At 41.8% G+C, this 72,089-nt stretch overlaps 2 protein-coding genes across 3 annotated transcripts in view; both read right to left on the reverse strand.

The window, feature by feature from the left end:
• Positions 1-1,400: 1,400 nt before the first annotated feature.
• LOC125447730 (ras-related protein ORAB-1-like) lies at positions 1,401-32,268 on the reverse strand. Its single transcript, XM_048522377.2, has 6 exons — positions 32,010-32,268; positions 17,998-18,070; positions 12,243-12,338; positions 9,984-10,079; positions 7,183-7,314; positions 1,401-5,299 (listed from the first exon to the last, which is right to left on the reverse strand). Exons 1-6 carry the CDS (start codon positions 32,030-32,032, stop codon positions 5,099-5,101), a joined length of 621 nt encoding a protein of 206 aa, XP_048378334.1. The 5' UTR covers positions 32,033-32,268; the 3' UTR covers positions 1,401-5,098.
• Positions 32,269-63,050: 30,782 nt separating this feature from the next.
• chp2 (calcineurin-like EF-hand protein 2) overlaps positions 63,051-72,089 on the reverse strand; it is a 20,719-nt gene continuing 11,680 nt past the window's right edge. The window contains exons 5-7 of one of the 2 annotated variants that reach the window (XM_048522645.2): positions 71,931-71,992; positions 68,572-68,694; positions 63,051-65,449 (exon numbers count right to left, since the gene is read on the reverse strand). In XM_048522645.2, the coding sequence (XP_048378602.2) occupies positions 65,396-65,449; positions 68,572-68,694; positions 71,931-71,992 (239 nt within the window). In that variant the 3' untranslated portion in view covers positions 63,051-65,395. The remainder of the gene's footprint in view (positions 65,450-68,571; positions 68,695-71,930; positions 71,993-72,089) is intronic. The other variant, XM_048522644.2, reaches the window with a different exon arrangement.

Consider the following 72,089-nt stretch of genomic DNA (forward strand, 5'->3'; position numbering starts at 1 on the left):
ATTCCTTTCTAGATGCACTATTAGAGAATCACCAATCCTGTTGTCATGTTATATAATATATTACCTGATCTAGAATAGCCTGCTCCAAAGTAGGCTCCAATGTAATCTAGGAAAAAACACCTCACCGATTCGGGGACTGCATTTGCCAGTTTGATTTGTCTAAGTTGCTAGTTACTCTTGAAGTCTACTTTAAATTGACCAGGTTCACTAAGCCTCACCTCCTGGTCTCTCTAATTCGTGTTCTGGCAGGTTGTCCATAGCTCAATCACAAGTTAAGCCAAGCCAGAAAGAGATGAACAACTCCTGTCTGCTTATATGCCCGTCACCAGAACAAATCTACTATGTCTTTAATAATGAGATGGACCACTGATTCCTGATGTTTATGTTCCTCACCAGCTGAGACACCCTCAATTTTGACATTTTTGAAGAGTGAGATTAGAAGAAATAAGATTAGAAAAGTTACTGATCCCACCACTAATACATTTTAGTTAGGCCCACCCCACCTGGCCCTCTACTAGTGCTGAGATCAGTTGAATCCTCTGCAGGCAAAACCCCCTGTCTTTGTCCATGTACAAAAAGTTCCAGGTAGCCCCATTGGCTCACCTTCACTGTCAGAAGTGGTAACAATCAAAAATTTACTTCCCCCACCAAAGTGTCCAGGTAACTTTTGCCCCCGTTTCCAATATAGCACCTGAAGCTTGGATTCCAACTCCTACCCAAGCCTTAGATCATTTACTAGTGAGAATGATTTTCCCATCCACTCATCTGATTGTTGGACTAATTGAAAACCCTTTATATTCCAAAACATTCACATGTCCTTTGTAAAGGTGGCACCTAAACATTGCCCACACCAGCTGAGTTCAAATTTGTAGGACAGATTAGTGTCCTTAGCCCATTTGAATCCTAGCATACTGTGCACCCAGCTTTATCTTGTCACTTAATGTAGAACAGATGCTAGTTTATGTTTGCTTTGAATATACACTGAACACCTCACCCCCCACAAATTCCTTTGCACTCATGTTAACTGAATTAATAATGCAACCTAACCTAAGGAGGGTGAAAAGTTTAAGTGTTTGCATGAGGGTCAAGAACTCAATCTGATGAGTGATGGGACTCAACTGGAATGGCATATTAGTGAATGGAGCAAGTACTAGTGAAGCCCTGGTCAATCTGATCAGATCCAACAACAGAAATCTATGTAAGGAAGCCCAGAAGGCTGTGCTAAATGCTACAAGTGGAAATAATCAGCACAGCCAAGCAAATTTAAAGTTTTATTTGCCTATCAGTCCTATTTTGGTGGAATTGTTTCATACCAAGGGTGTTCCTTTTCCTGCCAAGATCATGTACATGGGCAATGAATTTAGTCTGAATGACTAAAGTTTACAAATGCACAAGTAGACTTGAGGGAAAGTTGACTTTATTTTTGATCAGACAGCATCAACAAGAAATCCAAGAAAGTTGGTCACCATCTTATTCAAGAGAATCGGAACAAATCATACAGATCAAGTACAAACAGACTATTCACTTAAATTCTGTCCTATTTTGTGGTAAGAGAGAAGATGAGGGAAATAAAATCCATAGTGTCAAGTGTTGGCCAGCATTGCAACAAGGTGCTCAGTCACTACAGTACCAAGGGAAAGGTTGCTTAAGTTTATTCCTCTTTAGATCACCACCAGCAACTGATTTTGGTAGCTATTCCAAACCAACCAGGATGGCCAGTCACCTACTGGAGTATTCTGCATATTGTACTTTGGTAGCTTTGAATTTGGTTATGCATTTACCACAGGTTAAATGGCAGAGGATAAACCATTTGTTCAGTTGGCTGGCTGTGAAGCTAGTAATCAGTACAGAGCCTTGACAATAAAATCATGAGAAATTTGATCATGCAAGGATTTAGTTTGACATTAAATGCTAAGCTAAATACCCAAATAGAAATTCAAAGTTTCAGGCCATCCCTTCTGTTCATTCACTTTGAGTTGGGTTAATCTTAATTAAAATTAACCTTACAGTCTCTATTTAGGATGTTAACATTAAATAACTCCGTAAGGTCAGTGCTGTTGCTTTCTTGAAGAAAGGCAAATTCCTTGGAAAAGTAAAAAAGGAAGTGAATACTACTAGAGGACAGTTAAGATTGCACACTCTAGAAAGATTTGGGGATAAGTTTAAAATACCAGGACTACCAGTATTAGTCAACCTAGGACTGAGAAAATGATTGGTATTTGACCTTGGTATCATTCCCAATACTGACTCAAATGACTGCTTAGATTTACAGCAATGCAAATAGCAAGAAATGGATTAGTGTTAACTGACTTAGCATTTGCCCAATAGAGATACTAGCTAGTATGGTATTTAATACTTCATTTTAAATTAGTGCATTTGGGATTGCTAGCTATTCATAAGACTGTAGTGAGTGTTGTGAAAGCAAGGGTCAAAACCAGAACTAGAAAGTGCTCTTAAAATACAGGAGCCATTTGTTACTACTGACTGATTAATCTTTGCAAAGTGATCAAAGCTGCAATTCAGATTTACATTAAAAAATTTTAGATGTGGCTCTGGCATGTTGACATTCAGGTGTCAGAACAGCAAAATTAGCCCAAAACTTCGATTAAAACATTGCAAGTTTGTAAACATCCTTAAAGAGCCAACAAAACCACCACTATTCTAGAAACATGCAGAATATAGTTTAAGTAGTTCAAGGAGGAAGAAAGAATGACATTACTTTACGTAACAAAACATGGAGTTCAGTTGAGAACTGTTCCAAGGCCCTACTTGTGTCCCATTGGAATGGTCAACTCAAAATTTCAGGCTACGTGTAGAAGACTTACTACAGAACAAATCTCATTTGGAATCTGGAAGGAGTTGTATACTTCATTTTTCCAGTGGAAAGTTTCACAATTGAAATTTAAATTAAAGTTAAGCTGATTTAAATTAAATGCAAAGTGGAGGCTCAGTTCTCAGACTAGTGAGTCAGTTATAGGGTAACTAGTTTACCCCCAAAGAGGTTAAAATCATGAGGCAAGTTTGAAAGTGACATTAGGAAAGTGGCAGCATTATAGCAGATGGAGAGAAATACAAGTGTAGATACTGAGAAATAGACTCCCTATAGAAGAAAGCAATTGGAATAGTGTGCTTCAGCACAAGCTTTAACAAAGAGCTCCAATTGCAGCAACTGGAAACCTGATCCACAGAAATCACATTTCTAACTGCTTTGGAAAATCTACTTAGAAAATAAAAGGGCTGCTTTTAAATCAATCCAACAGAACAAGGACTAACTAGCCAGATCATTTGTGCTTAGCACTTGCAGAACATGCTTTAACTTAATGGATTAGGAATTAGGCAAATCAGCCATTGCTACACCATCTAGAGTTTAGAAACTGTGCTATTTGGTTAGAATGAGGGTCATAGAGAAAGGAATGGATAAAGCAGAGAAGAAAAATTAAAGTCACAGCATACAAGATACCAAAATTAGTTGACAATACTCTTACTGAATGGTAAACATTTAGCTTTAGTTATAGCCTAAAACAATTAAGACCAATGAAAACTACTTTATAACCAGTAATGTCTGGAAACTGACTACTGGATGAACGGGCCTTTTGCCCATTAGGATTTTAATCTATTTGTATCCATGTTTGAACTGACAGGCAAAAATTCCTTATGTTCAGAGATTACAAACTGGGTCACTGCAATATTTACATTTGCACAAAACTAGCCTTTCTGCAGCACTAATTGAGGCAGTAGATAATTGGAGATCACATCGCTTCATGGGAAAATTACATTGTTTCCAACTTTAGTTGTTCAGACAAGTAGTACCCCACAGGATGCAGAGAAAGAAGGTCCATTATAGACACTACTTCCAATCTGGTCTAAGTGAAAGGAATGCATTTCAGGTAGCTGTTACTGATTGCCAGTTTAAAGCTGTCAAATTGCCAGCCTATTTATCTTTTAGCCTCAAGATTGACAAGTGTCTAGAGACTGTTATAACAGTTTGCTGGGAGTGTTACAAATTCAGAGATTCGAAGAAGCTAGTCAATTTACTAGAGATAATGGCTTAAGAAAGTTATGCTACATGCTCAGACTTGCCAAACTGGTTGGATCAATGGCCAAGAAATTGGTTTTAAACAATTCCATCTAGTTTGAGCTCAGACCAAGCATCCAGATTTCCATTGTCAATACTGGTAATCTTCAAATCATGATCAAATAAATTTAGTACTCACTTCAGTGAGGACAGCACTGACCCATTTGCCAATCTAGTCCACAACTTGTGCATCATCTAAAAATAGTCGTCAACTATTGTTTAAAAGATCTTGCAACTCAGATTAGCCCAAATGAATCTTGAACAACCAAGTGAATCTTAGATTTGTTTCCTGCAAAATGAGCAAAACAGCAGTGACATCAGGGCAGATTGAAATGTCATCCAGTTGTGTGATGAGGGGAGTAACAGAATTCAAAAGCAAAGATTGTGACCTGTTGCCATAGTTGTAGCTTGATGGCTCCATTTTAGAATAGTGTCAACTGAACTTGTTGTTACAGGGCAGGATTAATTTGTTAGGTAGAAGTGCAGTGAGGGAAATTTAAGGGCAAGATAAAATTATGGCTAAAATTCAGAGTTTATTTAATCTCAGGACTGATTTCCAAATACTTAAAGTTTAATAATTTAAGCCAGATTTTACAAATTGGGACTTCTTTCACCCAATTCCACAACTACCATGCCCAGTAAGGATGGGATGCTGATGTGCAATATTTAGTGCAGCTGAACTTCAAATGTTGCTATCAGATGTTCTGGTTAGTTTTGACCCCAATCCACAAAACCCTTTTTGGGAGACAAGATGTGATAGGAAGGCAAATTGACTACTACAAAAAAGTGTCACAATCCAAGTGTTTCAAAACAGTAGTACACAAGACCATTCAAGGCAACAGTTTAAGACAATTTTACCTGGAGTTTCAATTGGTCAAGTCCATTTTGGGCATAAAGTCTGCCAAAAATTGTCAAATCAAGTGGGCCATCATGTTAAAACCATTACTGGTCAGGAGACGAATGCAGTTGAAGTTTAACTTTATTGTGCACAGGAACAGATCTGTCTCTGCTGGACTAACGCCCTTAGCAGCAGCCACCTCCACCACTGCCTTGCTTTAATGGAGTGCTCTGGATTCGGACATTAGACTTCTCATCATTGTGTGTAGGACCTGTGCCCATGCGATTCTTGATTTCAGCAGCCATTGTCACAAAGGCCTGTTCAACATTAGTGGCATTTTTTGCACTGGTTTCCAAGAATGGAATTTGGAGAGAATCAGCATACTCCTACAAAAAGAGTGTTAGAGCAGTATTAGCAATTTTGGAAATCCAAGCCCAAAATTGAGACCAGAACCAAGGTCTAAAGTTTCTAATAGCTAGGAATGATTTGAGATTGAGTGCAAACACTCAGCTAGATGATTAATCAGACTGTTGCTCTAGATATTCATTAGAAATCTAATGTTGGCATTTTGGTTAAAAAGCCATTCAATTTTAATGCAAGCACTGGCATATTTTAGTCAGATAATAGGAACAGCAGATGGAGAATCTCAGATAAGGTGTGGAGCTGGATGAACACAGCAGGCCAAGCAGCACCTTAATGTCAGCTTCCTTGCTCTTAAGATGCTGCTTGGCCTGCTGTGTTCATCTGGCATATTTTGCTCTGTCTTTAGAGTTAGGGTTGGGTATGCACTAGTACATCAATTCAACATTCCAAATTGCTGCTAAACAAGTTCTAGCCCCAATTTCTGAGTGGTGGCTCAGAAGCTGGAGATTAATTTTGTACCCATTTTATTAGACTTGCTTTCTGGACATTGTTTTTAAACTGCTTAGAATGAAAAACAATGAAACTAAGTCTGGAGCATCTGTGGAGAGAAATGGAGTTCAAAAAGATGCTCAGAATACTGTGTACTTGGACTGCAACAATCTGGAGAATGAAGGGACAAGAGATAAGGGAGGGAGAGAAACAGACCAAGTTACCATTTTAAAATATTAATCTCTTATCCATAGTATTTTGCTGGAATGCTTAGTTTATACATTCTGGCTAAAGAACATGTTTCCCTTTTCAGATGAGTGCAATGGTTGCTATCTATCTGTACAGATAGAAGTTACCCCCAACTACAAATACCAAGGACAAATTTTGCACTAGTGACCAGTGTAGACACCAAGTAGAATTAAGAACATTTGTCCATTTAGTTTAGTAACACTTATGTCTATTCAAGGAGTAGTAATACAGTAATTCATATGACATGGTACCATTGGCTGGTCTAGATCAACCTGTACAATCTGGAAGTTTGAAGAGTTAAAAATCAATAAGGTGACTTAATGGCAAAAAATATGTTGGTCTAAGGAGCTCCAAAATAGTGAAATTTGAAGCCATATCTAATGTGCATTTATCCATCAACATTTGAGATAGCTAATCAGCCTATGAAAAAGTCAGGCATGAAATTTATATTTAGCACAGTTTAAAAAGCCACCTAGGATCAAGGCAGCCACTTATCTACATTCCCACCAGCTTTTAGTTTAAAAAATTAAGTTTCAGAAAACTGGCACTTGTAGGCAAGATGGATAGTCTAGACAGAAACAAAAAACAAGTCTTGCTTCCAGAAGGCCTACAACTGAAAATGCAAAGATTCACCATCCTTGTTAGTAACTAGGCACCTTGAGTAAACATACATGCAAAGACTGTTAGACACACAATCTGGAAATAAACCAGGTATTTTAAATTCTCCAGAGGCAGCTATCAAAAATGGGCAAGTCTAATTAGTTTTGCCATTTCAATATAAACCAAAGTTAAATAGCTTCTAGTAACTAGGGCTGCCTTTGTAACATGCAACGAAGTGTTGAGATTTCTGCCAGGGTAGATTTTTCTTCTGTCTGCTTTGAGGCAAAGCCTTTACTTAAATTTCTAGTCAAGAATCAGGCTCAGCAGGTTAAGCTGCACAAGTCTGCAGTGTCACTGATTCCCCTGCAGACCTTGTTTAATATTCTAGTGCCTTGGGGTATCCAAGAGCCTACAATCTTGAGTTTTTGAAAGCTTGAGATTGTAGATGTAGGAGTATTCTTGTTCAATTGGGAGAAGTTAAACCATTTCAGTGCATGCTGAAACCATACTAACAAGTTACTAATGAGTACTAAACCCATCAGATCCACAAACATGTTAATTTACATACCTTAGCTGTAGTATAATCTACTACTTTTTTAGTGGTCAAATCACATTTATTTCCTACTAATAATTTGTTCACGTTTTCACTGGCATAGCGAGCTATTTCCTCCAACCACTGTTTAACATTATTGAAGGAATCCTGCAAAGTGCAAAAATACCAAAGTGTCAAATCACACAACAACCATGTGTCACCACAGCAAGTAGTCAAGCAGCTTTAAATTGCTATCATGTTTTATGTGGCTTCCAATGGCAGGGGGGGGAGAAACACTGGTGTTATTTTAATTTCAGCAAGCTGCTGTACCCCTACTGTAGACAGGATACATTTGTCATGAAAGAAAGGTCAGGGTAATCTGGGATACACAAGGATGAAACTTCTGGTATTGTCTGATATGGTTTTAAGAGTGTTTTATCCTGGTTCTAGTTGGGAGAACAAATGCTGGGCAGTCTAAGAAACAGTTCAAGTTGGAACAAAAAAGCAGCCACCTGGCTGGGTGCAGTCAGCTCAGACCAAAGTCTTCTAGTTGAAGCTTTTTGTTCTAAGATGCTGCAGTTTTGAAGCAAGACTCACTTGTTTCCCTTAAAGTAGCAGGCAGGGGGGGGGAAGAAAACAATTGAGGGGGTATAGATGGGGGGCAGAGAGCAAGCACATTGATGTAGAAATAGGGGGGGGAAGAAGGGGGTTGGAAGAGGAAGGTGCTGAAAAGAGATGAGATTAGTTAGGTGGTTTGTCTGGTGCAGATTTGATGGGCCAGAGGGCCTTGGGTCTGAACTGTGCTGACCAAGCCCATTTCCTAGCACTTGGCCCAGACCCTTTAAACACTTTGTCCAAAGACCTTCAAGTGTTTAGAATGTACCCACTTCAACTTTTGCTGGCAGCTCATTCCATATGCTTACCACCCTCAGGTTCCCATGTATTCTTTCCCCTCAAAGGCTTTTGAAGCTTTTGGGGGGCAGGGGGGGGGGGGGGTGTCAGTGCATTCACTCCATCCAGGAGTATCTTATACACTTTGATAAGTTACCCCCACCCCCCAAAGTCTCTTATTCTCTAGACAGTCTTGCTTGTCCAACCTCTTACAACTGCCCCAGCAACATTGTTAATTTCTGCATTCTTCCAGTTGCAAAACAGCCTTCCTATAGGAAGGTTACCAAAACTGAACAATACTCTAAGTGCAACCTCACCATGTACAACTACTAGCTCCCCAACCTCTATACTCAATGCCCTGACTGAAAGCCAGTGTGCCAGAAACCTCCTTCACTGCTGTCTACCTATGACCCCACTTAGAACTGTGCACCTGAACTAAGGTTTCCCTGGTCCACTACTCAAGGCCTTATTTGTCACGAAACTCCTACTTGGATTTGCATTTTGGAAAGTCAGCACCCTCAACTTATGTTGAAGTCCATTTGCCATTTCAGCCCACTTCCCCAGCTGATCAAGATCCTATTGCAATTTCTGAACCTTCCTCACTTGTCCAGGATACCCATTTAATGTTATCTGCAAGCTTAATTATACCTTTTGTGATCTCATCCAAGTCATGGATTATAGAATACTGACAGCTATGGGCCCAGCATTGACCTGAGACAGTCACAGGCCTCCAGTTAGACAAGCAGCCTGCTAGCATTACCCTCTGCTTCCTACCATCAATTCAGTTGTGTATTTATTTTGCCAGTTCTCCCTGGATTCCCTGTGATCTACCCTTCTAGAGCAGCCTATGATGTGGAACCTTAAGGAAAATCCATATAGACTAACTACTGCCCTGCCCTCAACCACCTTCCTGGTCACTTCAAATAAATTAACAAAGTGAGATATAATCTCCCACATACAAAGCCAAAGGCTTAATTAGCTCCAAGAACCTCCAGAGATCAGCAGATAGTATTGATCCAAGAGCCAACTACATATGGAAGAAGGGTCAATTCAGTTGTTAGGTAAGGAAGGAGGCCGAGTGGAGCATAAACATTGGGATTACAGCAGAGGGGCCTGCCAAAGAAAAGCCAGTTTGCAGCACAAGAGAAAGTCTCATGAAATTACAGCAATTCAAGCTGTGTTTTACACACTTAATGACAAAGTACAATGGAAAGAAGGGATGAAAGGTCTAAAACAAGAACAGGTGCAGAAGGTTAGAATAGAAGGGGAGAAGTGAATCAAGTAGAAAAACTCCATATCTATTAACAATATTTGAAAATCAGTTTAAGACCGACAGGGATGAAATTAGGATACTTGTCCTTTAACACAAATCACTTTGGTTGTAGGGTCTTTCTACACAGTATATGCACAGAAATTCAGGATTGTGATTTTAGAGTCTAGGGAGAACTGGTGTCTGGACTGACACCCTTACCAAAAACTCTAGAATCAAATCAGAATTGCAAACAGTGCAAAATTTGGATTTTCTTTCACATGATTCAAACTGAATGGAGGCAAAACAATTGAGAAGTTAGATTTGAAAACTCTGCATCTTGTTTAGAATTGGCAATACAGTACCTCAAATGACATAATGAGTGGTATGCACCATTCTAAGTTCTCAGCTGTCCAACTTTAACTCCGAAGAGACATTTCAGACCAGGTAATTAAGAGATTTCTCAAGTTACTTTTAAGGCAGTCAAAGCCATCTATTCTAGGTTCCTAGTGTAGTCTGATGTTGCAGACTAGTGTATGAAGCTCAAGACTGAAAAGATAGCCTGATCTTCAACTCAATAGCCAATAGGATAGTTTTAGCTATGTACATCATTCCTTACACAAGAGCAGAGAACTGTCCCTTTTCTATTGTAACTCTTGCCACACTATGCCAAACCAGGTGATTAATGCCATCCTACCTGGTCTGTGACATCATACACAATAATAATCCCATGTGCTCCTCTGTAGTAACTGGAAGTGATGGTCCTGAATCGCTCTTGTCCTGCTGTATCCCACTGAAAACATGTTAAAACTTGTTTAAAAACAATTTTCAAATTAGGACCCAGTGACACAAGATAACTTGAATGCTAATGATTTATAAAGACAGATGTACAGCACAAACATACCCTTTGACCTCACTTGAATGTGTCAACCAAATATCCCAAATAAGTTTAGTCCTACTTGCCAGCACTTAGCCCATATGCCCTCAAACCATTCCTTTTAATATACCTAACCAGATGCCTCAAAATGTTGCTACTGTATCAGTTGCCTCCACTTTCTGGCAGCTCATTCCATGAGCCATCCTTTGGCAAAATGCTGCCCTTTAGTTCCTTCTAAATCTTTAAGCAACTGGGTCTCTGAAAGTTGCCTAGGAAAGCATTTGGCATCATTAAAATCAGCTTCATCTTGAAGGTACATTAGTGAGGGAGTTCCATGTTCTCATGAATCTTCACTTTTACAGGATCAGTTAGAGGTCTACCTTCCAAACAGGTCAACCTTCCATACATCAAGAGCTGCTTTCAAATTGTGTCCTCCATGGAGGACACAATCTCAGCTTTCCAACCCAATCCTTCATCCCAGGAAGGATTCTGGTTACCTCTGTAAACCTCTCCAGGTGTCTCACATCGACAACATGGGGAGGCCACAACTGGACAAAGTATTCAGGCCCCAACTGAAATTTAAGATTTAAAACCTCCCCTGCTTTTGTATTCAACAGCACTGGGAGATATTTATCACTGCCTGCTCATTCTCAGCTTTCATGTTGCAGGCATTTGTATCATGTTAAAACAATTTGCCACTTGGAAATACTTGATGTCAAATCATGTATAGAGCAGAAAACTTGTCCGGTAGCAAGTTGTGGGAAACAAAATCTTACCAGCTTAAAAGCTTAATTTACCACAACCTGTCTTTTGGCTTTATTCAGTTGCCAATTGACCCTCCTATTCCACAAGCCCCAAAGTTGTTAACTAGTCTGGGGCAGATTGTAGGCAGTACTCAATCCCCATTACCTTTAGGGAAGGCAAATCTGTTGTTGCTTGTACAAGCAACAAACACCATTGATAGCCTTTCCCAATTTAAAGCCAAAACCTTGCAGTTTAGCTGGATTGTAATTGCTAGGGGAGTCTTTGCCTATTCTTTAAAGCCAAAATATCTTCCACACCTTTAGAACAAAAAGAGGTGGTGATCACAGCAAGCCTTTGTTTCCACTCCAGTTCAGAGCAACTAAGGGATACAAGGTACTAGACTAGCAGTGACCAACCTACCCTAATCAAAACAAGGGTCAGTAAAAGCATCTCCTTCAACCATGCACTGCTTCTAATGATGAATCCTGACATTCTTCCTCTACTCAATGTCACCATGTTGTGACAGCTGTATAGTCTTCACTCATTTTCATCACTGACTACCTTAAGGCAATTGGAAGCAATGCCTTGAACAGGTTCATCTAGCCTTTGATATGAAGGCTATCAACATGCTATTCAATTGAAGAATTTCACTGTTTAGAATAGAATTTTTGCAATAATTTTAAGACTGAGCTTATTCACCTTCACATACACAGGCCAAGACCAGAGTCTCAGCCTGTTCTTTTGGAATACAAAAGGGGAATTTTAATACCAGTTGGCTCTTTTTTGGAGACTATCCCATCCAGCTCAAATATAACCCTGTTACAAGTGACATTAGCTGTGTCACAGCAGTTTGAATAGGTTTATTTCTTCCAGTAACAGTGACCCAAACAGTTCAGGTAGTCTTTGTAGCAAAGTTAACCTGACAGATTGAGAAAATCCCTTAGAACTGAAGGGTTGCTCAAGTAACAAGGATGAAATCTTGTATATCAAAACAAATTTAAGTCTCCACACTAGTTTGGTCAGGATAACAAGGCTATGGCCTTCCCCTAATCTAAACCAGAACTTAAAGCCAAGTAACCATTCCACTGCACAGGTGTTAGCCAATTCAAAATGTAAGCAAATATTCAATATACTTCACCCTACTGCAAGTGCATAAATTATTGTACCTCTAGCCAAAGTAACACCACCCATGGGTCCAATCAAGTTCTCTTGCAATTTTTGCAACAGCAATTATTCAAGCTTGACAGACTTAAAGTTTGCTGTCATTTGTACTAATTGACCTTGAACTTAGTCAATAAAACAATGCCAGACTATATTCCAGACAGACATACTTACAATCTGTAACTTGATGGTTTTACCCTCTAATTCTATGGTCCGGATTTTGAAGTCAACACCAATTGTACTTATGTAGCTTTCAGTGTATGTATCATCCTAAAAAGAAAGTGGAGGGAGATATTCAACAATCCAACATTCATCTGATTCCTCCCAGAAGGCTTCAGCTACCTGAAATTTGTCAGTACCAAAACTTCATTACAAATACAAAAGGCAGTGTTCATATTTCTGGATCATCCAAAATAGCAATCTAGAAGTTACAAATTGAAATTGCTCCAATTTCCTGTTTAAAAATAAGTTGTGACTAAAACCTGATCTACAAAATAATCAGTGGTTTAGTTATAGAAACTAGCAACTCTGGGGTGGCGGGGGGGGGGGGGGGGGGGGCTCTTAAGAATGCAATTCAGTTGAGAACTTTAAGATGAAAGCAACTAACGATGTCTCTGATGGTTCATGTAGTTGACTTACTGACTAGTATCTAGGCACTGAGGTAAAAAACAAAACATGATCAAACATTACCAAAAGGAAACTACCTCAAATTAAAAACTGAGCAATTCTACAGACATGAAATTCCAAGACTGCAGTTAAGAGTGCCACACTTGAAATTTCAGACTTGTCTTAGGGAAGCAGACTCAGTGGTGAAGAGCATTGAACTAGACAGGGACAGTATCTGATTAGTGCTGGGGAATTTAAAAGGAAAGTCATGAACAATGAGAATTACTGCTCAGTTTTTGTTGATTGCAGTGAAGAGCTACAAACCGGACTTCAGGATGAACTCCAACCTCAATGCCCAAAATTCAAGGGTTAATGAATCATTAGAATAATTCATACTTTGATCCAAAATAAGCCTTTCATTGAAAGCTACAATTTCCATCAAGACTAAAGTGACATGGTCTCTAACCCCATGTGCTTCCTTGAGGTCTGGCTTGAGCAGGATCATTATGGACTTGGTTTGAAAGTTTAAAAGGAACTCCTTGAATGCAAGGTGAATCCAAAGCGTCAGAAATTATGAAAAGTCCTTGAAATAGGGATTTGTAGGTTCACCATATGCTTCCATGATAAAACCAGATGAAACTACTGGGATTCTTGGAGAATCCCAAAGCAGAATTTTTCCACTATTCACTACCCTACCTCACTGTCAACCTCAACTAGAGTAAGCTGATTCAATGCCTTGAATTGACTGGGAATTAAACACCACAGCTGAACAACTAGTTCATACTTTAAACACCAAACTTCAGATGTAACTCCAAGAATGAAGAGTTGATTTTTCCCTCCCAAGTATTTTTGCACTCGAACCAAAAGCTATTATTTGACCAAGAAAGTGGAGTAAGATAAAGCCTTAGTGATTTAACACAGCATACTAGCTGTAGCTGGAACTTGCAAGTCCAGGAGAGCACTTAGGGCAGCACAGTGGCTCAGTGGTTAGTACTGCAGCCTCAGCAGCAGGGACCCGAGTTTGATTCCCACCTCAGATGACTGTCTGTATGGAGTTTGCACATTCCCCATGTCTGGGTGGGTTTCCTCCTAGTGCTCTGGTTTCCTCTCAGTCCAAAGATGTGCAGGTTAGGTGGGTTGGCCATGCTAAAAATTGTCTAGTGTTCAGGGGTGTGGGGGTTTGGGGGAGAAGAGGAAGGAAAGAGAAGAAATTGGTCTGGGTGGGATGCTGCAAGGGGCAGTGTGGACTTGTTGGGCCAAAAAGGGCCTGGTTTCCACGCTGTAGGGAAATCTAATCTAAAACAATGTCTCAATGGAGATAGTATGCCAGAAACCCAGGCTTACTATTCTTGAACTAGATATAAAAATTGATAAGTATGCAAAGTGTCCAGCATACCTGTTTACCACACCCAGGTATAGTGCATTTAACTTCTAGAGTAATTGTTAACCACTGAATTATCAACATTAGCTACAGCAAACTTCACCTCCCTTGTAGCAGTTGAGATGCCAGAATTGGTGTTATGGTAGAAGACACTGGAAAAACCAATGCAATTCATTAACAAAAACAGCATTAATTCATCTTGGAGATTAGTTGCTTGTTGCAACAATGGCAGCCTGTTTTTACTATTAAGACACTAAGTAACAGGCTTCAAAAATTTGAAGTGGTCAAGGGTAAACTCTACATTGCTAGTATCCTGAAATAGAAGTGGGTTTGAACAGAATGCTGTAGTTTCTATTTCCTTCAGTTCTGATCTTGACCTTTGGTTTTGCGCTTCACCAGGAGGCATCAGCACAGGCTCAAGTTTGAGGTCTGACTTATTGGTTCAAAGCCAGATTACAACTAAAATGTTCTGGTTTAGAGCTTTAGGTATTTTACAAGACCACAACTAGCCTTTTAGTTCAAAGGCCGAATTTGTACCCACAAGCTGTTCAGCTACCCACCAACCAGTCTAGTTAGGCTCTTGGCTTTAGACACCTTTTGTTAACTCAATCTAAACCAGAAATATCAACATACTGTCAAAATATGACAATTCCTTCCCTAATGACATTGTGGGTCAACCTACAGCAGCTCATCTTTAAGGGCAACAATGGAAGGCCAAGAAATGCTAACTAGGCTGTGGACATTGTTAAATTCTCTTGTAGCCAGCAGTCTGTTGCTGGCAGAAGTCTTGTGGACTGGCACAAAGGATCTCTACCAATCTAAACAACTCCCTCACTGCATGAAAGCAACAGCATACACCATTTGCATTTCAATAGCTGAAAGATGGAGGCTGCTGAGAAGTACTGCACATTATAATGAGAGAGAGGCTGGATGAACACAGCAGGCCCAGCAGCATCTCAGGAGTGCAAAAGCTGACATTTTGGGCCTAGACCCTTCAGAGAGGGGGGGGATGGGGTGAGGGTTCTGGAATAAATAGGGAGAGAGGGGGAGGTGGACTGAAGATGGAGAAAAGAAGATAGTGGGGAGGAGAGTATAGGTGGGGAGGTAGGGAGGGAATAGGTCAGTCCAGGGAAGATGGACAGGTCAAGGAGGTGGGATGAGGTTAGTAGGTAGGAGATGGAGGTGTGGCTTGGGGTGGGAGGAAGGGATGGGTGAGAGGAAGAACAGGTTAGGGAGGCAGAGACAGGCTGGACTGGTTTTGGGATGCAGTGGGTGGAGGGGGAAGAGCTGGGCTGGTTGTGTGGTGCAGTGGGGAGAGGGGATGAACTGGGCTGGTTTTGGGATGCAGTGGGGGGGGGGGGGGAGGAAGGGGAGATTTTGAAGCTGGTGAAGTCCATGTTGATACCATTAGGCTGCAGGGTTCAAGCAGAATATGAGTTGCTGTTCCTGCAACCTTCAGGTGGCATCATTGTGGCACTGCAGGAGGCCCATGATGGGCATGTCATCTAAAGGATGGGAGGGGGAGTGGAAGTGGTTTGTGACTGGGAGGTGCAGTTGTTTATTGCAAACCAAGCGGAGGTGTTCTGTGAAGCAGTCCCCAAGCCTCCGCTTGGTTTCCCCAGTGTAGAGGTAGCCACACTGGGTACAGTGGATGCAGTATACCACATTGGCAGATGTGCAGGTGAACCTCTGCTTAATATGGAAAGACATCTTGGGGTGTGGGATAGGGGTGAGGGAGGAGGTGTGGGGGCAAGTGTAGCATTTCCTGCTGTTGCAGGGGAAGGTGCTGGGTGTGGTGGGGTTGGAGGGCAGTGTGGAGCGAACAAGGGAGTCACGGAGAGAGTGGTCTCTCCGGAAAGCAGACAGGGGTGGGGATAGAAAAGTGTCTTGGTGGGGTTGGATTGTAGATGGCGGAAGTGTCAGAGGATGATGCGTTGTATCCAGAGGTTGGTGGGGTGGTGTGTGAGAATGAGGGGGATCGTCTTTGGGCGGTTGTGGCAGGGGCAGGGAGAGAGGGATGTGTTGCAGGAAACACGGTCAAGGGTGTTCGACCACAGGGGGGGGGGGGGGGGAAAGAGTTGCAGTCCTTGGACATCTGGGATGTGCGGGAGTGGAATGCCTACTGCACATTCTCCACTTTAGTACCATGGTCAATTATGCATTCCACAGTTTAACTTTAATATTTGCTTTCAAACAATTGTGCACTGATAAGTATGCTTGCCCACCTAGAAAGTAGCATCATTGGTTGAGAATCTTTGGCTGATAAGCCTGCATTCATCACATCTGGCAGGTTTCTGACAGGGTGGAAGTGGTCCTTGAACATTTCAATACTTCTGCCTCTTCAGAAGTATTCTTGAATTCACTTCATGCAGGAATTTGCTCTAAGTTAGTTTTTCTTAAAAGTCTTCGAGCACTGACATCTGTTCTGTATTTTAGGGTCACCAGTACCCCCACACACCTCAAAGAGCAAGGTCAACACTAATGCCATGAGCTGATTCAAAGACTTAGTATGTCTAGCCTCTTGCTGACAATGTCTGAAATGGCATTTGCTGTTTGAGGAGTCTTGAAATGCCAGCTATGTTTATCCCAAGTTCCAGAGCCCTATAGAAGAGTTGGAAGTGTAAACTGCCTTATACACAAGGATCCTGGTATAAATGTGAATACGGGAAGACTCATCCTTGTGTCCAAAGGCAGCACTGACTTGCTGCTGTAAAAGCTCAGCATTGATACCAGCCTTAGATGCTAAGTAACTAGAGGTTAAATCTTCCATGATTGGAGGTTGATCTGAGGCAGGCTGGTAAAGCACTTGTTTTAAGGTTGAGGCAGAGATCAATTCTTGGGCACACTGAAGCCAGTAAGTGAAAATTTAAGATCTTCAAGAGCAGATAACATCTGAATGTTAACATTCTACAATCTTCTTGTATGTCAACTGGATGAGGGTGAAATTGTCCATCCTGTGACAAAAAGTGTCCACACTAGGGAGTTTGCTCTCAGAAGAACAGTGGCTGGATGGTGACAGGGTGATTGACATTCCTGGTTTCAAAGAAATGCCATACACTAGTGGGGACCATCCAACATCTGGTCATGGAGCTACAGAGACCAAGTAGTAATGGAAGACACCATTAGTGTCAAGGTTAGGTGAGTATAGTGGTCAGTGGTGTTGGGGGAAGCTGAAAAGTCAAACGGTATATAAAAAAAATCACTGACCTGAGTTATGTAGTTCCTTGAAAGTTGCATCAGGGAGACAGTTAAGGCCTTTAGCACACTTGCTATCATTACTCAGACCTTTAAGTCAAGACAGGGTTTGTACAGGATGCTGTTAAGGTCACTTTTGAAGTACTCTTGTACAGCTCTGGTTGCCCCACTACAGAAGCAGTAAACTTGAGGGTTCAGAAGAGATTTACCAGCATCTGGCTAGGACTAGTGGTTGAGTTATAGGGAGAGGCTTCATAGGCTGTGACTTTTTCCAGTGAACTGGAGAGAGAGTGACTAGAGGTTAAGATCATGAGGTATCAACAAGATGAAGAGCAAAGGTCTTTCCCTTTGGTGAGGTAGTTTAAAAAAGAAGCAAAGACTTGAGGACCTGACAAAACAATTGTCATCTTAAGCCCTGCAATTCGTTCTTTGGGCCCATGCACCAAAAGCTTCCTGATCTACATTTGGCTTTGCATTAGTTTCTGCTGACTGTTTTTAGTGAGCTGTCATGCTTGACAAAATCATAGCAAGTTGGAGCCACTTGTAAGATGGTATGCCAATTGAGCTGATTCACACTAACTTCAAGTCAGAATATTTTAAGTATTCACAAATAGTATGGCAGGTAGAGGTGAATTAGGCAAATAGAAGTATACAAAAGATGTTCAGTCTATCTCCAATTGTACTTTTCAGAACCAGGGATATGACCTGACTTTGTTACTTGTGAAAAAAAATGCACAAAGTACTTACAGCAAACCGGAGTAGCAGACAAGACTTTCCAACACCAGAGTCACCAATCAGGAGCAGCTTGAACAAGTAGTCACTAACAAAGAAGAAATGGTTACAGACAAGGGCAACAAACAATTGAACTTCTGCAACTGTACAAGTAATCAACCCTTAAGTGCACCCTTTTCCTACTACCCAAGTGATATATTTTACACCAACCCAAAAAAGTCACTGCTTTAATACACCCTTTAAAAGAAAAAAAAGTGTATTAATTTAACAAGGTACTTCCATTGATATAGAAAAGTTAATCAGCTGCCACAAGAGGTTCAAGTTCAACTGAAGTATTTCATTTAAAAGATGTTGCTGCTTTAGTAGGAGCCTGATGGTTAGAAGGAATTGATAGCCCTCAACTGATCAATAGATCAGATTACTTGGGGATGCCAGAAACACTTAGTCAGACTGCTGGTCATACCTTTAGTTTATGAACAACTGGCCTGAGTTGTGCTGAACTGATAGTTGAGCAGTTACACTAGTGGTCAGAACTTGAACATCAGGTAGTTCTACGTAATACTGGACCTTCTACAAAGTCACAAGTTTAAGCCCTGTTCAATAGCATCCAGTTAGGAGCTCCCTAGATCTAACCTAGTTTTTGGAAAGATTCACATTAAGTGAAGAAAATTGCTCAGTCTTAATAACTCATTTCTAAAATAATATGATAGTCAAAGGAATTGGAGTCTTTATACAGTTGACTAATATCAGGCTACAGTCTTCATTGCAATACAGTAGAATTGGTTAGCCTCCATTCTATATCAACATGCCAATCAAAGATAAACATTAGGAAGAGAATTGTAAGAAGATGACAGTTACACAGAAGTGATGTTTACAGCATAGAAGCAGGCTATTAGTTGCATTTCTGTCACCTAAGCTATTCAAGTTCCTTGGTGAGCTCTTGACTTTAGCTCAGCAGCATGACAAATATTTAGATGAAATGTTTTCTGCTGCTCACAATCCTGTGCTCCAGACAGTCCCCAGAAGAGGCTAGGCCTTTTAGCCATTTCTTTGTGGTAGCTGTATTATCTGCTTTCTGCAGAGAGGAACCATGCTCATTTCCCAGCTGCATATTTGAGATAACACTAAAGCTGGATGAACACATCAGGAAAGTTGACATTTCAGGTAGAGACCCTTCAGAAAAAGTCTACATTCTTGACCTGGTTTTAAAGTGCAAAACCTCAAGTTCAAGTGAACAATGGAATCCAGGGTAACACCTGAAGCACAGGTTAAATTTTCAATACTGACCATTTGATGGTTAGTTGATTTGTGCAAACTATCTTCACACTCCAGGAACCCTAAGAACTGCAAGTTTAGAAATTACATTTGAGTTGAACTTACTTGGAGAAACTGCAATATTTCCCCTCCTATGGGGAGGGAACACAACTGTCAGCTCAGCTCCTTGCTGATACTTTAGTTGATGGGGGGGGGGGAACAGCCCTACACACTGCACTTAGAAGTTGAGCCAGTGCAATTGGTTGCATTTAGCATCAAGATGACAGAGACCCATTTAAACTTAATTCAATAGATGTGAAGCTGGCATCCAAAGAGCAGGAAAACCAATGTTACGGGCCAAAACCCTTTGTCAGGATAAAGGGTTTCAGCCCAAAGTATTGGCTTTCCAGTTCAGATGCTGTCTGGCATGCTGTGCTTTTCCAGCTTCACATCTGCTCACTTTCAGTATCTCCAGTCCTTACAATCCCAAGGACACAAGTGTGTGATATCCCACCATGTTAGACAACACTAGACACCCTGCTGGATTCCAAACAGAAGAAAGCACAGGATTCATGACTAGTCCATTGAGATTGTAAGACTTCAAATCTTGTCTTCCAGCATTTGAATCTCTACCCATTAGAAGGGTGGATCTCTAATTTCACTTATTCTTCAACATCTTAAACCAATCCATTGGCCCCTTCTACATGGAAAGGCACCACTAACTGCACAAGCATTTCCATATTCATCTCATGGTAGAATCCACTGAAACTTAAAGCCATCTCACCCTATGTAGGCCCAGCACAGGGAGCAATTAGGATTAAGTTTGAAAGGTGGAGTCAACATGCTGGTAATCTTGGCTAAAACTGTCTGCAAGACAAGTAGCAAACAGGCAGGGTAAGGAGGAAGAGAACTCCTTGGTCTAGTCAAGGACACAAGATCAGATATTTTTCAGCTTGTTTAGCTGAAAGATTGCTTTGCCATCCACAGGATGGAGTGCTTTTTAAAAAGTTCTTGCAAGTTGTTGTACCTTAATTGCACACGCAAGGCAAATATCTTTGTTAAAGAAAGATCAACTTTTGAATCCACTATAACCCTTAACCTTTCATCATGGAAACCAATTTCTTGCTCTGACCAGTCTACACCAACCATGTTCCAAACTCATTCTATTTATGCTTGGCCCATATCCCCAAACATTTCCATGTATTCATCCAAATTGATTAGTTGGGATAACTGTACCTGCATCCAACACTTGGATTTTATTCCACAAAGTTACCCTTCATTTCTTTTAATGAAAACTGTTTGGAAGTCCTCTAGAAATATGTCCCAAATAGCCTTTTAAATGGCTGACAACATCAACACCAAGACTTACAAAACAGTCAACTCTCCACAAGCAATCCTGATCAAGCCAGACAGATCTACAAGTGCTAGCCATTTGCATGCTGTTATCATCCTTACTACAGATCAATTGGCAATTTCATAATTAAACTAAATGCAGCTGACTTATTTTGCACATCAGGTCAAGTCAGTTGGGCTTGATTAGTGTTAAAAGTTGCCATACATTTCCTCCACTGGTTCTGCCAACTCAATAGAAAACAATCTTGTTTCTAGTTCTGGTTCTCCAATAGCATCAAAGGTCAAGCCTGAAAACTAATTTAGGAATTCAATTCTAGCTAAATAGCTTTGGCTGTACTTTAGCCTTTTAATTGCAGAACAGTACACTGGCATCAAGTCAGAAGTGGTTAAAAGCAGGCCTATGTTTGCTCTGTTGAAAAAATTCAGATTAAAATTCCTGCCTTCTCTCTCCACCTAAGAGATCATTCTTACTGGATGAGATGGACAATTGACCATGCCACCCCAATTGCACTACTGGTTTTATGATTCACAACCTTGCTTCATTGTTCATCCAGCTTCAGTTGTGAAATTTAACCTCAAAGAGTGGTTATAGAACAGTACAGGCCCTTTGGCCCAATGTGCCAAACTTTTACCTGAAACCCAAGGTCTATCTTAAGGAGTCTGATTTTCTCAAGAGTCTAGGCTTGAAACATCAGCCTCCCTGATCCTGCTTGGTTTGCTGTGTTCATCCAGCTCTACACCTTGTTATCTCATCTAACCTCTACCACTCCCTTATACTATCATCCATATGCCTATCTAATAGCTGCTTAAATGCCCCTAATGAGGCTGACTCCACTACCCCCTTTGATGCATTCCACATCCCTACCACTGGAGGTAAACAGAACCTACCTCTGACATCTCTCTCCTTTCACTTTAAAGTACACCCCCTTGTAGAAAGCTACTTGTGGGGGCAGGAAGAGAAGAAAAGAGAAGGAGGAGAAGAGAGAGGGAAGTCTCTGGCTGTCTTTATCTATACCTCAGATCATTTTGATCATTTATCACGTCACCTCTCATCCTTCATTCTAAACAGAAAAGCCCTAGCTCTTCCAACCTTTCCACACAAGACCCTCCCTCCATTCCAGGCAGCATCCTGGTAAATCTCTTCTGCACCTTTAACACTTCCATGCCTTTCTTTAAAGGGGTGACCAGAACTAGACAATACTCTAGGATTGAGCAAACCAGGCTTTTGTATAGCTGGAGTATAACTTCACAGCTCTAAATCAATCCTCTATTAATGAAGGCTAACACAATATGCATTAACTCTATCCACCTGGGTGGCAACTTTCAGTGAAAACAACATGAACCCTAAGACCCCTCTGCTCCTCCACACTGCTAAGAATCTGTTAACCCTGTATTCTGCTTTCAAGTTTGTCCTTCCAAAGTGAATCACTTCACCTGCTCAGGTTTAAACTCCATCACTTCTGAACCCAGCTCTGCATCCTATCAGTGTCCCTCTAACCTAGAGCCACCCTCTGCTACTGCCCACAACGTTACCCACCTTCATATCATCTGAACTTGCTAGCCCACCCTTTCACTCCATCCAAATCATTTTGGAAAAGAGTCAAATAGAAGAGGACCTAGAACAGATTTTTGTGGCACACCACTCAACTGAGCACATGAATATTTTCTGTCCACTACCATCTTTAGTCTTAAGGGTCAGCCAATTCTGAATCCAATCTGCCACATTTTCCCCATCCCATGCCTCTACCTTCTGCAAGAGCCTACCATGGGGAACCTTAAATCCATGTATACCACATGGATGAAGGTTGGAGCAGTCAGTGTGTTTGGTCACCTCTTCAAAAGAATTCAATAAGGTTTGAGAGGCATGATCTACCCCTCAAATCCATGCCATCACAAAGCAAGCTGTACCTTTCCAAAGGACCTAGATCCTGCATCAGCCTTTTCCAATAGTTTGCCCACCACTGATGCAAGACTAAGATAGGTATGCCTCAACAGAAAAGTTGATTGAAAGAGGTTAGTACCAGATGGATCCAAGATGATTCAGACCCCAGCTATACAGTTTTAATGATCTAGATGAGAACTAAATGCAATTTTAGTGTGCAGATGAGAAAGCTGGAAGTGCCAGCTGAGGTGCAGATTTTTGTAGGATGATTTGGACTGGCTGAGTGGGCAAGTGCAGTATAGAGCAGATAACTGGAGATTCACTATTATGCAATAGCAATGCTGGTTGAGTGGCTTATGTATGAGGGATCAGTTCAGAGGTGCCTAGGTCACTGAAATTAAGCATGAAGGTACAGACAGTAAAGTGGCAAACTAAGTTGGCCATCAGTAGCAAGAGGATCAGAGTATGGAACAAGACTATCATGCTGCAATTATGCAGAGCATTGGTGAGAGCACATCTAGAGTATTTTACAGCAAGGACACTTGTTAGACCAATGCTGCAGAAGGAATGCAGAGGTTTGTCAAATTTGTTTGTGGAATGACAGGACTGGCATACAAGAGATTTCCATCCTAACAACTCATTTACTGGAGTAAAGAAAGAATGAGGGTAGGATCTCAACTTGAGAGACAAGACTAGACATGGAGAGGAGAGTTCAGACCCAAGCATCAGCTTATGATGAGGGTAAATCTATTAGGACCAAGGCAAGGTGAAACATCTTATGTCCACTTGGAGGAAAGCTAGAACAAATATCCAAGTTTGAGATATTGTGAACTTGATGGGCTAGGGTTGGTTTACAAACTGTAGGGAAACAATGATTCTATGATTTTATAAACCTGTATAAGGTCACCCCTCAATATCCAGTGCTCCAAAGAAAATCCCAGCCTATCTAGCTCCTCTTTACACTTAACCCTCCATTCCCACCAACATCCTGGTGGATCTTGCCTAAATCCTCAGGTTCAGTAATATCCTTCCTATAGATTAGGGTGACCAGAACTCTGGAAGAGGCCTCAAGTTGTGTCTCAATGTGGCCTAACTCCTATATTCAAAAGGAATCAGCAATGAGGGCAAGCATGCTAAATACTTAACTATCCCATCTACCTGTGATAGAAATTTTAATGAATTATGTACCTGAACATCTCAGTCTGTTTGATGCACTCCCCAGGACCCTACCATTAATTGTACAAATCCTGCCCTTGTTTTACTGAAATGCAAAAAACTTTGCATTTATCCAAATTGAACTCCATCTGCCACTTCAGTCCATTGCCCAAATGAATAAGATCTTTTCATTAGATATCTTTCACTGTCCATTATACTACTAATTTTGATGGCTCATTTAGGGCCTGGGGAGAGTTAGACAGGAAGGGGTTATGGGTGTATAGTTCCTTGAAAGTGAATTAGACAGGATTGTGGTGATGTTTGGCATATTGCTTGCATTGATCACTACATTGATTACAGGAGTTGAGATGTCATTACAGCTGTACAAGACTACATTGAGTAGCCAATTCTGGTCAGCCTGATGTGGGAAAGACATTAAACTGAAAAAGTGCAGAAGTTTGCAAGTTAGGAGACTGGAAGGTTTGTGTTTAGAGGCTGTGGCACCCCCACCTCACCAGAGTATTGGGGGGGGGGGGGTGACCTTAGATGTCTATAAGGCCTCAGATTTTATAGAAACATTGAATAGCTTTTCCTCCAGGTCGGATTCCAAAACTAGAGGGCACAGGTTCAACATGAGCAGGGGAGAAGATAGAGGACCAGAGGAACAACCTTTTCCATGCAAAGGTAGGTGAAAGTGGAGGAGGCTGGTATAGCTTTAAAAGGCATCTGAATAGGGTTACAGGCCAAATGGGACTTGATTTACTTAGGACATCTGGTCAGCATGTTCATGCTGACCTGAAGGGTCTGTTTCCATGCTATGGAAATATGGTCAGCTCTGCTATAATGCATGTTCTGGCAACAAGTTGGCTACAATGCAACTATGAATAGGGGAACACTAAGTTGTGAAATTGTTAGCTATGACAATTCCATCAGTGCATTGATGAATGTGTTGACATCACAATTTCATGGGCTGTGTCCAGAGCCTATACAATGAATGTCATCAAGAACCTATTTGTGATTGAAGCACACTCCTGGCAAAGGATCATATGACTGCTGACAATGCAAGTGGAGACAGCACTTATGCCTGCAGTGTACTACTGACAACCAGTAAGCCTTGAAAGATTACCTCACGTCTACTGAAGTAGACAGCAAGGTTGGACGACAGCAGATTGTTAGAAAGAAAGATGAAAGTTGTTTCTAGAGTATTGCAGGAAAGTGTTGGATTTTATGATTCTCTTCAGAGGGTGTCAAGCCATCCAACCATTGGCAAGCTTCTGAGAAGTACTATTCTACCTCCCTATCTGGGTAGGGAAGTGGAGAGCTAGAGGAACACAGGCCAAGCAGTAGAGCAGGAAAGCTGATGTTTAGGTCAGGACCCCTCTTCAGAAGGGCCTAACTTGAAACATCAGCTTTCTTGCTCCTCTGATGCTGCCTAGCCTGCTGTGTTCCACTAAGCTCCATTGTTACCTATATCATCAAGACTTGGATATCTATATTTGGTTAACAACTAGCAAGTCATATGCTCCAGGTAATGACCATTAAAGAATTAGCCATAAAATGAAAGCAATGCTAGAGAAATGTAGACCTGATAGCATGAGGGAAGAAAAAGTGAATCTAATGACCAATTTCCAGAATAGTGGTAAAGTCAGTCAACTTAACTTTCAATCCACAGCAGCCCAAGTTACCCCAGCCTTGTTTTTATTTCAGATTTCCCAAATTTTTTTTGCTTGAGAATCAAACAAAGGAGTGTCCCTTTCAGGGCCATTAGCCACAGAATCCCACATCTGGGTTACCACAGACCAAAAACAGAACTGTCAGTTACACAGTGGCTACAAACAGCAATCTCCTGACTTCTTGTCACTAGGTGGTGTCAGGAGTACATGGCAAACTGCACTTGCCTGAATGTTATTCCCACACACTAACACCATCTGACACTGCAGCCACCATCTTTTAGTTCACTAGGCATCTTTCAAACATATGGCTTCGACCACCAGAATGAGTTCCATGGAATCAATTGCAAGCTCACTAGAACTATAACCAGTTCCTTCATAGGAAAATTCTGAAACCCTATTGAATTGATGTACCTACAGCAGTTTAAAGGCAATACTATCAGCCTATCCAGCTGACCCAGATGTTTTAATGAAAAACAAAACATTTCCAATTTATTGTTCCACCACAAGTGGGAGTTTGACAGGAAGAAGTTGAAGCCAACAGATGAAGTGTCAAGATTTCCCATTAAGACTGAGGACTAAGAGCACCAGATAAATCTTTGGTAGGCAACTTAAAGTATAACAGTATTCTGCCATAAAACTGAAACTGATTTTCAATTAGGCAATTTCCCCAAAACAGGAATTCTTAGCTCAAGAATGTTTTCCTTTCTCAGCCTTTGAACATTTAAATCTGACTTACCTTGATTATGGTGCACCCTTTTAAAACAGATGTTTCTTCTAATGCAAGCTAAAGAAACCTCCCAACTCTAGCTTTCTAATTTAAGCAGACTCAGCATGAGTGCCTAGTTGACAAATTACAATGCAGTGCATCTCTGCCTCAGGTGCTCACCCAGGAATTGGCAGGAGACCCTTCCCTGATAATGGGAACTGCAGATGCTAGAGAATCCAAGATAATGAAACGTGAGGCTGGATGAACATTGCAGGCCCAGCAGCATCTCAGGAGCACAAAAGCTGATGTTTCAGGCCTAGACCCTTCACCAGAGCCTCTGATGAAGGGTCTAGGCCTGAAACGTCAGCTTTTGTGCTCCTGACATGCTGCTGGGCCTGCTGTGTTCATCCAGCCTCACATTTCATTATCTAGGAGACCCTTCCCTGCAAGTTTAAGGACTCAAAACCTTCTCAAAGCCATCTGATAGCATTTCAGACCTTGCATTAAAGGTACAAGTGTGATAGCCATTGAGCCTTCACTCCTATCTCAAAAGGAACTGCTTAAAATTGACTTGATATCCTCATTTGTTGGGACTGGAGACTATATCCACTGCTAAAATTGTCATTACAAACACCTTCACAGAAGGCAGTCAGGCTTACATTTTCAAAGTAGCTATCCATGTGATGTTAGACTCCAGAACAGGTCTATCAGTAACCCTTGTTTCACTTCTGAAAAAAGGACAATCCCATCCCAGAAAACTTCAGACATTGGTGACACCAGTAACATACTCAGTTGCTGGGCCCCATTCCTGGGGAAAATTCTAGTCTTAAAGCCACTTTAAATTTGTCTTAACATTTTATGCTGTTCCTCTGAAACAGCAGAAACTAATTGCTGTAAGTGTAAGGTTTTCTTCTGTCATTTTAAAATTTGAGTTTGGGGCAAGTACAAACCCTCCCAGCTCACTAGTCCTAGACTCTTCAGCCTCAAACTGGAATGAAGCTGTATCTAAAAAAGTTAAGCCACTTTTTAAACCCCCTCCTTGTAGTTCCTATTCTAGTCTAGAAAGACATTTAAAACAAAGTTGATTTTGCTTTTAATAGCTCAATTCAGTTGCCATCTACAGTTACCAATTGTAACTGTTGCACCAAACCTGGTAAGGAACAGTGAAATGCAAATGATCAGTGTTGAAGCAGTCAGTTGTTACTGCTAACTGCAATTTAAGCTCAGCATTTCATTGGGAAACTGCAACACATTTGGGATTACTACTTGATCAGCAAAAGCCATCCTTGGGACCATTTCAAGTTTGTGCAGTTAGTGGCAGCACATGGCAACTGACTTTAATTCACCTCAAAGCAGAGAATTTAAAACCTCAACCTTGAAGTAATTCTCTTCAGTGCTTAAAACAGCTGCATATAACCTATTGAATTAGGTACAAAACTATTTCTACATTTAAAAAATTAAATTAGGTTAAAACAGCACTAATTGACAAGATATGCTTTGATGTGATGGGCATTAAGCTGTTTCATTGTCTTGCTCATGGCCTTCATTCAGTAATCATTTAACAAGGTCAGTTAAAGACTTAATGGGACTTGTGCAAAGGTTAGCATTTCCAGATGTTCATTTAATAGACTAGTCTGTACTTAAATCTGTATTCTACTGGTTTTCAAACAGCAGGTCAGAGAGCTCATCAACTGACTTCTATTGTTGATGTGCACCATGGGTTTTCCCTTGCTTCCCCATCACTGTCTTTAGTGACAGGAAAAAGGTGACTATTCTACCCAAGATAAGTGTGAAGCTGAATGAACAGCAGGCCAAGCAGCATCTCAGGAGCACAAAAGCTGACGTTTCGGGCCTAGACCCTTCATCGGAGAGGGAACTGGAATAAATAGGGAGAGGGGGAGGCAGACCAAAGATGAGACAAAAAGATAGAGAGGAGAATTATAGGTGAGGAGGTAGGAGGGGACAGGTCAGTTCAGGGAAGAGACAGGTCAAGGAGGCAGGATGAGGTAGTAGGTAGGAAATGGAGGTACAGCTTGAGGTGGGAGGAAGGGATGGGTGAGGGGGAAGAACAGGTTAGGGAAGCAGAGACCAGCTGGGCTGGTTTTGGGATGCAGATTTTGAAGCTTGTGAAGACCACATTGATACCATTTGTGCTGCAGGGTTCCAAAGCAGAATGAGTTGCTGTTCCTGCAACCTTTGCATGGCATCATTGTGGCACTGCAGGAGGCCCATGTCTGAGGAATTTTGGAGGGGGGGTTTAAAATGGTTCATGACAGGGAGGTGCAGTTGTTTGTTGCAAACTGAGCAGAGGTGTTCTGCAAAGCAGTCTAAGTCTCTGCTTGGTTTCTCCAGTGTAGAGGTAGCCACACCAGGTACAATGGATACAATACACTACATTTAAGCAGATGTTCAGCTGAACATCTGCCAAATATGGAAGATCATCCTGGGGCCTGGGTTGGGGGGGGGGGGGGTGGTCTGGGGGCCAGTATAGCACTTCTGGCAGTTGCAGGGGAAGGTGCTGGTGTGGTGGGTTTGGAGGGAGTGTGGAGTGGACAACGGAGTTGGAGAGTGTGGTCGGGATGGAAAGATGGCTTGGGTGGTGGGGTCAGATTGTAGATGGCAGAAGTGTCAGAGGATGATGCATTGTATCTAGAGGTTGGTGGGGTGGTATGCAAGAACAAGGGGTGTGAGGAATGTGTTGCAGGAGACATGGTCAAGGGTGTTCTTGACTACTGCGGGAGGAAAGTTGCGGTCCTTGAAGAACATGGATAAAAGTGTGGCATATTGTATCCATTGTACCTGGTGTGGCTTCCTCTGCATTGGGGAAACCAAGTGGAGGCTTGGGGACCGCTTTGCAGAACACCTCTGCTTGGCTCACAACAAACAACTGCACCTCCCAGTTGTGAACCATTTTAACTCCCCCTCCCATTCCTCAGACATGTCCATCATGGGCCTCCTGCAGTGCCACAATGATGCCACCCAAAGGTTGCAGAAACAGCAACTCATTCTGCTTGGGAACCCTGCAGCCCAATGGTATCAGTGTGGACTTCACAAGCTTCAAAATCTCCCCTCCCCCCCACTGCATCCCAAAACCAGCCCAGCCTGTCTCCACTTCCCTAAGTGGTTCTTCCTCTCACCCATCCCTTCCTCCCACCTCAAGCTGCACCTCCATTTCCTACCTACTACCTCATCCCACCTTGACCTGTCTGTCTTCCCTGGACTGACCTATCCCCTCCCTACCTATACTCTTCTCTCCATCAGCCCACTTCTCCCTCTCTCCCCATCCCCCCCCCCCCCCAAGGTCTAGGCCCAAAACATCAGCTTTTGTGCCCCTGAGATGCTGCTTGGCCTGCTGTGTTCATCCAGCTTCACATTTTGTCATCTTGGATTCTCTAGCATCTGCAGTTCCCATTATCACTGGCTATTCTACTTATTCTCTTCTACTCCAGGGAAGTGATCTCACCCGAAACATAGGATCCTTACTGGGTTTGGCAGGGTAAATGCTCAGGATGTTTTCCCTGCTTGAGAAGGGACTCAATTAGGGGGCCAATTTAAGACAGAGGAATTTCTGTGGGTTGATGGTCTTTTGGAAATCCTTGCCATGGAGAACTGGACAAGGCAAAGTCCTTGTGTATTTAAGGCTGGAGAGATTTGCCATCACTAGGGGAAATCCAAGGTTGAGGACAAGGTGAGCTGAGGAACGTCAGATGCAGGTTGTTACCCTTTTGACTTGTGCAACATGCTTAGGGGCCAAACATCCTAGTCATGTTCCAATTTCTTATGATGCAAATATTCAAACCCAACCAATCTGTTTGTAAAAGCTTTTGTAGCTGTGGGAGGTAAACATTGTACAATGCTCAAGGTAGAATGTCTAGATTTTGACACTTGAAGCCAACTTGTATAGACCACTTGAAGCATGAACTGCTAAGGAGGGGGAAGCTATCACTCAGGGAGGGAAGAGATAATTTGTGCACACAAGGAAGGAATGATCATTGCTGACTTGAGCAACTATAGTTTGAATTGCAAGGTTCATTGGAAAGATCAAAGTTAAATAGAAAAAAATTCAGCATGGGAACAGTGGAAGAGTACACCATTTTACCTTGTAATGGTTGAAGTTTAACTTTTCTAAAATGAAAAATGGAACCAGTGAAGGGTAACAAGCCTGCAGGATCCCCCTCACTAAAGGAAGTGCCAAGCTTCTGTTAAACTATTGACAGTTGTTGAAAATAGTTTGTATTTTTTTAAAGAGGGGTGCAGCCTAATCATGAACCAAGACTGCATTTGAAAAAGCTTCCATCCACATGAGGAAGACAAAGTTTCAAGTTACAGTAAACAGAAGATTAGAAAGATTGAACTGTAACATGAACTGGCAAGAACTGTCCAGATTGAAACACTTCAGATTTAGATTGGGCATAACCCACAAAAATTGTGCAGCTCTAATTGTTAGAAGCAATGACAGTAAGTCAGATTCAGACATTTACAGCACAAACCTTTCAGTCCAACTCATCTATGCTGACCAGATATGACAAATTTAATCTGATTTGCCAGCATTTAACCAATATCCCTCCAAACCAGTCTTCATTTCCAAAATGAGAAACAGCAAGCACAGCCTTTAATTACAGGGGAGGCAGAGACTAGGAACAATGCAGTACCATATTGATATAATCTGGTCTGCCACACCAAACAATTAATTTACCAATTCAAATTGCACCACTAACTGGGGTGCTTAGCATTAAAATAAGTGCACTGGGAGCATGACCAAGTAACCTAGTGGTCCAGATTAATGCTACTGTGGGGCTTAAATTTATTAAATTCTAGGGCTGAAATATTGCCATTAGTACTAGCATCTAGTGATGCTTCTTCAACAAACACATCTGGTTCAGTAGATTCCTTGAAGGAAAATGCATCCATATTGAGGTCTGGGCTAGATAAGGACTTGAAGATCTATAGCAAGAGAGTTGACAGTAACTTCCCTTGAATAGTTGTTTTGGTGGCAAGTAACAGTACTTATTTTACCACATCCCTGAAATAAAGCTACTGGAGATCTAGTGGATACCATCAGCTGATCTGCTAAGAAGACTTTCTGCACTGCCCTTGAGGGCCAAAGCAATGCCATTCCTCCAGTTTTTTTTTTAAAAGTGGTATTTAGCTGCAGTTAGTTTAGCACTAACATTTTCATATCCAGAGGGCAAAACCAAGCTGAACTAGTCTGGGATAAGCAACACCAAAATTCAAAAGAAACAACACAGACTAGCAAAGTTATACACAGTCTAAAGGCTTAGCCATAAAACAGCCAGTGTATATTCAAACTTCCCCCCCAACCCCCAACTTAAAGTAGCCTTAAAACATGTGGGTTTATCCTCCAAAAAAGCTTCACATAAATGGAGTAGTCAGTTACAAGTTGAACACAGTTCTTCATTAGAAATTCAATTAGAGCTTTTAAATACATTTAATTATAAAACTAACGAGTTTTAAAATCTCATTAGACCCTGAGTGATTGATGAGATGGGTGTGGCTAACTGACCCCCTAGGCTAGCTACTCATGCACCTTACATCACCAAGTCATTGTCAGTGAATCACCAGACTGACCCCAAGTGCTCCAGAACATTAAGACAGCAAGATTTATTAAATAGCCTCAAAACCGAAACCCGCGACCCACCGTGTAGGAAGGACCCTGGACTTAACGTCTTGGAACATTTCACGGAGACATTAAAATTTTCAAGGCCAACAAATAGCCTTAAAAAGAGACGCATTGTTTCTGCACACTTACACCCATCTCCCCCCCACCCCCACAAACAGGAACAACATACACTTCAACTTTCCTGTCAATTTATGCTAAAAATTGAAACATTAACATGGATTAAAACCCGAGTGGAGTTTAGTTTTGCTTGAAGTACGCATCAGAATTGATAGAAAGGAGCCATTAACGAGTGGGATTTGAAAAAAATGAGGATTTTGGAGCAGTAGAAGGGACTTAACTACTGTCCCCAGCTCCTATACTTACTATTCCGGATTCATGGCTGACATCCCTCACACGCACAAAACGCGATAGAAAGAAAGAAGTTGCTAAGTAAAGAGGTGTCGAACGGTGATAGGGTCTCTAGGCCTTCTTTGGGCCTGAGGGTGATAATTCCCTTTCTTGGAGGTAATACAACGCGACAATATCAGCACAAATTGAAGATGGCGGCCGGCTCAGGGAAGCCCCTCTCCAGCTGATTTCAACAGCTGCTGAACATAAGTCCACGCACTGGCAACGCCCCGCCCCTTTATCCTGACAGACAGCGGGGATGACCAGTAGTAGCGCAGAGCGCCTCGTTTCATTGACCAATCGGAGCAGTCTAGGGGCGCCGACTCCGCTACAGCTGGTCATGATGTTATGCTTGAACGTGGCAGAGGGATCACGAGGGCAACTGAGTCACGTGATAGCGGTCTTAAAGGGGACTGTCTCTTAAAGAGGAATGTCTCTTCAATGAGGGCCTCTCAAAAAGGAATGTCTTAAATGAGTGCCTCTTAAAATGGAATGACTGCTAAAGGGGAATGTCTCTTAAAAGGGAATTTCTGCTAAATATGTGCCTCTTAAACTGGAATTTTGTTAAATTAATAAGTCATAGAGCTGTACAACATAGAAACAGACCCTTCAGTCCAAATTGTCCATGCTGCCCAGATATCCGAAATTGATCTAGTCCCATTTGCCAACATTTGGCCAATATCCCTCTAAACCCTTCCTATTCATCCAATTCCATCCAAACACCTTTTAAATGTTGTAGTTATACCAGCCTCCACCACTTCCTCTGGCACCTCATTCCATACACACTCCATTCTCTTTCAGAGAAAAAAAAATAAGTTTGGAGAACATTTAAAGTCACTCAGACAAGTATGAACTATTAAAGGCAAGTTATATTTAACTAATTTGATTGAACTTTCTGATGAAGGAACAGAAAGACTTTGGTGCAGTAATGTGGTTGACATATTGTATGTGGACTTCGAAGTAGCATTTGATAAAGTGCCACAGAATAGACTTGCCTATGAAGGTGAAGCCCATGGAATAGAGAGGTGGCAGCAACACGGATACCCAAGTTCCAAAGGTAAGTGATCTTGGAATTATTAACTCTTCTTTCTATCCCAACTGATACTGCTACACCTGCTGTGTTTCTCCAGCACTTTCCTTTTTTATTTCAGATCTTTAGCATCTGCAGTACTTTGCTTTTATTTTGGTGGAAATAAAGTTAATTGAGTGCCAGGAAACAGGAAACTGGCAAAGAGTTGGTTTTCAGACTGGAGAAAAACAACCCGTAAACAGATGTTCCCTGAGAATCTGGACACATATTTCTTGATCTATATTAATTACCTATAATTTGGCGTCAGGCCACAATTTCAAAATTTGAAATGACACAAAACTTGGTACTATTGTGAACTGTGTGGAGGAGTGTGATACACTTCAAGTCAACACAGACAGATTTGTGGAATGGGTCGACAGGTGGCAGATGCAATTTAATGGTGAGAATTGAGAAGAAATATATTGTTGGTGGAAGAACAAGGAGAGGCCATACAAAATTTTTAAATAATTATATAAATACATGGATAAGACAAGGAATTCTAAAAGTGTGCAAGCACAGTGGAAGTTGGGATGTTATTCTTTATGCTCTTTGGGTGGCACGGTGGCACAATGGTTAGCACTGTTGCCTCACAGCACCAGGGACCTGGATTTGATTCTAGCCTCGGGTGACTGCCAGTGTGGAGTTTGCATATTCTCCCCGTGCCTGCATGTGTTTCCTCTGGGTGATCCGGTTTCCTCCCACAGTCCAAAGACGTTCAGGTTAGGTGGATTGGCCATGCTAAATTGCCTGTAGTGTTCAGGGAGGTGTAAATTAGGTGGGTTATAGGGGGATGGGTCTGGGTGAGATGATCTGAAGTTTGGTGTGGACTTGTTGGGCTGAAGGGCGTGTTTTCACACTGTAGGGATTCTATGATTACAGAATTATCATGTGAGTGCATCATTGCAGCAAGTAGATGAAACAGAGCGAGAGCTTTGCAGTTTTCACCAGAAGGCAGAGAACTACTTCAAACAAAGATAGATAGAAGGAAGTTGTACATAGAGCCAGACACCAGTTACCAAACAGCCCCATTCTGTGTTCGAAAATCCCAAAAAGACTAGACTACAAGGAATAGAGTTTGAGGTCAATTTTATTGTAAATTCATGATGAGAAACAACGTACAGCTCCAATATAACTTCCAGTTTGTATTTTAGATTAGATTAGATTCCCTACAGTGTGGAAACAGGCCCTTCGGCCCAACAAGTCCACACCGCCTCTTGAAGCAACCCATCCAGACCCATCCCCCATACGCCCCTGAACACTACGGCCATTTAGCGTGGCCAATCCACCTAGCCTGCACATCTTTGGACTGTGGGAGGAAACCGGAGCACCCAGAGAAAACCCACGCAGACACGTGGAGAATGTGCAAACTCTACACAGACAGTCACCTGAGGCGAGAATCGAACCCGGGTCCTTGGCGCTGTGAGGCTGCAGTGCTCTGCCAATCACATTTATTCAACAACCCAATGTTGTATAAGACTTTTGACGGAATAAAATGTCCAAGGCAATTCTCAGGATCATTACAAAACAAGATTACAAGAGGTCTTGTTGTGCAGTGGATGGTGCCCTGACAGAACATCTATGTTCAAGTCCCATTCCAGGATTCAATGACCAAAGAGATTTCATTCATAACACAGCCACAGTGTAACAATTTTCAGGTCCTGTGCAAGGCAACAAGAGTATAAGCGTTTCATGGTGAGACAAAACTGCACGGTAGCAGCAGCACCACTGCTTCTCTGTGTTAAACAACTCTACATGCAACTTGGGCCTCGTGGGAAACATCCTCCTGTTTGAGGTTCTGCGACTTTTAATAGAAGTTGCACTCAAGACCACATTGCAATAGGTTATTTTAGATTAATAGCTTGGTCAAGGAACTCAAGAGTAGCACGAGCAGTCCATTCAGCCCTCAATTCTATAAGGCCCTGGCTGACCAGGCTGAGGGCTTAATTCTTCTTTGGTGCCAACTGTTCGATGCCCTTGACTCCTTAATATTTCAAAAATCTACTCAGCTCCTCTTTTATTACTTTTGGTGATAGGTATCACTTTCAGTGCTTTGCATGCAATTCATCATACAGGTGAAATATTCAATTCTAACAACAATTATTTTGTTCTCATTGTGTTCCTTTCTCCAACGCTTTTAATGTGAAACAAATGATGTACATTTATCTCCTTTCATGACATCATGGCACTTCCCAAAGTGCTTTGCTGCCAGTGAAGTTCTAATTCAAGTTCTGAAGAAAAGTCAGGTGAATTCAAAATATTAATTATGTTTCCCTTCCCACAGACACTACCAGACCAGCTGAATTTCTGTGTTTGGTTCAAATGTAGCCTTTGTTGTAACATAGGAAACATGACAACCAATCAGTGTAAAGCAAAGCCCAAAAGCAATGTGGCAATGACCAAATTATCTGGTTCGATTGGCTTCTCTTCAAAATGCTGCCAATAAAATTAATTGTACCTACCTGCGGGGCATTTGGGATTTCAAAAATTATGCTTCAGCACTGTGTCATGATTATGGTCTGGACTCTCCCTGACAGCCCATAGTGACTGAGAGCTGAGATTGCAAAGCTGTGAGTGAGCAATAACAGTATTATTTACATGGGTATTGTTTAGGTAAATTCTTGCCTGTTATATTCTCTGCTGTTTGTACTATGCAAATAATATTAACACGAACTGACCCCCACCTCCTCCCCTATAAGCAGCTGGGAGCGACATGCTCCCACATACACCTCTCCAAACTTCTTCTCATAAGCCCCGGCTATATTTTATCCCTTTATTCTTTTATATGATGTGGGCATCACTGGCAAGACCTGCAATTGTTACCTAATTGCTTTTGAAATGACCAGATTTGGTGGCCCATAAAAAGCATTATTAGTCAACCAGATGCAATTTTAACAATAATTGATGGTTGTTGTCATGGTTACCAATTTAGTATAATGGAGAATGTTAGATCAAGTCCCCTACAGGGTTAACTGTAACAGTCTGTGACATCATAGAGGGAAATGACAGCTGCTCATATGATTTGAGAGTCAAAGAGAAAGTAAAATATAGAAAGGACCCATTGTCAGAGGCTGTTCTTGAAACTGATTGCTGTTACATACAATGTTAGAGCGTTTTATGCCAGCAGTCTTCAGGAACTACTAAACCTACTTGAACCCAACATACAATCCTTGCTGCTAGCTTTATAATGTCAGATTTATTAACTGAAATTAAATCCTTCCAGGAACCATGTTAGAATTTGAATCCATGCCTGTGGATTATCAGTCCAGAGACAATACACCACAGTCTCTCCCTGCCATCTCAAGCTATGATTCTGTAATCTCTTCCTAGAACTCAGTTGGCTGGATGATTGGTTTGCAAAAGCATTGTGATGCCAGCAGTGTGGGTTCAGTTCCCATCACTGGCTGAGGTTACCATGAAGGACCCTCCTTCTCAACCTCTCTCCTCACCTGATGTATAGTGGCCCTCAGGTTAAATCAATACCAGGTGTCTCTCCATGATGAGACAACAACTTATGGTGTGGTAAGGCTATGGCGACTTAACTTTGACCTAGAACTCATTCTGTCAGGTATAGTTGCCAGCCAGAATTGCCACATCTTGAATACTGAGTGCAGTTTTGTCCTCTCTACTTGAAGAAGGGTATAAATGCATTCAAGGTCATTTAGAGGAGGTTTATTGGAATGAGCAGGTTGTCTTATGAGGATAAGTTGGACAAGCTGGGTTGTTTCCACTGGAGTTTCAAAGATCGGGGAAGTGGTCACTTGACTGCAGTGTGTAAGATTCTGAATGGCCTTAACAAGGTGGATGAGGAAAGGACGTTTTGTCTCGTGGGTGAGACCAGGAAACACTGTTTTAAAATTAGGGGTCACACAGATAGGCGGACAGATCAGCCGCGACCTTGCTGAACGGTGAAGCAGGCTCAAAGGGCCAAATAGCCCACTCCTACTCTGAATTCATATGGTTGCCTGTATGTGACTCTCAGGATTACCTTGGTATTTCCTGGGATTGAAAATTAGTCTCTGGGGTAACCATCATAAGGAGAATTGAGAAAAATGATTTCGAGGAAAAAATGTTGAACTCTTTTTGTCAGATAACTTTAAAAAGATGAGCCATGAGAAAGCAAGCACAGGGACTGACCAAAAATAAGAACCTGAAAGAACCGCGGATGACGGAAATCTGAAAGAACATCAGAAATTGCTGGAAAATTTCAGCAGGTCTGGCAGCTTCTGTGGTGAGAAATCAGAATTATCGTTTCAGGTCCAGTGACCCTTCTCAGAACTGGTGATAGTGGGATGGTTTTTACACAGAGGTGAAGTGGGAGGAGGAGGGAGAGTAAACAATAGGTGAAGATAGAGCCCAAAGAGAGAGAAAAAGAGTTGGACAAAGGAGTGGTTTAAGGTCAGTTTGGGGGGGAACGAATAGCTGCTAATGGGGATAGTTAGTGGCCAATGATTGGGCAAGTGTGTTATAGCGGACCATGTGACAAAAAAGCCTGGCGGTGTGGGGGTGGGAGAAAGGTGCTCAAGCCCTAAAATTGTTGAACTTGATATTGAGTTGATATTGGCTGCAGGGTTCCCAAACACAAAATGAGGTGCTGTTCTTCCAGCTTGTGCTGAGCTTCACTGGAGCGCTGCAGCATGCCTGAGACAGAGACAACGGTGCGGTGTTGAAATGGCAGGCAGCTGGATGCTCAGGATATTATTAGGAGGCTGAATGTAGATTTTCCATGAAGTAGTCACCCAGTCTGCGTTTCATCTCCCCACTGTACAGGAGACAACTTTGTAAGCAGCGAATGCAGAAGACTCAACTGAGTGAAGTGCAGGTGAAGTACTGTTTCACTTGGAAGGTATGTTTGGGTGCTTGGATAGTGAGGAGGGAGGAAGTAAACAGACAGGCGTTAAACCTTCTGCAATTGCAAAGCAAGGTGCCACGAGGCTGTGGAGATGTGTTGGGAGTGAAGGAGGAATGGACAAGGCTGTCCTGGAGGGAACAGCCCTCGCGGAAGGCTGACAAGGGATGGGAGGGGAATATGCGTCTGCTGGTGGCATCCTGCTGGAGGTGGTGGAAATGGCAGCTGATGATCCTCTCGATGTGGATGCTGGTGAGATGGTAGATGAAGATAAGGGGTCCATATTGCTGATGTGGGAGGGAAGACAGGGGTGTGGGCCATGGTGCAGGAGATGGTCCGGATGCATCTGAGGGCTGTGTCAACTACTGTGCTGAGGAAGAAGATGGACATTTCAGAGAGCCCCTTATCGAAGTTAACATCATCAGAACAGAAGCAGCAGACACGCTGGGAGAATGGAATAGAGTTTTTACAGGAAGCAGGCTGTGAGGATGTATAGTCAAGGTAACTGGAGGAGCCCGTGGGCTTGTAGTGGATATTAGTGGTCAGCCTATTTTGAGAAATGGAAATGGAGATGCCAAGGAAAGGAAAGGAGGAATCAGAGATGGACCAATTAAAGATCACAGCAGGGTGGAAATTGGAAATTAAAAATTGAACATTGAACAGATAAACTTTTCCCATGCCTGACTTGAGAGGGAAGCAGCACTGATGATATCATCAGTGTACCAGAGAAAGAGTTGTGTGTAGGGACCAGGGTAGAACTGGAACAAGAAATGTTCCATATACCCTACTGACATAACTACACAGAGGCTGGTTCCCATCACCAAGTCACCCTTTATTTACCAGTGCACGGTACACTTGCTGTGGCCAGCCAGCTTGGAGTCAGTCCTCAGTTGAGGAGATTCTAATCTCCTGTTTATACTGGTCAGCCAAGGCTTTCTTGAATGGCCCAGGTTAACAACCCCAATCAATAATCTTGTAGTCAACAAAGTCCACCTAGTTCCAATCACTACACCCACAAAGAAACAGGCATAACTGGGGCTGACCAATCAGATAACAAAGTGGCTTTATGATTGGCTGTGGGAAGATGGACATCTCAGTGAACAATGACAGTAGTGTAAAGGGCAGCAAAGGTCAGAGGTCAGGTAATGACCTTAAGGACTATGTCTCATCAGAATTGGGAACCCAATACTGACCTGAGGGTGATCTAGGAGAATCTTCAAACCCCACAGCCCCACCTTCAACTTTGAAAGAAATGAATATCATGCAGTAGTGTGAATAAATATTCTGCATTTTTAATTTCATTATGAAAGACAATAATAATTTCACTTTGTATCTTCTCAGTGGTCTGTACTTACACAGGATCTGTACTGGAAGAAATGCACGTAATACTGTGTAATATGGCTCACATGATAGAATATTCCCTGTAACAGTTCATCAATGTTTTCATGCTAAGTTTCCACAATCAGTTGTCATTAGGATAGTAGGCTAGGTTAAATTATGTTCTTTGATAATATTTACTGATTCCCAGATTTGGAACAGTCATTTGGCTGTTTGTAAAACTGCTTCATAAACAGGTGGAGCATGATGTGAAATTTTTGGGAGGTCTGCGATGTGAATATGCGGAAATCTGTAGAACAATAAAGAACAACACAGGTAAAGGTCCTTCAGCCCACGAAGCCTGAACTGTCATAGTACACCTTTTCTGAACTAAAACCCCTTTTCCTGCACATAATCCATGACCCTCTATTCTCTGCCTTCTCGTGTATTTGAGTAGATGCCTCTTAAATGTTGCAGTTTTATCTGACTCCATCACCTCCTCTGGCAGCACATTCCAGACACTTACCACCCTCTGTGTTAAAAAAAACTTGTTCTCACATTACCTATACCATACATCCGTCAGTCTATGTGGATTAGATCCTTCACTCCTACTGCTAATGCCTGTCTGTTTACTTACTTTGTCACGTGAATGGTTCACTCCCTGTTTCATGTCTCCCCTAACACCACCCCCTAAACTTTGCCACTCTCTGTGGTTGCTGAGAGGTTACAATAACCCTGAGCAGTGTCCTAGTCAACTTTACTCTTTTTTAAAAGATGTTCATCATGGAACAGCTCTTTTGTTAGATGTAAAACCAAAGCAGACAGATGGAGCATCCTGTGACACCTGCTTGGCTGTGAGGTAAGAACAGGAAACAGTTGAATGGCCTACATCCTATGGAATGACAGATGATGAGATTCTAGCGCTTTAACTGTGGCTTTAATGTCTGGCCTGTACTTTCCTGGTGACGGGTTTTATTTCTTTGCTTGTGACAGAGTGGGATGTTGTATGTTGTTTCAGGTTACGCTACAATTTTAAAAAAAGTTTCAGATGGGCCAAGGATTGGCAGATGGAGTTTAAATTCGATAAATGTGAGGTGTTGCATTTTGGAAAGCAAATCAGGTCAGAACTTATACACTTAATGGTAAGGTCCTGGGGAGTGTTACTGAACAAAGAGACCTTGGAGTGCAGGATCATAGTTCCTTGAAAGTGGAATCACAGGTAGACAGGATAGTGAAGATATTTAGTAAGCTTGCCTTTATTGGTCAGAGCACTGAGTATGAGTTGAGGTCATGTTGCAGCTGTACAGGCCATTGGTTAGGCCACTTTTGGAATATGTGTGCAATTCTGGTGTCCATGCTATAGGATGTGAAACTTGCAAGAGTTCAGAAATGATTTACAAGGTTGTTGCCAGGGTTGGAGGGTTTGTGCTGCAGGGAGAGGCTGAATAGGCTGAGGCTGTTTTCCCTGGAGCATCAGAGGCTAAGCTGTGACCTTATAGAAGTTTATAAAATCATGAAGGACATGAATAGCGTAAATAGTCAAGGTCTTTTCCTTGAGGTGGGGGAGTCCAAAACTAGAGGGTATAAGTTTAAGGTGAGAGGGGAAAAATTTAAAAGAGATATAAGAGGCACGTTTTCACTCAGAGGGTGGTGTGTGTATGGAATGCCCTGCCAGAGAAAGTTGTAGAGGCTGGTACAATTACAGCTTTTAAAAGGCATGCACATTGGTATATTAATAGGAAAGGTTTGAGGGATATGGCAAATGGGTGTAGATTTATTTAGAATATCTGGCTGGCATGGATAAGTTGGACTGAAGAGTCTGTTTCCGTGCTGTATTTTTCTATGTATAACTCTATTTTAGTGCACCAGTGCCCAGTTTTAGCTCAAAGGATGCTGAAATCCTTCACTCTCTGTCTTGTTGTAAATCAACTGAGTCCAGGGCATCAAAGAGAAATTGCCAGCATCCCACCATGTCTCGCTGTCACGTATTGCCCTTGACCTGTGTTATAAAACATTTCTTTTTAAATAGAAATCTATCACCCAGGTGACTGCAATCTCCCTTCCCACAGAAGGTGAAATGTAAACAGTTTTAAAAGAATGGGTTTTCCTTTCAATCCTGCCTTGTTGGACAGAGACTAGCTGGGATCAAACATTCTGTATCTGCGACCGTTTATTAGCCCTTCTACAAATGTTACCAGGCTTGTAAAATCTGTAACTTCTTTCCATTGATGGCCAACATTACATCAATAGATTCTTCCTTCTTTTTTGGGTCCCACCATGAGTTTAGGAGGCACTCTGAAATCTTCTGATGAAGACACAGCCCTGACAAAGGGTTTTGGCCTAAAATGTTGACTTCCCTGCTCCTCAAATGCTGTCTGACATGCTGAACCATCATAGGAGCAGGAGAGCTGACGTTTCAGGCCTAGACCCTTCTTCAGAGGGGGGTTACTATGATGCTGATTGGCCTGCTATGTTCATCCAGCTCCACACCTTGTTATATCAGAGAGTTCCAAAGACTTGTGAGTCTTTGTGAGAAATCTTTCTGCCTCATCTTTGTTTTAGATAGATAACCTCTTCATTTTAAACAGTGGACCCAAATTCTAGGTTCTCCCATCCCTGGCCTATCCAACCCATCAAGGATCCTGAGGATCTTATTTCAATAGTCATCTCTTACTCTTCTCGGCCAAAGATGTAGTTTATTGCATTAAGCAATAGGTACCAGTTTGTTAGGCATATTACAAAGACTATCGGAACAAGAAATGGCACATCTGTCTCCATCAGACTTCATGCTCAGCTGCCAGGTCCCTATCTGAAGACTGTGTGACATCATCAGATTGGGTGAAACTTAATCCAGCTACAACATTAAATCTTTCTGAGCCATTTTATAACAATCACCAGGGAAATTAGAACAGGCTGGTCATCTTTACTACGGTTCAGGGGAGGCTGACTGACTCCCTAATAGTGGTCATTAAAATGATGGCGGAGTTTGATGGTGTGATTGCAAATATGTTTCTACTTGTGTAAAAGATCAAAACTTGAGCCATAAAAAACTCATGGGGAAGATCATGGCCCAACGGTATTATTGCTAGATTATTAATCCACTGTAACGTTCTGGTGACGTGGGTTCCAATTCTGCCAGGGCAGATAATGGAATTTGAATTCAATAAAAATTTGGAATTAAGAGTCTAATAAACAATTGTCATTAAAAACCAACTAGTTCAATGGGGCAGCATGGTGGCTTAATGGTTAGAACTACTGTATCACTGTCAGGTGATTGTTTGCATGTTTTCTTTCTATCTGCATGGGTCTTCCAGTAACTTTTCACAGCCCAACGACGTACAGGTTAGGTCGACTGGCCATGCTAAATTACCCATAGTGTCCAGGGATGTATAGTTTGAAAGAATTACCCCTGGGAAATGTGGGTTGGGTCTGGGTAAGATGCTCTTTGGAGTGTCAGTGTGGACTTGGTGAACTAAATGGCCTGATCCACACAGTAGGGGATTCTAATAATTTCTTCAGGAAGGAAATCTGTCATCTTTACCCAGTGTGACCTACATGTGAGTCCACACCCACAGCAAGATGGTTGACTTTCAACTGTTCTCTGCTCAATTAGGCAATGCCTAATAGGCAATAAATGCTGGCCCCAACATGGTTACCCATAACCCATGAACAAAAATAAGATAGACACTGACAAATCCAAAGAGGAATTTAAGAGAAACATCCTTATCTTGCTGCTTCCTCTATTATCTTGTTCCAATCTCCTGCCGTTTCCCCACATTCCTGCACATCATTGTTGTCCCAAAAAAAATCCAATGCCCTCTTGAATGCTTTGATAGAAACTGCCTCCACTACATTTCCAGGCTGTGTATTTCATTTGCTAACCACTCAAAAAGCTACTTTCCCACATGTTTCTTTTGCACATTACTTTAAATCTATACCCTCTCAGTCTTATTTCTTGGCCAAGCACAAACAGCTTCTCCCTATCCACTCTGTCAATTTTGGAAAACACAATCAAATCTTCTGTTATGCTTCTTCTATTCAAGGAGAACAGTCACAACTTCTTCGATCTATGATCATAGCTGAAATTTCTCATACATTTCAAGCTTCGTTTCTTAATTTAAATGAAACTATAAAACTTCTTTGCATCCCCACACCCAAAATCTAACTTTTTTTGTCTTACTAAGATACAATATAATTATAGAAAATATTATTATTCAAATTAGTTGTTCTAATTATTAGTTCTAATAGTTGTTAGTTTAATAATTAGTTCTAATTATTCAAATTACATTCTACCTAAGCATGTGCACATTGTGGTCGCTAACTTGTGTTTTTTGCTACGAAGTGAATAACTGGTCATTTTGTTAAAGAACTGTAGTTGAAGACTTGCAGTAACTTACAATTCCAGCAGGTGATACTGTTGAGTTCACTACAAACAATCCTTCCCACTCAGGATTTATTTGCTTTTGGAAGAAATAAATTGCATTTATAACACACCATTCACAAACTCAGGATGTCCCGAGGCATAATACAACTGTGCAATATCACTAACTACATGTTGTAATATGTGAGACATGGTCATCAGTGCAGCAAGTACTTCTAAAAAAACTCAGTCCTGAAGAACAGTCATTACCAGACTCAAAAACATTAGCTCTGTTTCTTGTTCCAAACATGCTGTCAGACCCTCTGCATTTCTACAGCATTCTGTGTATTTCATTTAGGTTGCCAGCATCTGCAGTATTTAGCCTTTACCTAACTGACCTCAAACTGACTGCCTCATAAGGGTCATTTCAGGGGGTAGTTAAGAGTCGACCACATTACAGTGTACCAAGAGACAAGAATTAGTGCAGGCCAGATTGTTTTAAAAACCTATCAGTGACAGTCACCATCACTGGGACTAGCTTTAATATCCAGATTTAGTGACTGAATTTAAAATGCAGCAGCTGCCATGGTGAGATTGAACACACATTCCCCAGAGAGTCCTGGACAGTGGTCAACACATAACGTCCTCAATACCCTACAGGAGAAGGTGGGGGAAAATCCTGTCAGGTGGTTCCTGAGCGGACTGTCAAAGTCATTTGGCAGAATGCCTCATTGCTAGAAATTTCCAACAGCACCAACACATTGTTTGTCTGGTTGTGAGAAAGGTACTACCTGTGAGATCCTTCATGTATACCCACTGCTACCATATGCTATCCTCGAAGGGGATATGGCAGGGTTAAGTGCCTCATAGAGTCATACAGCAGAGAAACAGACCCTTCGATCCAACCAGTCCATGCTGAACACAAACTAAACTTGTCCCAACTGCTTGCTCCTGGCCCGTATCCCTCCAAACCTTTCCTAATTATGTACTTATCCAAACATCTTTTGAATGTTGTAACATTACCCACACCCACCACTTCCTCAGGAAGTTCATTCCACAACCCCTAATGTCTTTTTTAAATTTTTCTCCTCTTGCCTTAAAAATGTTCCCCCTAGTCTTGAAATCCCACATCCTAGGGACAAGACAAATACTATTAATTCTATCTATATCCCTCATTATTTTATAAACTTCTGTAAAGTCACCTCTCAACTTCCTACACACCAATGAAAAAGTCCCAGCCTATTCAGCTTTTCTATATAACTCAAACCTTCCATACCCGCAAACATCCTGGTAAAATCTCTTCTGAACCATCTCCAGCCTAATAATATCCTTTCTATAATTGGGCGATCAGAACGGACACAGTATTCCAGAAGAGGTCTCACCAATGCCCTGTACAACCTCAACACAGCCTCTTCTGGAATGTGCCTTTGCAAAGAAGGTCTTGAGAGAGATGCAGTAGTTTTTGTCGAAGATCATCCTGAGCAGCTCAATGACGCAGAACTCTGTCCTGTATGGTCTGTTCCTTAGGACGCACGTTGAGTCAAACATCAACTGTGCCTAGAGGACCGTCAACTTGATAAAAGACACTCTTTGCCCTCCACAAAATTTGTTGGTCTTACATAAAATATAGAACTGTGCAGGACAGGAATGGGCCCTTAGGTACACAATACTGTGCCGAACATGATGCCAAATTAAACTAATCCCTTCTGTCTGTCCTTCATCCATATCCCTCCATTCCTTGCATATTCAAGTTCTTATCTTGAAGTACCTTAGATGCCCCTACCATATCTGCCTCCACCACCACTTCTAGCAGCACATTCCAGACTCCTACCACTGTCTTGTGTAAAAAGGTTGCGCCTTACACCTTCTTTGAACTATCCTGCTCTCGCCTTAAATGCATGTCTCCTAGTATTAGATATTTCAACTCCGGGAAAGAGATTCCAACCGTAATCCCATCAATGCATCTCATAATTTTATAGACTTCTATCAAGTCTCTCCTCAGCCTAGACCATTCCAAAGAAAACTACCTGGGTTTTTCTAGCCTTTCCTTATCGTTCATACCCTCTAATCCAGGCAGCATCCTGGTAAACCTCTTCTGCACCCTCTCCAAAGTCTTCACATACTTCCTGTAATGTGGCAACCAGAAGTAAATACAATACTCTAAGTATGGCCTAACCAAAGTCTTATAAAGTTGCAGCATGACATCCTGACTCTTGTACTCAATTCCCCAATCAATAAAGGCAAACTTGCCATTTTTTGTCACCACTATATCTACTTGGATAGCCACTTTCAGGGAGCTCTGGACTTGAACACCAAGATCCCTCTGTGCATTAATGCTGTTTAGGGTCCTGCCAGTTTTTAACTGTATACTTTTTTTTAACATTTGATCTCCCAAGTGCAGCATCTTACACTTATTTGGATTAAACTCTGTCTGCCATTTCTCTGCCCATATCTGCAACTGATCCATATCCTGCTATATCCTTTGACAACCTTCTATACTATCCACAACTACACCGATCTTTGTATCATCTGAAAATGCACTAACACAGCCGTTTATATTTTTATCTAAGTCATTTATATTGATCACAAACAGCAGAGATCCCAGTACGGATCCCTGCAGAACACCACTAGTCATTAACCTCTAGGCAGAAAAACATCCTTTCACCAATATACTCTGTCTTCTATGGGCAAGCCAATTCTGAATCCACATGCTCAAGTCATTACGGATCTCATGCGTCTTAATCTTCTGGCTGAGCTGACCATGAGGGATCTTGTCGAAAGCTTTACGAAAATCCATGTAGACAACATCCACTGCTCTACCCTCATCGTTCACCTTTGTCACCCCCTCAAAAAATTCAAACAAGTTACTAAGACATGATCTGACCTGCACAAAGCTATGTTGGCTATCCCTAATTAGGCCATGCTTTTCCAAATGCATGTAAATCCTATCCCCAAGAATTCTCTTCAATAACTTCTCAACACCAATGTGAGAGTCACTGGTCTATAGTTTCTTGGATTATTCCTATTTCCCTTCTTGAACAGAGAAACAACATTTACTACATACCAGTCTTCCGGGACCTCTTCAGTGGCTAGTGAGGATACAAAGATCTTAGTCAAGGCCCCAGCAATCTCCTATCTTGCCTCTCTCAGTAACCTGGGGTAGATACCATCAGGGCCTGGGGATTTATCCACCTTATGTTCTTCAAGACTCCCAACACCACTTCTTTCTTGACCTCAGTGTAAAAAGGTGACCTCGGCCAAGTGTTGCAGGTTGGTACATTCCAAGGCCCAGGGAGGCTGTGGGACGCATTAAAGCTTGGGGCAGCTGCTGCTACAGCTATGTTCTTTCTTCCAAAGCATAACAAGGGTCTGTTCAGTTTTCACATCCTTTTGTTGCTTCAAAACGTATTTACATAGTGACCTGCATGAGTAAGAACTGCAGGAAACAAAACAGAAATTGTTGGAATAGCTCAGCAGGTTTGGCAGCATCTGTGAAGGATAAAACAGAGTTAACGTTTCAAGTCCAGTGACCCTTCCTGAGTAAGAAATGCCTTGTTTGCAACCACAGGGAAGCACTGAGGAATGTCAAATTCCAATGTATTTGTTTCTTTGCTTTGCAAGACTGTACAGAACTGATGTAGTACCTTTTGTGTGTGCATACATTTTATTTAGAAAAAAAAATTATTTTTGCAATAAAAATAAATTAGCCTGAGTCATGGGATCACCAGTTGGTGACATACACTGCCTGAGACTGTGGTAAAGGTGGGTTCAAATGAAGGAAAAGAGAGTTGATTGATCAACTGATTAATTGTCACAGGCATTCGTTATGTGCATTTGTTACAAATACAGTGAAAAGTTTTGTATAATATTGTGGCACTCTGACTCCAACTTAACACACAAAAACAAGCCAGACATAGAGCATAAAGGTAGAAAAGTAAAGAAATAAAGGCACTTGAAGTGAAATGGATTTGCAGAGCTGCAGCAAAAAGTTGAGCTAATGGGACAAACTAAAGATATTTCACAGGTACAGCTAGTAGAAATGAGATTACACCAAGACTGCAGTATTTTGGATGACCTTAAGATGAAGAAGGTTAGGACATGGAGTGTGATGGATTAGTCAAGTTGAAGTACAGAATCATCATTGATGACAAAGGCCAATTCATGAGAACTCACTGCACAGCAGCAAATCATTCCTTTTTTTGTGTGTGTTGGCATCATGTTTATCACATATCCCTATTTGTCCTGAACAGAATGTCTTGCTAGGCCATTTCAGAGGATGGTTAGGAGTCAACTATATGTTGAGCTGACTGGGTGGGGGCAACAGATTTCCTTCACTAGTGGACAATAGTGACAGACTTTTACATGATTACTAACTTTCAATTCCAGATTTATTAATGGAATTTAAATTCCACCCGGCTGCTGTGGTGGGATTTGAATCCACTTCTCAGGAATTTGGGCCTCTGGTTTACTAGGGCAGTGACATTACCCATACACCACAATTTGTTTAGTAATTTATTTTAAAATATTTCTGTCTAAGTAAAGAAATTATCTCTCAGATCCACAGTATACATTCCCTTCATATTCTTCCATTCAATTTAGGTGGACTTTGAAGTCATTAACCTCCCTTATCTTATCTATTTATTTTAATATTTAATATTACAGTTTCTTTTTTAGCCCTGGACTTTAGAGCTTCAGTATCTCTGTTTAAAACTCATCTCTTTTCCTCAGAGGTGCTCCTTCCTTCCTACACTCAAAGTGCAGCATCCGACCATCTATTTGAGGTACCATTGATTTGCAAAAAAAAAGCATTAACTTTAATAAGAAATGTCTCCTCATATTTTGACATGTATTGGCTTAAGGATTGCATGTCTCCCTCTGACTGCCATTCCCTGTTGAAGACTCCAATTCTTCTAGAGCAGGCACTAACAGCAAGGAGTAGTGCTAGCTCCCTCTTCGTTCCAAATCTGCCTCTGACCTTTAGGGGTTGCACTCATAGATTGATGACAGGTTGATGAGGGGGTTGGGCTGATGTGGACAGCCACTGGGGACCAGGCTGTTGTGTCTTGCTTTGTAGCACAGCACATCACATCAGTTACCACAAAGTGGAGAGGGAGGCCATTCAGCCCATTAGCCGGTAGCCCAGAGCTCCCCAATTAAACTTCAAGGCCTAGAGACCATTCCTTCAAGTACATTGGAAAGTGTAGTTACTGTTTTAATTTCAGAAACACAGCAAGCTTCAGCAGAGAGTAATGTGAATGTGATCTGACTCTCAGTCCAGCCTGCTAAATTTAAGTTACAATTTGGCCATTGGCCAATAACTATTCCCTTAATAACCTTAGCCTTGGACTTTGGAGCTTCAGTAGCTCTGTTCAAAGCTCATACCTTTTCCACAGAGGTCCACCTTCCTTCCTACACTCAAAGTGCAGCATCTAATCATGCATTTGAGGTACGACCTTTGATTTGCAAAAACATTAATAAGAAATGTTTCGCCTTAGTTTTACATGTATTGGCTTTAGGAATGCACCCCTCCCTCTGATTGCCATTCCCTGTTGAAGACTCCAAGTTGTCCGAGCAGGCACTAACAACAAGATACAACACACTGTGGAGCTGGAGGAACACAGCAGGCCACGTAGCATCAGAGCAGCAGGAAAGGTGACATTTCGTGCGTGGTTCCTGATTTACAACACCTGCTGTTCTTTCAGATTTCATTTAGTTATTAAACTCACTGCCACATCTCTTCTAGGCATGCCCACCTTGAAGAAATTCTGCTCCTCTATCCACTGGGATTTCCATTCCAATCTTTCTTCTTGCCCACCGACATTAATTTCACTGTCACTCCTGGTGTTTGCTAAAACTCATTTCCACAGCTAAATCACATTCCTCAGTGACTGCCTCTGGCTCAGACTCACCCCATGTGAATCCCTCGTGCTTTGAATCCAAACAGGATCACAGGTATCTCTGTGATGTTCAACATTCCACAGACAGCTGCTCCCGCTGCATCCTGAGATCCACACTCAGTGCGATGCAGCATTACAGGCACATCCTCAACCTCTCTCTCCAACAGCATTACTTGTGGCTGCACCACTGCATTGTTCCACTTCATCCACTGGCTCACTCGCTAGGATAACCAAAGCATTTGCTTTTTCTTTCAGGCATCAAGGCTCACAAGATGCACCAACTCAGAGATACCCATGTCTCTTTGAGAAGCTTCCACTCTTCCCCTTCCTTCCGATTCCAACCTCTCCCCCAACTCACCTCCTGTTGGGTATTCACCATCTCTTCTAACCTTCCGCTCTCCGATGCTGAACATTCTGTACTCAGCAAAGGCCTCAGATTTATGCACCTGCATCTCCACCTTAATGAATTTCGGGCATGACATGATGGCGAGCTCTTCTTTCACTGTCTTTGCCTCCGGGCCCATTTCTTTGGACAAGAGTCTTCTCCCGGTCCCACAGACCCCTTCGCCCAGTTCCAACACTGTCCCTCCATCTGGACCCCTCCCTCTGGCCTTTTACCTGCACTCAATCTGTTCAAAGAGAACTGTCAGATTCTAGGAAGGGTCACCAGATCCGATTTTTTTTTCAGAGATGCTGCCAGACCTACTGAGCTTTTCCAACAACTTCTGTTTTGTTCCTGATTCATACCATCCGCAGTTCTTTCAGATTTTACTAACAGCAAGGAGGAGGGCTGCCTCTGTCTTCCTTCAAAATTTAGCTCAGATTAAAGTATTAACCAAGATAATAAAGCAATAAGATTTTGCACAACAATAAACTTTGCTACATAAAGTGAGATCAGTAATATATAGCATTGTAGCAGTTTCCTGGCTGCTAAAAACAGATAGATCGCTAACTTGGCCCAACAGCAAGGGATGCTGGGTACATTAGCCAAGTGAAACTCTGAAATCACAAAACCGACACAGCAGCAGTTGGGTGCTAATTACATTAGCATAACGTAAAACGCAACGGTTAGTCTACACAGACACCCCCAACAAATTTGAGATAGCAAGAACAGCTGATGCTGGAGTCAGAGATAACACGTATGGAGCTGGAGGAGCACAGTGGGCAGACAGCATCAGAGGAGCAGGAAAGTTGATGTTTCGGGTCAGGACCCTTCTTCAGAAAACTCCCAACAACTAATCTACTAAACAAAGGACAGCCCAGAAAGAAAGGCAGAAGGTTCTGCTTCGCAAAGAAACTGACAGTAGCATGCCATCTAAGTGATTGACTCTTGTTTCAAAACGTGAAGTGTGTGGTGGCTCAGTGGTTAGTACTACTATCTCACAGCGCCAGGGACCCAGGTTTGATTCCATCCTTGAGTGACTGTCTGTGTGGAGTTTTTCGCATTCTCTGCATGGGTTTCCTCCAGGTGCTCCAGTTTCCTCCCACAGTCCAAAGATGTGCAGGTGAGGTGGATGGGGCATGCTAAATTGTCCATAGTGTCCTGGGGTGTATAAGTGAGGTGGATTAGCCATGAGAAATGCAGGGCTACAGGGAAAGGGTAGGGAGTTGGGTCTGGGTGGAAGGCTCTTCAGAAAGACAGTGTGGACTTGTAGGGCTGATTAGCTTGTTTCCACACTGTAGGGATTCCATGAACTACAGAATGCTCCAGAAAAACATCTAAAAGGTACAGTACAAAAACAGAGTTCACCTGCAGTCTGCTTTCTTGGAACCGCTTTTGGAATCTCTGGAATTGTCTTAGGCCTTCCAAGAAGACCAGCATGGCTAAAGGCAGAGACCAGCTGACCATCCAGAGAGAGAGGAAGAAAGCAGCTTGACACAGCCACAGAGAGTGCGACTACATAAATTCACAAGAGACTCAGGAAGTATTGTTACCTTAAGGGATCAAATAAGATTAGGGATAATGTGTTTGGTATTAAAGATTATTGTAATTTTGTTCCTAATATAGTGGGATGTGTTTTGTATTGGTACTGGCTAATGTTCATATTCATTTGACTGCTTTGGTGTCGTGGGACAACCCTGTTGACAACCCCTTCTCTATCTTAAAGACTGTCAATAACTTGGTCTCCACAGCCACCAATGGCAATGAGTTTCACAGATTAACCACCCTCTGGCTGAAGAAATTCTTCCTCATCTCAGTTCTCAAGGGACCCTTACTCTGAGTTACTGCCCTCAGATCCTAGTCTGTCTGATGAGTGAAAACACCTTCTCCATGCCCACTCTATCCAGGCCTCTCAGGATTCTGTAAATTTCAATCAGACTCCCCCTCCACCATATCTTTCTAAACTCCATTGAATTCTGACCCAGAATCGTCAACCCCTCCTAATATGACAAACCTAATACGAATGCTGAGTGGCTGGTATTGCTCAGCCTTTCCCAATGTTCCCAGCATCACAGATGCCAGTCTTCAGCTACAATTTTTAAAAAGTGCTGAATAAACTTAGGACATCTGGCAGTACCTGAAAGTAAGTCAGCTCTGCTTACCTCAGTGCCGAGCCCTACATATTGTAAGGTGTCTTTGTGGAAAATGAACTGCTGTTTCTCTAGTTGCATTGAGCTCCACTGGAATAGGCCGCAGGACAAGAATGGAAATGTTAGCATGAGAGCGGAATGGTTTGTTAAAATGGCTAATGACTGGAACATCAGGGGTCACGCTAATGGACAGAGCAGAAGTGTTCTCATCAATCTTGAGGGCACTACACAATGAGCAGGATTTGCACATTCTCCCCGCGTCTGTGTGGGTTTCCTCCGGGTTCTCCAGTTTCCTCCCACAAAAATGTGCAGGTTAGGTGGATTGGCCATGCTAAATTGCCCCAAGTGTCCAGGGATGCGTAGGCAAGGTGGATTGGGAGGGGCAGTGTTGCAGGGATAGGATGGGATGCACTTTGGAGGGTTGGTATGGACTTGTTGGGCTGAATGGCCCTGTTTCAACACTGTACAGATTCTATCTATTCTAAGATTCAAAGAAGTAACAAGTTAATTCTCGTTGCTCTTCTATAGGAAGAATGTTGTTAAACTTGAGAGCAGAAAAGATGTACAAGGATGTTGCCAGGGTTAGAGGGTTGAGCTATAGAGAGAGCCTGAATAAGCTGGGGGTATTTTCCCTGCAGCATAGGAGGCTGAGGGGTGATTTTACAGAGGTTTATAAAATTATGAGGGGCAAGGTGAATAGCCAAGGTCTATTTTTAATTGAGCAGGGGAGTCCAAAATTAGAGGGCATAGATTTAAGGCGAGAGGGGAAAGATTTAAAAAGGACCTGATGGGTAACTTTGTCACACAGAAGATGGTGCATGTGTGGAATGAGCTGTCAGAGGAAGTGGTGGAGGTCGGCACAGTTGAGTAGGGTCTGTTTCCATGTTGTATGACCCTGGAACTATGAACTCAGGGCTCAACATTGAGTTAAACAATTTCACAGCATGAATACTGTCCATTTTGATTACACCCTCTCTCCCAGGGTCTTGATAAAATGGATTTGTTCTCAGGTAAACTGACCTAGTATCAACTGTTCACACTAATCATTGACACCTATTTTTTCACCTAGATCTGTCTTTCGCCACCATTCCCACTCCCTTTGTCTTTTCCTTTCTGTGAACAGCATAAAAACCATAATTTTCCATCTGCCTTCAGTTCTGAAGAAGTCAGAGGATGCAAAATATTAAGAAAGTTTCTCTCAAAGCAAAAGCTGTCAGACCTGTTGAGTTTCCCTGGTTTTATTTCACATCTTTAGCATTCACACAATTTTGCTGTGGCTCCAGTCTCCAGCCAATTCAATTTACTTCACATTGTATTAAGACATGGCTGAAGGCACAGGAGAGTGCAAAGGCTGTAGAGCTTGACAATGTTCTGGCAACACTGCTGAAGGTTTGTGCCGCAGAACTAGCTGCACCTCCAGGCAATACAGTGAGCTGCCCAACGATGTGAAAAATTGCCCAGGTATGACCTGTCCACAAAAAGCAGGACAAACCCAACGTGACTAATTATCAACCATCAGTCTGTTCTCAAGCGTATGGACGTACATGAAATAGTGTAGGTTAGATGGGCTTCAGATTGGTATGACAGGTCGGCACAACATCGAGGACCGAAGGGCCTGTACTGTGCTGTAATGTTCTATGTTCTATGTTCAATTACGAGTAAAGTGATGGAAGGGGTTGTCAACAGTGCTATCAAGGGGAACCTAATTGCTAAGAAACTTCCGCCAAAGTCAGATTCCACCAGCACCCTGTGGCACCTTCCCTCATTCACTACAGCCTTGGTCCAAACAAGGATTGAAATTCCAGGGGTGAAGTGAGAATAACTGCCCTTGACATCAAGGTATCAAGTAACCAAACATGGCGTCAAGGTGCCCTAGCAAAACTGGATTCAATGGGAGTTCAATGATTCAATGAGATCTCAGGAAGGGTCACTTGACCCGAAATATTAACTCTTATTTCTCTCCACAAATGTTGCCAGACCTGCTGAGCTTTTCTAGCAATTTCTGTTTTGTATTCAATGGGAATCACTTTCTGCTGGTTGGGGTTAAACCTGGTAAAAAGGAAAATGGTTGTACTTGTTGGAAGAGTAGAGAATTATCGGTGATAGGTACTGTCATGAAGTTCAGTAGAGTACTTGTGAATTGGTAGGCAGGAAGTTAGAACTTGTAAAACTGATAGGGGCAAGAGTGCATGGTCCTTTAAGAGGTGATGTGCTTTTCTAAGCTTGGAGATAAAGATGTCTGCAAGCTGTTGCTGAATGCACAGACAGTTCTGAAATTGAAACATATGTATCAGTTGGGTGTGTGGTTGGCAGCCTAGGCTTGTTTTGATATTAAGCCAGCTAGCTTGAATATCAGCCAATTAATTTAACCCAGGCACTTAGAGACTGAAAACCAATTGAATTTAAATCTGACTGTGTTGATAACCTAGGACCAATCCTAATATAAGAAAATTGACAGGTCATCAGGGTTTATAAGAAGAGAGTTTTTGAAAATCAGTATGAGAGTGAACTACCATCAGAAGAATAAGAGTCTGGCTCACATAGAAATCTATAAGCTCTCTGATTAAGTACCATCTAAAAGGCACACTGGCATTCTTAACTAATATTTCTGACTTAAAGATTCAACGGAGAAAGAATTCCGGAAAGGAAAAATAGCAGAAATGGCATGGAACATACTGGAAGATGCATCCTGACTGTCATTTTGAGAGTCTAAGTTTTAAGTTATTCTTTCTTATTACTTTGGTTTATATAATTGGGACTTGTATTTTTTGGAACAGCATACCATTCGAATTTTTTTATTCAGGAATAGTTAGTAGCTGGGGGGAATTGTTTGGTCTGCAGTAGCTCTGTTAATTTGATCACTGTTAGAAATAAATAATTTTTACTTGTTGCTTAAAAAGTGAATATCTGGAAGTTCATTTCATTTAACCATCCTCTCCGTAACAGTATGGAGGCTTGAGTCTGGGTTTTGGCTAGTTCATGTACGGAATCAGAACAGATCTGAATAGATTTCAACAGATTTAAACAGACTTGGAGATTAGTATCCTAGATCTTTAAATAAACTTTAAGTGAAAAGTATTTAATTTTGGTTAGTTGCTGTTGGTTTAGCAAAAGTGAGGTAATGCCTCTTTCAGCCACTGAGAGTTTTCTGGGGTTGGAAGAAGTGACTTTGGGAGTTTTATGAAGGGTGAGCAAGGAAAAGCTGCTGGAATTGGCAGACAAACTGGAGTTGGGATTGCTTTTGTCTGTGAGAAATAAGAGATAGTTACAGCAATAGCTCGACAGTTAAATTTGCTGGAAAGGCCATCAGAAACTTTGGAAATGGCTAGAATTCAATTATAGTTAAAGCAGCTTGAACAGGAAAGGGAACTGTTTGCATTCCGGTTACAAGCAGAAGAAAGAGAAAAATAAAAACAGACAGCAGAAAGGGAAAAACAGAGAGAAGAAAGGAAGGGAGAGAGAGAGTCTGAACTTCAGAAATTGCAAATTAAACAGGATAGCTGACTTAACATGATGGAAATGAAGGTGGAAGGTAGGCTTTGTGAGGAGGAGAGTGATGATGAGTAGACTAATCATAGCCAAAGAGCTGATATACAAATATGGCAAAACATTACCAAAATTCAATGAAAAAGATGCATATGTCTTTTTCATTTCCTTTGAGAAATTGGCTAAACAGTTGAATTGGCCAGAGGATATGTGGGTTATGTTAATTCAGACCAGGTTGGTAGGTAGGGCTTTTGAGGTGTTTACAGTGCTCTCGGATGAGGTATCAATAGAATGTCAAGGAGTAAAACAGGCCATTTGCGTGCCTACAAGTTGGTACCAGAAGCATATAAACAATGGTTCAGCAATACAAGGGAGGCCAAGTCAGGCTTATGGCAAGTTTGAAAGAATTAAACATCGCAACTTTGATAGATGGGTGAGAGCATTAAAGATAAAAAAAATGAGAATCTTAGAGAGATTATTCTGCTGGAGCAGTTCAAAAACTTACTTCCAGAGATGATAAGAACTCATGTTGACGAACAGAAATTTACGAAAGTAAGAAGTGCTGCAGAGATGGTGGATGAGAACGCTTTGGTGCATTAATCAAAATCTAGCTTCCAACAGCAATTTTGTTCTGTGAGGGACAGAAATTGGGAAAAAATGGGATGCTTCAATGAAAAACAAAAAAGTAGATCACACTGGGAACAATTCACCAAATGTGAAAAATGAAATTCAAGAAGGTGGAAAAGACCATAAAGTCACAGTGCTGGTGGTTTAAAAAAGGCACCAGGGAAAAGGATGTGGTAAACGAGGCTAAACTAGTACGATTAGTTGAAATAGTGAAAGAAATCCCAAGAGAAGTTAAGGAGCTGCAGGAGAGTGCACAGCCTAGTCATGAGCTGGATAGTAAGATCATGCCTGAGCTCTTCAAACACCTCACCTCTGCGGGTAAGATTTATGCAGGAAGAACAAAGGGAGATGGTAAAGATGTTAAAACATTGAGAGATATGTGAGCTGGTCAGTCTGTAACAGCAAGAGATGCAAACATTTACACTCCTTCTGAAATGTTACCCGAGAGAGTGATAATCTGTGGAATAGATGAAAAGAGATTTAGTGCTCCCCTGTGTAAGATAAGGCTAGAAAGTCCAACCAAGTTTGCAGAAGTGACAGTGGGACTGATTGAACGAGTGTCTATTTCAGGAATACAGTTTGTTCTTGGAAACAACCCAACAGGATCAAAGGTGGGATGATAAGAGATAATGGGAACTGCAGATGCTGGAGAATCCAAGATAACAAAGTGTGGAGCTGGATGAACACAGCAGGCCAAGCAGCATCTTAGGAGCACAAAAGCTGACGTTTCGGGCCTAGACCCTTCATCAGAAAAGGTGAAGGGTCTAGGCCCGAAACGTCAGCTTTTGTGCCCCGAGATGCTGCTTGGTCTGCTGTGTTCATCCAGCTCCACACTTTGTTATCAAAGGTGGGATGATGCCCCTTTTGTGGAGAAGCTGAAGGAAAACCAGGGAATTGAGGAGTTAAAAGGAAAATACCGTGAATTCTTCCGGACTATGTTGGGACAAGATCCCACAGTCGTAAGTTGAAGCAAGAGGGGAAACCGAAAGAGAAAGATGATGGAGCTGAGGTCCAGTTAGCTGACACCCTGTTTGACAAAATGGTAAAGGAAAAATCTAAACAGGTAGAGGATCAGGCAGAGGTGTTTAATTCTGAAAGACTTGTGGAGTTACAGTAAAACGATGAAACAATAAAAGATTTATATCGTAAGGCTCACATGGAAAAGGAATCAAAATGGATTCATGAATGTTATTACCATAAGGATAGAATCCTAAGGTGAAAATGGAGACCTTAACAGGTTGGTGCAGATGGGAAACGGGCAGAAGTTCACCAGGTTGTGTCACCAGTAGCATATAGACCGGAAGTATTGTGGGTAGCACACAAATTACCTGTAGAAGGTCATCTAGGAGTGAGGAAGACTCAGGCTAAGATACAGAAGCATTTCTATTGGCCTAGATTACATAAGGATGTGGTTAAATTTTGCCGTACCTGTGATAGGTATCAAATGGTAGAAAAGCCACAGGTAGTAATAAAACCAGTGCATTTGAAGAACCTTTCACACGGGTTATGATTGTGTAGGTCTCCTCCCTAAAACCAAAAGTGGGAACCAGTGTTTGCTAACCATTGTGGATGTGTCTACCAGATTTCCAGAGACAATTCCATTCCGGAAAGTGAAGGTGAGAAAGAATGTGGAAGAGTTGCTTGCTTTCTTTACCCGTTATGGACTTTCCAGGGAGCCCAATTAGACTAAGGGTCCAATTGTATTGCCAAATTATTTGAGGTCATGGATAGTTTATGCATCCAACACTTTAAATCAAGTGTGTACCATCCTGAATCTCAGTGAGTATTGGAAAGGTGGCATCAGACCGTAAAGACCATGTTGAGGGCTCATTGCCAAATGATTTGGATAAAGGTATCTTTATTTATATTGTTTGCCATTAGAGATGCCCCAAATGAATCGATTCAGTTTACTCCACCTGAATTCAGACACAAAGTAAGAGGGCCTTTAAAATTAGTTAAGGAAAAGTTGATAAGTCCAAAGTCAGAGATCTCACAGCTGAATTATGTATCTCAGGCAAGAAAAAGATTAAACAGAGTAGGTGAATTAGCTAGAGAACATCTGAAAATGGCACAGCATCTAAATAAAGCGAGAAGCTGTAAAATTCATTGTTTGCCTATGGGGTTGAAGTATTAATGCTGTTACCAATGGTAGGAGATCTCTTCAAAGCAAGGTTTATTGGGCCCTAATGAATTGAGAAGAAGCTAATTCAGGTGAATTATCCAGTAAATATGCTAGATAGGAAAAAAAACTTTTTGGAAATGTCATGTGAATATGCTAAACACATATGATTACAGGGAAAAGGAACTGGAGAAACAGGTGTTAGTTATTGCCACTCAGAACGAGGAATCAAATCCAGATGATTCAGATTTTGGTGTACCTCATAATAAATTGAACAATGAGGAAGTCCCGAAAGAATGGGATAGGGCAGTGAACTATCAGTCTCGGGAACAAAGAACTGAATTAAAATGCTTGTTATAGTACTGACGATCTTTGCAGAAGTAGAATGAGGAGAGCTAACACAATAGTACATGAGGTTGACATAGGAAATGCCATTCTGATAAAACAAAGCCCTGACAAGCTTAATCCTCTCAAAGCACATCCAGAGGAAGTGGAAGTGATGCTCCAAGAAAATATCATTGAGCTGAGTGAAAGTGAGTGGAGTTCGCTGATCATGTTGGTTCCCAATCCTGATGGTACTCACTGATACTGCACAAATTCTGTGACTAAATCAGACTCATACCCAATTCCAAGGCTGGAAGACTGTGTGGAAAAGGTTAAACAAGCTTAAACATGTACAAGTTGTACTTACTTTGTGATTACTGCTAATTACCTTTGTCAGAGAGAGCAAAAGATGTTTCTACATTTGTAACCCCAAGTGGGCTGTATCAACTTAAAGTAATGCCCATTGGAATGAAAAACACACCAGCCACATTTCAAACAGTTATGAACATAGTTGTGGCAGGATTGACTAATTGTGCCATCTACATAGATGATCTTTAGACATTCATGGAAAGATCACATGGTGAATTTGGCAGAGCTCTTTGAAAGACTGTGGAAGGCAAAACTGGTCATAAATTTAACAAAAGCTGAATTCACAAAAGTGATATTCTTAGAACACAACATCAGACATAGAACTATGGCACCCAGGAACATGAAGACAAAGGTCATTGAGGATTTTCCAAGATCATCCTTGAAGAAGGAAGTGCTATGCTTTTTGGGCCTGAGCATATTCTATGGGATATTTGTACCAAACTTTAGTAGCGTGGTGGCACTGATGATTTGTTAAAGAAGAACATGAAATTCCGGTGGACAGAACAATGCCAGGAGGTATTTGCGAATTTAAAAGCAGTGTTAACCACCCCACCAGTTCTAGCACATAAAATTTCTCAACACCTTTTAAAGTTGCTATCAACACAAGCTATGTAAGGGTTGGAGATGTGCTCTTACAGGAGGATGATTGTGGCATTGAAAGGTCAATCGGTTATTTTTTTCAAAGAAACTCAAAATCCATCAGAAAAAATATTCAACTGTTGAAAGAGTGTTATTGAGTTTGGTGCTGGCCTTACAACATTTTAAAGTTTATGTTGAGAACAATGTATCAAAGAGAGTTGTGTTTACTGATCACAACCATTTGACATTTTTGGAAAGATTTAGGGACAAGACTGCCAGACTATTTCATTGGAGTCTTATATTACAAGCATTTAATTTACAGACTGTACATGTTGCAGGTCATGAAAATATTATTGTGGATGCATTATCATGGGTTTAAACAGAAAATGTGTGTAGAAGATAGATATGATAGTGTTAATTGTTATATATGCATATAGAATTAGTATGAAACAAGTAACTCTAGATTAATGTATGATGGATGAAGCAATAATGGCATAAGATTGAAAGAAAAAAGTTATCTTTTCATGGTGGCTCTCTTTTCTCTTAAGGGGGGAGCTGTTGCAAAGTTGGTTAGAGCAGGATATCAGAATTTGTTTTTAAAAATGATGGAGGGGGGAGGAGTGTATGGCCCCTTTAAGAGGTGATATGCTTCTCTAAGCTTGGTGAAAAAAAATCTGCAGGCAGCTGCAGATGCACAGACAGTTCAGAAACTGAAACATATGTTTAGCCATGTGGTTGGTAACCTAGGCTTGTTTTGATGTTAAGGCAACTGGCTTGAATATTAGCCAATTAATTTAAACCAGGTACTTAGAGACTGAAAATCAACTGAATTTAAATCTGATAGTGTTGACAACCTAGGACCAACCATATTATAAGAAAATTGACAGGTCATCAAGTGTATATAAGAAGAGGGTTTTTGCAAATTAGAATGAGAGCAAACTGCCATCAGAAGAATAAAACTCTGGCTCTCATCGAGATATTTAAACTCTCTGAGAACCATCTAAAAGGTACCATGGCATTTTTAGATAATATTACTGATGTAAGGATTTGATGAAGAAAGAATTCCTGACTGAAGAATAGTGGAAAAAGCATGGGACATTCCGGGAGACTCATCCTAATTGTCATTTCGAGAGTCTAAGTTTTATTTTGTTAAGTGAGATTTGTATTTATTGGAACAGAATACCATTAGAATTGTTTTATTCAGGAATAGTTAGTAGTTGGGGGAATTATTCAGTTTGTTAGTAATTCTGTTAATTTGATCACTGTCGGACTTAGATAAATAAATGGTTATTTATTGCTTATAAAATGAGTATTAGGGAGTTAATTTCATTTAACCATCATTTCTGTAACAGAAGCATGGCTTTGTGTGGGGAGGATTTGTCTTACAAACATGATTGAATTTTTTGAGGAAGTGACAAAGAGGGCTGGATGGTGAATGAATTTTGCATGGGCTTTAGCAAGGCCTTTGACAAGGACCATCATAGCAGGCTGATACAGACTGTGAAGTCACATGGGATCCATGGTGAACTAATAAGATGGATAGAGAAATGGCTTCATCACAGAAAACAGAGTATAGCAGTGGAAGCGTATTTTTCTGGACTGGACTTCAGTGACTAGTGGTGTTCTGTAGAGCTCAGTGCTTGGATATTGTTGTTTATAATGTTTAGATATTATTTGAAGGAGAATGTAGGTGGCCTGATTCCTGACCAGAGTCCTGATGAAGGGTGTAAACCCAAAATGTCAATTTCCCTGCTGTTCTGATCTGCCTGACCTGCTGTGTTCCTCCAGCTCCACACTGTATTCACTCTGGCTCCAGCATCTGCAGTTCTTACTAATCAGACTACTCAGAGATAGCAAATTTGCAGATGTCAAAATATTAGGGGGAGTTGCAGATAATGAGAAGGATTCAGAGAATATAGCAGGATATAGATAAATTGGAGATATGGGCGGAGAAATAGCAGATGGAATTTAATCCAGACAAATGCAAAGCGATGCATTTTGGATGGTCTAATGCAGGCAGAATACACTAAGTGGCAAAACTCTTAGATACATCAACATACAGAAGGATCTAGGCATACAGGTCCAAAATTCCTGAAAGTGGCAACACGTAATGAGAGTGGTCAAGAAGGTATGTGAAATTCCTTTCTTCATTAGTTAGGGCTAGTCACGTTGCAGCTGTATAGGCTATTTTGGAATATTGTGTACAGTTCTGAGAGGGTACAGAAAAGGTTTACCAAAATGTTGCATTGTTTTGGCGGGTATTGGCTATGTGGAGAGATTGGACAAACTTGGTTTATTTCCACTTGAATATCAGAGGCAGAGGTGCAACCTAATAGAGCCTCACAAAATTACAAGATGCGTGGATAGAACGGACAGCTGGAGCCTTATCCCCATGATCCTCTACCTGTTTAGATTTTTCCTTTACCATTTCGTCAAACAGGGTGTCAGCTAACTGGACCTCAGCTCCATCATCTTTCTCTTTCGATTTCCCCTCTTGCTTCAACTTATGACTGTGGGATCTTGTCCCAACATAGTCCGGAAAAATTCACGGTATTTTCCTTTTAACTCCTCAATTCCCTGGTTTTCCTTCAGCTTCTCCACAAAAGAAATGTCAATTATTACAGGACTTAAGTTTAAGAAAAAAAGGGAGTAAGTTTACTGCAGTTGTGAGAGACAAGGGTTTTTTTTGAAACAGAGGGTGTTAAGTGTCTGGAATGTGCTGCCAGAGGAGGTGGTAGAAGCAGACACAATATCAATGTTGAAGAGACATCCTGCCAGATACATGAATAGGCAGGGAATGAAGGAGCCACGCAGAAGCAGAAGGTTTTTAGTTCAGAAAGGTGCCATTGCTTGGTGGGCCAATGGGCCTGATGCTGCATTATACTGTTCTTTGTTCTCTCTAAATACTGTGGCCACAAGAACAGGTCAGAGGCTGGGAATTCTGCAGTAACTCAGCTCCTGACTTCCAAAAGTCTGACAACCACTTACAAGACACAAGTCAGGAATGTGATGGAAAGCCCTCCACTTGCCTGGATCAGGACAATTCCAACTACACTCGAGGAACTGAACAACATCCAGGATGAATCTGCAGCTTGTTAGACTCCTATCACCACCACCACGAGCAGCATGTCCCATCTGAATTATGTATTGGAGCAACTCACCAAGCTTCCTTCAACAGCATCACTTAAAACCACAGCTTGTATCAGGTGGAAGAACAAGAGCACGGATATCAGAGAGGAACTTATGGTTTTCAAAGTCACCATTCTGACTTGGTACATTTTGCAACTGGTCCACCAGCAAGGTTCCCAAGTTTATTACAGTTCTGAGTGGGATACTCCAAAATGGTTATGCTCCCACATGAGGAGGCAAGAACTAGGTCCACTTCTTAGTTCAACCCTTGTTTCCATTAGTCACAAGATTTCATCATGGATGCCTTGTCCCAGCCCAAAATATATTTATGTTTGAAAAGAAGCCAATTTAACCAGAATTTCCTGAGTTAAAGCAAAAATGAGTTTATTAGTGACTAAAACATGAGAAAAGATCATTAAAATATGTCAAATGTACACACAGATTTAAAATGTAAAGTGAATCTAGAAAGTAAAAGTGATCTTCAACTTGCCGATGACAAACAGATTGTTAGTATTAAGGTGGGTGATTCTGGTAGCAGCAATTTTGGTAATTTGGAGATTCTTAGTTCTGCAGTTAACTGAAAGCAGTTTGTCCAGTTTCCTTCAACAGTGGTTTGCTGACTTGGCTTGTTTTCAGCCGAGAGGGAGACTATTTCTTTTACCCGAAGTGTCTTTTGAAAATTTCAGCTGTGCCTCTTCAGAGCACTCTTTAGCATACTGGAACTTGATGCACAAACTAGAACATTAATGCAAAGAGACTAGGGTTGGGACTATTTTTAGCTCTTTACATTTGTAAAAGAAACACATTTTGCCCAGAATTCCTTTCTTTATTTTCAATTCATCAGTCTGGGACACAACTCATGGGAGAACACAGTTCAGTTTTCTGAACAGCATCTCTCCCTTTGAAGTGTTTCTGTTTTAAGTTTCCATGACGCTCTTCAAGGTATAACAATGTCATGATTCCTCTTGGATTCCATGTAATCCACACAGAGATTTTAGACAGCCACTGAATTTACATCCTCAACTATTCTTTGACTTTCATATCTTTTGTTTTAAAAACATATGTTATAGTTAAAAGTTCAATATATCTGTAAGTAACATGGGATACTGATCTATTTTTATAACAAACTATAATTGCTCTTCTTTAACTGTCATTGGGTTAACCTGGAATCTCCGCATCCTAAATAACAGAGTGCCCCTACACTACATGGACTATGGCAGCTCAAGAAGGTGGTTCACTGTCAACTCCCAATGACAATTAATGATTAGCAACAAGTGCTCACATTCTATGAAGGAATAAGAAAACAAAATTACAGTCAGTTTTCCAGCATCAGAAGCATCTTGGCTGGTCAACCTACTCTGCACTTCCTTCAACAAATCCATTTCCCTCAACAAGCTCACTCATCATCATTTTATGCAAGTCCCAGCCAAGCATGAGAGTTCAGACACATCTGTAAATTAGATTTACAGATTTATGATGGTATCAAAAGTTATTTAGTGTGATCATGTTTATCATTGGCTCAGTGTTTGCTGAAAATAAACAAACATCAAATGCTTATAATTTGTAATTGATACTTGAAAGGTCTGGTTGATTAACACTTTATTGGTTTGTGGCAGGTTTTCTTTTTGAAACAAAGAATAATGAATGGTGAAGGCAGTGCCACATGTGCTATTTGTATTGTACGATTTGTTGATCCTATGCTGGATAATTGAATATGGAAGTGATTCGAGTTGTCAGGAAGGAACTTGAAGGGCCATTGGGGCATGTGGGGCATGAGCTGGCATGAAGGTAACAGGTGGGGCTGGTGGGAATGTGGTGCAGTGAGAGATGTGATGGCTGGCGGGCTTAAATGTAAGCAAACAAGGAGGAGGTCCCAGGGAACTGAGGCGGGCTATTTTAACAGCCCATCTCAGCACCAGGCCATCCCTATGTCTCACCCACTTTGTTTCTAGGGATGCTGGACTGACGTCATCCCACAACAGATTCACTGTTGTGAACACTGACTGTGACAGAGCATATTCGACTAAGAGGGGTTTTCTCAAATTCAGCTGGCTGCCTGTGGAGCAAACAATGGCCCAAGAAAGGAACCTGACATTGGGAAGATGGGACACACTGACAGGACCTCCACACTCCACCTTGCAGCCCACCCTCACCAGTGGCTTGAACCCTTCAGTCGACTTCAGCCTCAGGTGATTGTATTCCTGGCACCAGCCAACACTCTCCTAGCGGCGCTGCCTGCAATAAGAGCTGCTCACCTCTGCTTGGGAGGGAAGGATGGCGGGGTGCGGGATTTCTACGTTCCAGAATCCTTGATTCCGGAAAAGGTTCACTACTGATCATGCATGTTAGTTTGATGTGTTTTCCCTCATGGAAGAGATGTGGGGCTCTCACCCCCATTGCCTGGAGTCAATTCTACCCTGAGGGTCACAACACAGGAGTGGGAATCCTGGCTGACTTTTCTGCTTCCTGATTTGCAATCCCATCATTGCCAGAGAACAGAAGACAGGTCGGGAATGATGCCAAAATCTCCCACTCCCTGCAGAGACCCCTACAGAAGCTCAATGAAACGTGACTGGGGCGGATGGTTCAAGGAAGCCACTGAAATCTCAATATGAAAACATCAACATGGCAGTTTATGTCTCAGTGCATTTACTCCCCTCGGGAATGCATTTCATGGGTGAGTCTCCCGCTGGGCAGCAGTCCAGGCATTACTGAAGAAATCGAATGCTCATCTTGTGTTCCAAGTTAATATTCTCGAGTGACTGCAAGGTGGAAAACAAACAAAAGGAAAGGTTTGCATTTATATGGAAATTTTCATGATGACCAGATCTAGAATTGCTGTTTAGCTAATGAAGTCACTATTGTAACATAGGAAAAACATTGTAAGATCCCAAAAACAGCAATGTGATAATGATCAGAGCATCCTTTTCTCATGATATTGGCTGAAGGTAATATGTGGAATGGGGGGAGTTGTCTCCTGCAGAAATGTTGGACAAGCTGAGCTTGTATCTGCTGGGGTTTAGAAGAGTAAGAGTTGACTCAGTTGAACCATGTAAGATCCTGAGGGGTCTCAACAGGGTAGATATGGACAGGATATTTCCCGTTGAGGGAGAGTCTAGAACAAGGGGTCATGCTTTAAAAGTAAGGATTGTCCATTTCAGACAGAAATAAAGATATTTTATTTCCCTCAAAGGGTCGTGAATCTTTGGAACTCTCTTTCTGAAAAGGTAGTGGAAGCAGTAACATTGAGGGGGATAGATGATTGCTAAGCAAGGAGGTAAGAGATCAGGCACGAATGCGGAATAATCAGAGAGGTCAATGTGAGGAAGCAATACATGGACTTTTTCATGTCAGACACCTCACTGCTGTGTTAGCTGGGGTTCAGTGGTAAAATACCAGTCCCTAGGTCACAAGGTCACTTCAGCAACCCAAACACACAAATCTTGACTGACATACCATGCAGCACTAGCAGAGTACTACACAGATGAAGTACAGTTTTCTTAGGTACGATATTAATGAGCTCCCTTCGGCCTGCTTGGGTGGGTGTTTAAGATCGCAGGGCACTATTTTCCGGGACAGCGGAAACATTAACCCTGATTATTACATGTTTTTAATAGCAGTGCAGGCTCAAGGGCCAAAGTAGCCTACTTCTGCTGCTAATTTATTTGTTTATTAGCCAGGACACCAGGGTTAATTCTCCTGTTCTTCAAAATAGTGCCCTGAGATCTTAAATACCCCCACCCAAGCAGGCAAAAGGGAATCTCATTAATGCAGGTATAGTTTTCTTAGATAAATTTTAATGCAGCATTCCCTCGATGCAGCACTAGAACATCGGTATGGATTTGTGCATTTGAGTTGCTGATGTGGGCCTTGAACCTAGGGCCTTGTAACCTAGGGGCTGGTATATTACCACATAGCCCCAGTTAGCACAACAGTGAGATATTTGATATGAAACTGTCCATGCATTGCTTCCTCATATTACCCTTTCTGTAGGTGTCTTGACTTCAGTTCCACAGGGACAGCACGGTTTTATATCAGTAACAAGTGAACAGCCTACCTTCTCTACCTCTGCTCTGCCTCATCATTAAGGCAAAAAGCAGAGAAGGAAACAAAGGGAAGCAAATCTTATACTCTGGATCCCACTGACACATGGGACATTCTGTCCCATGTGCCCAAAGATCACAGAGCCAATGATCGGCCTAGTCAGTCACAAGATGAACCTCACGGCAGAAACTCACAACCTTGAGTAGGCACCATCCGCAAATCAAGAGACAATTGATGGCGAAACAGCCATAACGAGGCCTATTCATTCTTTAGTGGAAATGGACAACAGGAACCATTAACTCCTTAGTAACTGTCCATGAGACAAGTAATTTAGCTCGGATAGACAGAAGACTCTGGAGAAGTGATGCTCTAAATAAGCCTCTGAGATAGCAAGAACTGCAGATGCTGGAGGAGGGGAGGAAACACACCAGGCCGGCTAGCATCAAAGGAGCAGGAAAGTTGACATTTCGGGTTGGGACCTGAAGAATGGACACTACTGCAGAGAACAATGAGGCCTCACAGGGAATATCTGCAGGGCAATAAACTACTCAACCCTTTAATAGGCTGATGATGGTCACTGACCTCCTCACAATCTAAGTTTAATTAAGCAGCAGTAAACACAGAATATGGCGACAAATGGATCACATGTTTATCCCACACAATGAAACCTACCAAAGACGCAACAATCTAAAAGATCCTGAGTGAGCTATGGAGAGGATACACTGGCAGACTCCTGCACATGAGAAGTATTAATTGGATATTAATTGAGGGGTTGTGTTTTATTGAAATGATTTAATTTGAAAGCGTATTAACCAGAACTTAGTGTTTCCAAGACCTCAAATGTGTAATCAAAGTAAAGGACGTTCAAGTATGACAAAACATATCGGAATACCCACACACAGGGCTTGAGGATTTATGACACTATTCTAGAAACACAAAGGTAGTTATTCTTCTTCCCTCAGCCCAACCAACAGAATTATCACACGATTTAATGTCAGCCTTCAATCAGGAGCCACACAGAGAGCCTTTATCTTCAGTTCCCTGTCCAAACTGACCAACCCACTGTCTCAACTTGCACCAACAAGGCAGGGCCTGACTTAATCCCGGGACAAAAGGGGAATGTACCCCTTGCTATTGGCACCACTCTGCTCCATACTGGTTGTCCAGGCAACCAGCTCCAACAAGGAGTCCAAGTTTCTGTAGCACTCGTCCCGTTTCATGATGTTGTAGCTATAGATAGTGATGGGAGAGGCTCTAATATCCCCTCCATCCGATGGCAGACCATGAATTTCTCTCACTCTTCCCACTTGCCAGTGGCTTGCGTTGGAAAGATTTACAAGTGCACACTCGGTCTATTTGGCTATAATGAATGCACCTTTTTTGACCATCAAGCCCTTTAGCGGGAACTGATCGCAGATGTTCTGGCTCAGAGCCACGGACAGCCCGCTGTACCACCCAGACTTCCCACTTCAGGAATGAACAGAGATTGATCGGGAATGCAACTCAAGTTAATTTCACTCTGCACCTCCCTGAAGTACCCAGACTAATCCGAACACTATCCCAGAAACCCTCCTCCCCCCAACCCCCAGAATGCATCCCACCAACCCCCTTCTCAATGATTATTAGGGATGGGCAATGAACAGTTGCTTGACTGCAATGCCCACACCCCATGAATGAATTTTCAAAGAAGTGCATCAAGTTCACACATTGACTCAGTTCCCTCCATGATTCATGTGATTTCACATACTATGTAGTGAGTTGATGAACTGACGGTTAACTATCTAAACAATAGGACTTTCCCAACCCCTCGATTGGAGTCAGCTCCCTGAAACAGCAGTACCTTTCGGAACTCTTCGAATGAGATGGCACCATCTCCATCCAGGTCAGCCTCCTGGATCGTTCGGTCAGTGATGCTCTCTAATTGGTCATCTGTAACTTGTGCCTCCAACATCATACGAAGCACCTGTCAGAAAGAGAGAGAGAGAGACTCACATTTAATGTTCACCCAGAAGTTGTCACTGGATGAAAGGAGGTCTGTACTATTGGGTGGTTGGCTACATTATTGGACCAGCAAGCCCAAAGAGGTCACACATTCAATCACTCTTGTAGATCCTTGCAACAGCTCACAAACTCTGAAAGCTGCTGAACTTTGTAAACAGCTCATCAATGTTCCCAGGGAAAGGATCTCAACTACCCTCACTCATCTGAGCCCCAAGTGTAAACCTCTGAAGTAGCCCAACAAACAAATCATTTTTTAAGCATCAAATGTTCATAGACTTTTGTGAAATGAGATGGTTGCTGCTAACATACCTGGGGAATGTCATGTAAACAGGTTAAGTTTTTGTTCATCTATCCCCTTTCCAATTCTTTGTTCCACTCTTCACATTAAAAACATAGCAGTTTACTCATGCCTTTTTAAGGCTGGGTCTGTGAACTGTCTCTTTGGTTCCAATGTTGTAACTGTGCAGCAGAAACCTCCCCGACACATGTAAATCCTTGGTTTCCCATTCACTTCCAGCCAGGTTATGCTGGAGAAATGGCAACGGTTCCAGATTGGAGTTCTCCATTCCCAACTGGAGTTCTGCATTCCCATTTAGAGTGTCCTTGGAATTCGAATTTGCAATTTTAAAGACACCATTATAGGGGGGTAGTGCACCAGGGATTATTATGACACCACAACTGTGTAATAATATGTCAGAAAATACATAGGATCCTCCCAATCATCGAGAGATGATGGAAGTACTAATGACAGGCAAACTTCTCAGTTAAAACAGATACTTTGAAACATTACTGAAACAAGTTTATATTCAGATGAACTAAAAGAAGCTTGCTCAATGCTGGATCTGACACAATTCAAACATTGTTTATTCTGTTTTCCTGTTGTCAAACAATCTGGCTCTTTGTAGTTCAAGCCTCTGCAGAACACAGCATAGGAGGAGGAGATTAATCTCACAGAGCCTCTGTCACATGATGCAATGTGGAATAGAAAACAGGTCTAAAGTCTGTTGAACTCTCTTTGATATTAATACAGGCCTTCTCTCTCTCCTTGGGTCAATTACTTCTAGAAGCCATTGAAATTACACCTTATTCCGATCCCATGCACTTGCTCCAAGATTTTAAACAATGTAAAACCCTAATCCCTCCTTAACCAAGACCATATTGACAGTGTAGCATGTGATATGTTTGTTGGTAAACAGGCATTGAACTTACAGCAACTCAGACTATTGCATTGATTAGTTGCCAGGAATTTGAGTTAATACTGATACTCACCACAGCAAACATTTTGTTAATCTAGACTCCCAAAACCTTGCTTAAAGCTCAAAGAATATAACTATAGAGCAGGTTTAACAGGGCTGTTCAAAATGACGAGGAACTTTGACATAGTTATGCAAGGAACAAGTAAGGCCACAGTGGAGCTGAGTTGATTATCCTTCAAAGGTGGATATTGTTACAATTCTGGTGTGCAGAAAGTTGGTGGATACAGATTCAATGGTATCTTTTGAAAGAGATTTGGATTAAAAACATAGATAACAAAGTATAGAGCTGGATGAACGCAGCAGGCCAAGCAGCATCTTAGGAGCAGGAAAGCTGGCGTTTCGGGCCTAGACCCTTCATCGGAAATGGGGGAGGGAAGAGGGTTCTGAAATAAATAGGGAGAGAGGGGGAGGTGGATCGAAGATGGATAGAGGGGAAGATAGGTGAAGAGGAGACAGACAAGTTAAAGAGGCAGAGATGGAGCCAGTAGAGGTGAGTGTATGTGGGGAGGTAGGGAGGAGATAGGTCAGTCCAGGGAGGACAGATAGGTCAAGGGGGCAGGATTAGGTTAGTAGGTAGGAAATAGGGGTGGGGCTTGAGGTGGGAGGAGGGTATAGGTGAGAGGAAGAACAGGTTAGGGAGGCGGGGATGAGCTGGGCTGGTTTGGGATGCTGTAGGGGGAGGGGAGATTTTGAAGCTTGTGAAATCCACATTGATACCATTGGGCTGCAGGGTTCCCAGGCGGAATATGAGTTGCTGTTCCTGCAACATTCGGGTGGCATCGTTGTGGCACTGCAGGAGGCCCATGATGGACAATACCGGCTCCATCCCCACCTCTTTAACTTGTCTGCTTCCTCTCCACCTATCTTCTCTATCCATCTTCGATCTGCACCCCCCCTCTCTCCCTATTTATTTAAGAACCCTCTCCCCCTCCCCCATTTCCGATGAAGGGTCTAGGCCCGAAATGTCAACTTTTGTGCACCTAAGATGCTGCTTGGCCTGCTGTGTTCATCCAGCTCCACACTTTGTTATCTCGGATTCTGCAGCATCTGCAGTGCCTAAAATCTCTGGATTAAAAACATGACCAGCTGAGCTAGAACATCTCTGACTAACTCCTTTGGTAGTGCTAAAACCCTCTGTCTAGAGACTGAGCCCTGCCAAGATCTCAATCCAATACGTCTCTACAAACCCCTGCATGCATGCACAGGATTACACAAGGTACACAGTGCAGAAACAGGCCATTTGGCACAGACAGCTCATGCTAGTATTTATGCTCCTCTTGCACCTCCTTCTATCTTTTCCTATCTAGATCTCCCATTGTAACTTTCCGTTCCCTTATCCCTTATCTCCTGATCTAGTTTCTCTTTAAATATGATTCACTTCAACCACAAGCTCCATATACTCAATGCTCACTGGGTGACGACATTTCTCCTAAATTCCCACTTGGAATTTTTGGGGACTATTTGATATTGAGAGCCTCTAGTTCCACTCTGCCACAAGAGGAAACATCCATTCAATTGAAATGTTGCATATTTTTAGACAACATCTATTTAGTGAGGCCTCTTTTCTGAAAATAAGAGAAAGCCAGTCTGACAAATCTTTCCTGATGTTTATGCCCATGTATTTCTGGCATCGTCATTGTAAATCTTCTTTGCACCCTCTCCAGTCACTATATTTTTTTTATATTATGGCAACCAGCACTGCTCAGAGCAATCCAGGTGTGGTTTAGCACAACTTCCTCATTTTATCAATTCTATCCCACTCAAAGTAAAGCCCATTATATGATTTGCTTCTTTGGTAATGGCCTGGGTGACCTGTGGTACAACTTGTAGCAAAAGTTGGAATCCCTACTGAGACAGATGCCACAGAAAGTTGCTGCTTTGATAGCTTACTGGGCAGAGGCATTATCCTGATTTCCAACTGCAGTCTCATTGCAGACTTTACCTGAATAAGTTCCTCCCTGGAGATTTTCCCATCTCTGTCCAGGTCATACAGTTGGAAAGCAACTGAAATAAGAAGGAAAAAGCTGGTTAAAGCGAGGTAAAATCAGCTACAGCTTGTTAAGGCTGATGTACATTATCACACTGTGACTAGACATGTGTC

The sequence above is a fragment of the Stegostoma tigrinum genome, chromosome 39, assembly GCF_030684315.1.
Source record: "Stegostoma tigrinum isolate sSteTig4 chromosome 39, sSteTig4.hap1, whole genome shotgun sequence".
In the NCBI taxonomy this organism is placed as follows: Eukaryota; Metazoa; Chordata; class Chondrichthyes; order Orectolobiformes; family Stegostomatidae; genus Stegostoma; species Stegostoma tigrinum.

Coding starts and splice junctions, on each gene's coding strand:
- LOC125447730 (XM_048522377.2), bottom strand. CDS start 32,032: ATGTCAGCCATGAATCCGGAATA. Junction 18,071..32,009: donor TCAGCCATGAATCCGGAATA/GTAAGTATAGGA, acceptor CTTCTTTGTTAG/TGACTACTTGTTCAAGCTGC. Junction 10,080..12,242: donor AAACCATCAAGTTACAGATT/GTAAGTATGTCT, acceptor ACATGTTTTCAG/TGGGATACAGCAGGACAAGA.